At 40.6% G+C, this 56,859-nt stretch overlaps 1 long non-coding RNA gene across 1 annotated transcript; it reads right to left on the bottom strand.

Annotated features, from left to right (window-relative positions):
* Positions 1–31,113: 31,113 nt before the first annotated feature.
* Positions 31,114–51,994, bottom strand: LOC109171680. The gene is made up of 3 exons (XR_002052638.1): positions 51,982–51,994; positions 34,252–34,265; positions 31,114–31,248 (listed from the first exon to the last, which is right to left on the bottom strand). It is a non-coding gene; the product is annotated as an uncharacterized LOC109171680 (long non-coding RNA).
* Positions 51,995–56,859: the final 4,865 nt, after the last annotated feature.

Raw genomic sequence — 56,859 nt, 5'->3', positions numbered from 1 at the left:
CAAGGAGCCTATGTCTCATTTTGAGGGGTTGCTCCCACACGTATTGTCACTATTAGTGAGACTCGATCATTATACTTGTCTCTTGTGTCTAATTATTCTTTATTTCATTGAGTATTTTCTTTATTTTTGGCCATTTTAAGTTATAATTTTTTCATAGTATTTTTAAAATTCAACAATAAACAACTAAATACACCATTTCATCTTCGATGCTAACTGAGGGACCAAAAGAGGTTCTCACAATTGATGGATTAAGTTCACTATATCATAAATTGTAAAATTACAAGTACTTTTTTTTTTTTTTTTATAAGGCACATACTATACTACTTTTCACATCTCATGAGATATGACTAATCTAATTTAATTTAGATTGAATCTCATTCAATGACAACCCTCACTCTCTAAGGCATTCTAAGGCATTGTTACATACACATAGATCCACACTCTCAATTGCATATTTAAACGATTCAAAAAGAGAGTTATATATATATATATATATATATATATATATATATATATATATATATATATATATATATATATATATATATATATATATATGAAGGTGTATTCTTCATAGTTAAGGTTGTTGAAAAGTTTCATGGTAGCTAGCTTAGGTAGTATAGAAAGTTTTGTTGGCAATAAATATTAATTTAACAAATTATTATATCAGAAGGCCAACTTTAGGTTGGATAAGACTACGTAAGAGCGTGGGAGAGAAATTAATGTCCCAATTGCTCTTCCAACTTCGCCCCACCTATACGTTCATGGCCACAGATATTAGAAGAAATAAATATCTTTTATTTATATATATATAACATAAATAGCCATTATATATATAGCATTTTATGCGCTCATACATCTACGTACCAAATTTTATTACTTTGTAATTTGTGATTTCCATTGTGACAATGAATCCAGACAACAATCACTAATAGAATAGTTGACGATATCAAACTATAACAAAGAATAGCTAAGCCTGTCCAGCTCATCTCACATCCCACAAGGGCCTTCTTGTAAATATATCCTTTGTATCTTTTGTAACTACTTTTACCGCCTTTTTCCTTTCCCATATAAACGTTGTAACCTCCAGATTTGCAGTCAGTTTTTCCAGTAATGAAACAGTTCCATCTTCTCTTCTTCTCATTCCTCATTCGCTAATATGGTATCAGAGCGGGGATGGAGCAGCTACGCCGCCGTCGTAACCGGCGCAGAAGACTCCGGCCAGAGAACGCGACCATCAACTCCGATCAATCACTCACCGAATCACGTCACGCCAACAAGCAACTTCCAGAGATCGCTAACTCCGCAGCGGAGCAACCGGTTGGAGGATGTAGACAATCCTCTGTTTTTGAGCAGTACTGAAAACATCAATGCAGTGCTAGTTAGCCCCCCTCTCGCAGGCAGTTCCAACTATGGAACTTGGAGCATCTCCATGCGCGTTGCGCTGGAGGTAAAGAACAAATGGAGCATCATAGCAGGAACTACGATCGCGCCGGACATCTCCCACACGCAGTATTCAGCTTGGAGGAGGTGTAATCTCATGATATGTGCATGGATCTACAAGTCCGGTCATCCTTCGATCGCGCAAAGCGTTATGCACATTCAGGATGCGAAGGAAGTATGGGACGATCTAAGGAAGTGGTTCTCCCAGAGAGATCCACATCGGATCTCATCTTTGCAGATGGAGATCAATAATTTGAAGCAGGAAAACTTGTCCGTGAACGACTATTACACTCGTTGCCGGATCCTGTGGGAACAGATGAATGAGCTTAGACCCTTGCCTATCTGCCGATGCACTCCGCAATGCTCCTGCAAAGCTTTTGACGAGATCAGAAAGGAGAAGGAAGTCGATCAAATCATCCTATTTTTGCAGGGATTGAGCGAGGAATATAATTCTTTGAAGTCCGGAGTTCTGGTGTTAGATCCTCTCCCTGACTTACACAAAATGTTTGTCATGGCCGAAAAATTTGAAAGGCAACTCAAAATTGAAAGTATGAATCTAAAACACTTTGAGATAAGTCATGCTAATTCTGTTCAAACTAATCCCACAGACAATCAAGAAGTTGTAGCTGCCATCGGATACAATAACAGTAGAAGGAACAACAACTTTGGAACTGGGAACAAGGCTGCCACATGCACTTATTGTGGGAAAACAGAGCACACCATCGAAAAATGCTATAAAAAGCATGGTTACCCTCCCGGTTGGGTGCCGGGATTCAAGACGAAAGGCAAGCAACCAGCCATGGCAGCAGTCTCCACATCCAACAATGAGATTAATACCAATGAACAAATGCAGAAGCTCATCTCTCTCCTACAACTCCAGATGGGGCAGAATCAATCCACTGCAGCTGTTACACTCACCAAGCCACAAGCTGATGAAGGCAAGTCTATCCTTCATAATACTATTAATTCTGTTTATCTGCAACATTCATCTTGGATACTGGATTCCGGAGCCACTAATCACATAGTGTGCTCCTTGGATTTCTTCGATTCTTATCATCCTGTGGAAGGAACAAGAGTGAATCTACCTGATGGGAAGCAAATAGAAGTCACACATGTGGGGCATATAAAGTTGAAGGACAGTCTGAATCTGGAAAATGTTTTATACATTCCCTCCTTCAACTTTAATATCATTTCTATTAGCCAATTACTTCAAGAATCATCTTATGAGTTGATATTTAATTCTCATCAGTGTCTCCTTCGAAGCAACCATGGGAAGCTGACTGGTTTGGCTAAGGAAGCAAATGGCTTATACCTGCTGAATGAAACACCTGCTCAGAGTCAGTTTGCTATGTCATGTAGTAGTGAAGTGTGGCATCAAAGATTAGGCCACTTTCCTTTTAATAAGATGCACTTACTTACTGATGTTCATGTTTCTCATTCCAAGAAAGCAGCATGTGATACTTGTCACTTTGCAAAGCATAAGAAATCTCCTTTCCCTGTTAGCAGTACACTGTCTACATCTTGTTTTGAATTAATTCATATTGACATTTGGGGCCCTTTTGTTGTACAATCCTTGAAAGGAGAAAGATATTTCTTGACAATTGTTGATGACTATTCACGATACACATGGGTGCATTTAATGAGAAATAAGTCCGAGACACAAGGCATAATCAAGGGCTTTCGAAAGATGGCTCAAACACAGTTTGATCTCCCAATCAAGACTATCCGGAGTGACAATGGAGTAGAATTTAACATGAAAGATTTCTTTGCTGAATATGGAATAATCCACCAAAGGACTTGCGTCAATACCCCACAACAAAATGCGGTCGTAGAACGCAAGCATCAACACATATTGAACGTAGCCAGGGCATTGAGATTTCAGGCTAATCTACCTTTGGAGTTTTGGGGACAATGTGTCCTACATGCTGTGTATCTCATCAACCGCCTCCCATCACCGGTCATTGAGTGGTCTTGTCCTTACAAAAGGTTGTATGATAAAGAACCCGATCTCAACATCATCAGAGTATTCGGGTGCCTATGCTATGCATCTACATCATCCATATCAAGGCACAAGATGGCCCCTAGAAGCAGAAAATGCATCCTTGTTGGGATGCCCTCCAATATCAAGGGATATCTTTTATATGATATGCATGACAATTCTATCTTTATTTCTCGTGATGTAGCTTTCTATGAAGATCAATTCCCTTACGTAGAGAAAGAGCAGCCTCATGATGCAACAGTAGATCCCTCGGCTATCCCATCTCTGCCAGTGATTCCCACAAATAGCCATGAAGGGTTCAACTTTCAACAACCGGAATATGATAAAGAAAGAGTCAATGACAAGCCTCAGTCTTCTAACAATCCAATGGTAAATGGAGAGACTCCCCAATCTAGTCAAGCCAGTCTAAGCAATGATCCCTACCAAGAACCAGTGGACAATGATATTGGTGATCCACTGGGCAGTAGAGTGCATGAACTCCAAAATGGTAATGGCCTTGTCACTGCCTCCTCTCCAACAGACGCAAACAGCTCCACTCAAGACCATCTTATTGTCAATAATGATCCATCGGTCTCTCCCACAAGAATAAGAAAGTCCACCAGACAACGACACATGCCAAGCCACTTACAAGACTACTACTGTGAATCTGCTTCTGTGGTAAACTCTACTCCTCATCTCCTATCTAAAGTTGTCTCAGATGAACACCTTGAACCAGCACACAAAGCTCTTTCAATGGCTGTCACAGCCATAGGCGAACCAAAGTCTTATACTCAAGCCGCCAAACACAAATGCTGGAAGGAAGCCATGGATACTGAAATAGAGGCTCTACAGAAAAATCAGACATGGGAGTTGGTGGATCTTCCCCCCGGCAAACATCCCATAGGCTGCAAATGGGTGTATAAGACCAAATTGAAAGCGGATGGAACTATTGAACGACACAAAGCACGATTGGTTGCTAAAGGCTATAACCAGCAACTTGGGATAGACTACTTAGACACTTTCTCTCCAGTTGCTAGAATCACGACCATCCGCACCTTCCTTGCAACTACCGTCTCCAAGTCTTGGCACATTCACCAGATGGACATCAATAATGCATTTCTTCACGGAGATTTAAATGAAGAAGTATATATGGAATTACCTCCTGGTTTCCAGAATGATAAGCCACATCAAGTTTGCCGGCTCCTACGATCTTTGTATGGCCTCAAGCAGGCGAGCAGACAATGGAACGCAAAACTGAGTATGGCTCTATACAGCATCGGATTCAGTCAGTCAAAATCCGATCCCTCCCTATTCATCAAAGGCAGTGGTGTTGAATTTGTTGCACTCCTGGTCTACGTAGACGATATCTTAGTTGCAAGTGCAAACTTGGAATCGATTAAAGAGCTGAAACTCTTCCTGGATAATACCTTTCGAATCAAGGACTTGGGCACCCTTGGTTACTTTCTGGGGATTGAAGCAAAGACAACTGAAAAAGGGTTGAATTTATGCCAGCGTAAATACGCTCTGGAAATCTTGGAGGAAGCCGGTTTTCTTGGATGCAAATCTGCCAACACACCAATGGTGCAAAACTTGAAACTTAACCACGATGGAGCCCCCCTTGCTGATCCCAGCAGCTATAGAAGACTAGTAGGCAAATTACTATATCTGACAGCTACCAGACCAGATATATCGTTTGCCATCCAACAGCTAAGTCAATTCGTGGATGCTCTTAAAGATCAACACTTGGCAGCTGCTCACCGAGTGTTAAGATATATTAAAAATGCACCAGGACAAGGTCTCTTCTATCCCACAAAAACAGAGCTGCATCTGAAAGTGTTTTCGGACTCAGACTGGGCATCATGCAGCGATACTAGGAGATCGATAACAGGTTACTGTGTATTTCTTGGATCATCCCTAATCTCTTGGAGGTCCAAGAAACAAGCCACAGTTTCACGATCATCCTCGGAGGCCGAATACCGTGCTATGGCAGCCACGGTTTGTGAAGTACAGTGGCTTACAAATTTGCTTCAAGACTTCCACATAGAAATGGCAAAGTCGGCAGCCATGTATTGTGATAATAAGTCCGCAATAGCCATCGCCGAGAACCACGTGTTCCACGAACGCACCAAACACATTGACATTGATTGTCATGTGGTACGTGAGAAGTTGAATCAAGGGCTCATCAAGCTACTACCTGTATCCTCATCTAATCAAGTAGCAGATGGCTTCACCAAACCATTGCCAGCATCTCAGTTTCATATTTTCAGGTCTAAGCTGGGCATCCAAGATATGCATACTCCAGCTTACGGGGGGGTATCAAACTATAACAAAGAATAGCTAAGCCTGTCCAGCTCATCTCACATCTCACAAGGGCCTTCTTGTAAATCTATCCTTTGTATCTTTTGTAACTACTTTTACCGCCTTTTTCCTTTCCCATATAAACGTTGTAACCTCCACATTTGCAGTCAGTTTTTCCAGTAATGAAACAATTCCATCTTCTCTTCTTCTCATTCCTCATTCGCTAATAGACGACCCCAAAAGTGGCCGGCCAGAATGAAATATAATTTTTGTACTAAAAGATTACGATTTCGATTCTTATTAATAATCTATCAGTTGTAAAAACAGAGTTTATCTAGTATACACTCAAATAATGATGACAAGTTTTTTTGTTTTTGTCACACACAAAAAAAAAAAAGTAGTTGACAAGTTAAAGTTGAGAAAGTGTTTAATAAGATGGTTAGAATTAATTATTAACTTAATTATTTTTTTTAAAAAAAAAATTAATGGTAAGTTGAGGTTTCGGAGTCATGATATTGGAGCAAATCAACGGCTCTTATATTTCACCATTAACTACTCTAGTTTCACTACTTTTCTACTCACACTCGGAGATTGATTAATTAATCCCGAATGCTAATTTGATTACATAATCATTTAAATAAAACCTTTAACAACTCGTTTTGTTGGAGAGAATTATAATTTTACTCCCATCTAATTTTGAAGGCCAATAAATTCTTTCGTTTGATTCGAGGGCGGAATTACAATTTCCTCATTTTCATAGAATTAGAATCTCATAATCACATGCCCTTTTTTTTTATTTATCATGGAAGGGGGAGACCCCAAAGAGAACTACAAAAATTCAGACTGTATGAACATTACGCCAAGTATGTATTCCGGCAATGTCATCTTCTATAATGCCCAACAACGGCTCAGGAGGATTATCTAGTACATGAAATCCCTTTGGGAAATTCCGGCTAAGCTTTGCTAGGGTGTCAGCTGCATGATTCTGTTCCCGCGGTATAGCAGCAAGCTCCCAAACTTCTAGTCTTCGCAGTTCCTTCCTACATCCTTCTAGGATGTTGTGTGCAGCCGTAGATGGCTTCCTGATACTGAGCATATATTCCACTAGCATGGTCGAATCTGACTCAAAAATAACTTTCTTACAGCCCATATAGATAGCTAGTTGAATTCCCCTTAAGAGTGCCCTTTGGTATTTCAATTTCACATTGGTTGGGAAGAGAAAAAAAGATAGCATTGAGTCAAAATTATCCTTCTCTTTTCTAACTTTAAAAAGATACCATTTATCCTTCTCTTTTTTAACTCTAAAAAGATACCATTTTGAGACAAAATTACCCTTTTATGATAACTTTTTGGATATAAGCGTTTATAAAGTTTTTAACATTTTATTATGATTAATTAAGTTGTGTACTTTTATATTATATTTATGAAGTTTTTTTAGATGTGAGCTTATGAAGCTAACGTTGAATAGTTAAGTAAATTTTGGGAGCTATTAAATATGTTTTAGTGATACAAGTTTATATCCAAAGTGTCCAAATAACAACTGCATTGCATTATAGTTTTGACACAAATTTGCTTGTTATTTCATATTAATAATTGATGATTTTATCGGGACTGGGTCCACCATAAATCGAGTATAGAGATACAGAACGGGGGTAGGAAAATAGTAGCTTCATTACCTGGGGCGCTAGGCCCAAAATAATACGTACAAAGCTCGAGATACCGGCCCAAAATAATAACTAAACAAGCTAAGGGAACTAATAAATGAAATAAAACTAAATATGTTACCAATAGGACTCGAACCTGGTGTGCCAGCAGGGGTTAAAGACTCAGACCAATGGACCGAGAGGAGTTTGGTGAGCCCAGGGGTGCTTTTAAAAGGAGGGAATGGTGCTTATTTATAGTGTTGAGGGATTCACGGATGGTTGACAGATGGACGGCCTCTGGTAGCCTTCATTCTGGCCCACACATGTGTCCCCCCACTACTTTGCCTCCAGCGCACTCCTATGCATAAGTGGAGCTTCCTGCCTTGGTGGTTTGGAACTTGAGCTGTTATGCTTGATGTTGTGGGTTTGATACCCCTTAGTAACAATTTTTATAATATTTTGCTACAAGCATCCTTCTTTCCTTAGCCCAATAGAATTTCATTATTGTTATTGATCCAACACCCCACCCATAAAGATGGACACCCTGCACCACTGGAAATTATGGAATTTCCGACCACCTGAAAGTGATCTTAAATCAAGTCGAAAGTCTTGTTCCGACCACTTTTGGTATCCAGAAAAACCTTTAAGATCACTATTTCCGACCACTTTTTGCTTTCGACTTGATTTAAGATCACTTTCAGGTGGTCGGAAATTCCATAATTTCCAGCAATGCCGCTAGGGCGGTTGGGCCAAGACTTTTCCAATAAAATGGGCTCTCCGGGGTCCCATATCCCCATCACAAGTCCCCACTTTCTTTAGGATCTGGATGCCTGAAGGAAGTATAACTCAATACTACCACCTCCTCTCTTTTCCAAACTCAAATTCCAGTTCCCAAACTTTCGTCGCTTCCCACCACCGTCGTACACCGCCGTCACATACCATCATTGCTACTGCCATGCGCCATGCCATTGCCACGCACCTCTGCCGCACACCACCACACACAACACACATCGTATGACCCCCAACCAACCCCCCTTCCCTTATTATTTGACTTACCAACTATCCCGCCCAACCTGCCCGCTTACACCTGAAGGCGATTGACTCATTACCTGCTTCATCACCTAGTGTCAAGAGGTCAAGGTGACTCCTCTATTGTCACTTCCAAAGTCAGATCAGGTAGTAGGCTCGGGTGCTGTTGGGAGCGTGGATCCATCAAACTGCACCTTGCCTCTAGGGTCAGGTTTTTCTGGATTAGTAGCTGTCTCTGTGGCTCCCCTCCCTTAGCTTTCTTCTTGTTATTAGCTTAGTACATCGATTAACACTTAGCTTTCTTTACTGGATTTCTTTATTGCTTCTAGCATTTAGCCTCGCATTCCTTTTGGTATGAAGGTGATCTTAAATTATGGAATTTTCGACCACCTAAAAGTGATCTTAAATCAAGTCGAAAGCCTTGTTCCGACCACTTTTGATATCCGGAAAAACCTTTGTTGCTATTTCCGACCACTTTTTGCTTTCAATTTGATTTAAAATCACTTTCAGGTGGTCAGAAATTCCATAATTTCCAGTAGTGGAATGAAATTTATAAAATTGTTCAAGGCAATATGTTTGTTAATGAATACTTCACCAAGAGCAATGCCTTATGGCAACAGTTGAATGCATTAAGGCCTTTACTTCTGTGTGAGTGCGTTCCTAGATGCTCATGTACTCTTATGGAGAGGATGCAAAAGGAAAGAGAGGATGATCATATAATCAGATTTTTAGAAGGACTGAACGATGAGTATGAGACCATAAAATCTGGAGTTCTTGTCATGGATCCCATGCTAGATATGGAAAAAGGTCATTAACATGACTCTAAAAGTGGAAAGGAAGATCAGAGGAACAATTAACAAAGCCAGTGATGTTATTCAAGCTAGTGCTATTCAGAACAATCAGACTCAGATTGGAGAAGAACATGCCATTGTGGCAGACAAAGCTTCCAATACTAAGAAGAAATTTAACAGTAATGGAGGACAGAACATACCTAAGTGTACCTTTTGTGGCATGATTGGTCACACCATTGAAAAATGCTACAAGAAACATGGATATCCACCTGATTGGGTTGCAGTACAAATCCAAAAATAAACAGACTCAAGACATGCAACAGTCCTCAAACACCTCTGTGAAAGTTGGGGATATAAGATTGTCTGCTAATCAATTTCAAAGATTGTTATCTCTTTTGCGTCAAAACAAGGGAAGTCAGACCTCAACCAATGCTGTTGTGACAGTTGCCATTCCCGGGATTAGGCCAGATTTCAGAGACTCTATGGAAAATCACAAGGAAGGTAACTTTCATGTTAATACTGTCTCAAACTCACCTGCTATATGGATATTAAATTCAGGGGCAACAGACCATATAACTTGTTCCCTAGAATATTTTAAAATCTGTCACAGAGTCTATGAAATTTCTGTCTAATTGCCAAATGAAGAAATAGAAAGTGTTACATACATAGGGAATATTAGACTTGATAAGAATATTCTACTTAAGAATGTGTTGTATATCCCATCTTTTGCTTTCAATATTGTGTTTGCCAGCAAGTTGACAAAGCAATCAGATTATAAAATCATTATGGGAGCTGATTATTGTAATATCCAGGGGCCCATTGGAACAATGGATGGTTTTTCTAAGGAGAATGAGGGGTTGTACTTGATAACCAATCCTCCTGTCAAGAAAGGAATTCAGCCTCATGGTGAAACTTTTAATATTCAATGGAATAGCTTGCCAGTAGAATTGTGGCATAATAGATTAGGCCGCTACCCTGTTAATAACGTTCTCTCTTTGAATGGAATAAAATTTATTTCCCCTCATAAACATTCTAATTTTGTGTGTGATGCTTGCCACTTTGCCAAGCACAAAAAGTTTGTTTTCCCTGTCAGTACCTCTAGAGCTGAGCAGTGTTTTGATTTGATACACATTGATGTATGGGGCTCCTTTGCTGTGGCATCTCTTAAGGGGGAACACTATTTCCTAACCATAGTTGATGATTGTAGTAGATTTACCTAGTTACACCTGATGAGAAACAAGTCAGAAGTTAAGACTGTGTTTCAAAACTTCTACAACTATGCCTGCACATAATTCTCTACTAAAATTAAGGCAATAAGAACAGACATTGGAAGTGAATTTATGATGAATGAATTTCTCAATGAAAAGGGAATTGTTCATCAAAAATCATGTGTGTACACACCCCAACAGACTGGGGTGGCAGAAAGGAAACATCAACACATCCTGAATATAGCCAGAGCTCTAAGGTTCCAGTCTGGTCCACCTATAAAATTTTGGAGTCATTGTATGCTACATGCATCTTATCTCATCAATAGACTGCCTACTTGTAACACCCCCCAAACAAGGCCCAAATAAAAGCCCTAACACATGCAGATTCAACAACAAAACTAGCACAGCGGAAGATAAAACGAGAACTGGATAAAAGAAATCCAACGGGGTGTCACGCCACGTCTACCAAACACGGTAAACGCTACGGCAAACAATCTGCAAGTGTATACATCTATCCCAAAACATCAGTCCAACTACATTGGCGCACAGGCCACAAAAACAAGGATAAAGGTGCTAAGCTACCAGGCACTAGACATCGCGCTCGTCTAAACATCACCTGAAAGATACAAAAGATAAACATTGGGACGACGCCCGGTCAGCGATAATGCTGGTAACCCACCAATACCGTTAAGTATCATATATAGATAGATATAAGCCATAAAACCATTTTCGAAACGGAATACATAAGTATATAAGTCAAAAGCCAAGATCAACAGTCAACACAAGACTCATCACTCTAAAAGATAACACGGGAACACATCCCAAACCACAAAGGTTAACCACAACACAAAGGAATAAGACTCACCCATGGAAACACATGCCCTTGTGACTACACACATCACAAGAAAGAGAACTCACAACAACGACTACACAAGCCCTCGTGACATCACCCATCACGAGTTGATATGCCTTCCTTATGCCCTGTTCCAACCTTATGGCTACCCCCGACCTTGTACCTTCATGCCAACCATTACCTCCAGGACCCTTGTACTTCTTAGTCCAACCTTTTCCCTCCTGGGACCGTCGTCCCCCACCAACAAACCACCAACAAGACCACCAATTCATAGTACACAAGGTACCGTACACGGCGAAATACATGCCCGGATAACACATGTTATCCCCCAATCACGTGAACCTTACTCGAAGGAACACATCTCCATAATCACATCACGGCCACCACGAGGACTGTTGCAATACCTTGGTGACTAGCGTCCCATACCACTAATCGTGCAATCCAGGTAAAGCCACACACGCACCACCACTCACACGAGTCAATCAACGGATTACAACGAAGGTATGAAACTATACTCAATCAAGGAATGGGTCACAACCCAACGACAACAACGATGAATAACGCAAGTTATCATCCACCAAACGGAACGTACAAACAACACACACGCTAGCATTAAAACAATAAACTAGCATGCTTAACAACGGAGAAACTCAAGATAGTTCCGAGGAACACACAAGACACATCTCGGTCCAACGAAACACAATGTTGAACACTTAGCACGATTCAAGACACCAAAGTCCTACATGGATACCTACCATATAGTTCTAGACCTACGAAACATCAAGAAGACGCTCAAATAGTTCCACAAAAGAACAACGGGAAGTCAAAAGACCAAATACCGAGACAAACGAATCACGGGGAACAAATCCCGATCCAACTCCACTCGTGTACCCGCGGGTGGACCCACGGGTAGTTCCCCACCCGTGGTTCCGCCCGCGGGAACACATTCCCACAGGGCTTTGTACCCGCGGGTAGGCCGGCGGGTGGTGCCCCGCCCGCCGTTCCGCCCGCGGGAACATTCCTGTTCCACAACAAATCCCTTCGGGGATTTTCTTCTCCAAACACAAATTCGAGTTCAAAACATGCCAAATCTCAACCAATACAACAAAATGACTTGAACCATGGAAAATGCCAAGCAATGGCACAAAGGAACCCTAAACACAAGCTCTAGATATGCAATATCACAAGACAAATGCATAAACCCTCACATTTCATAGCAAAACACAAGTAGAATCCAATAAATCACATATAGGTAAGCAAAATAGATTTTGTAAAGCATGGGTTACCTCTTGTAGACCAAAAGACTTCACTTTACACCACAACAAGCTCCCCACAAGGCTTACTTTCCAAACCCACTTCAAGATTAAACCAAAAGATCATAAAGATCCTACCTTTAAGAAAAAGACAACTAAGATGGAACCAAAAAGACAAGATAAACTTAGATCTTACCCTCCTAGATGCCCAAATAGGTGAAAGGTTAAAGCTTGGAAGCAAAACTTGAAATCTTGACAAGGGTCTTAACTTGGCTTGGAGAATAAGCTACACTTCTTTTCTAGAGAGAAGGTAGAGCTAATTTCTAAGAATTGTAAGGAATGAAATGAAGAAGTCTTCTAGGTTAGGTTAAAATACTAACTATTGGTGAAAAGTCAAGAATACCCTTACTAACCTTTAGAAATTGTAAGGAACAAGGGAACTCCCCTCAAAGCACAAGGTACAACAAAACTTAAAGGTTGACTAGTCAAATACTAGTCCTTGAGTATTAAAAATCAGGATTTCAGGAATTAATTCCTCAAATCAAATAGGATTAATTACTCAATTAATCCATGGATTGAAATGTGGATTTTTGGGGTGTCACATCCTCTCCCCCTTCAAAGAAGCTTCGTCCCCGAAGCTTGGGTACGGCGAATTAAAAGTAAACGGTGAAAGGAAACGACATTGTGACAAGAAGTTCAAGAATAACTCTTTTGGTCAAAAACTCCAAAAGAACTCACAAGGATTCCAAAGCAAAGAAGTATTCCAAAGCAAAGAAAGAAGGCATTTCAAATTCAAGGGTTGGCAAGAGTTTAACAAACGGATAGATTGAGCATCAAGAAATCTAGCCTCAACACAACCACCGACTTCTAGACAACAACCAAGAACAAGGCTACTAACTCCAAACACCAACTTACTAAGCTAGCTAAACAACAAGGCAAAAAGCAACAACAAGCAAGCACACAAGGCAAACAACAACCTATCACCAAGCTAACAACGGCTAAGAAGGAAACAACAAGGAAAAAGGCGAACGGGATTACCACAACACAAACTAGAACTCCTCACTCTCCGACTCCTCGGCCTCTTCAGACTCTTCTTCGTCTTCGTCTCTGCGGCTCGAACTGGCTTCCATCTGATCTAGCCTCTGATGCACTGCGATGAACTGCGCCTTCATAAACGCGAAACCTTCGGCGATCATGCTGTTCTGCTGATGAAGCAAGGTGACAACGCGCTCCTCATGCACCAAGACATCATGCCCTCTCTTCGTGCGAGCTTCATTCCTTCTCCGGTTTTCCTCACTGTCCGAATCACTTTCTTCAGCTTCGGCGGCCTCCGGTGCTCCTACTTCTTCCTCTTGATCTGCTTCCTCCTCAACTTCTTCGTCACCGCCCAAACTCTGGACTACGAGACTCAACTTCCCAGCAGGGATTCCAAGCTCAGCAGCTAACTCCGCCCGCTCATCAGGTGCTTTCCTTGCAACCTCCTCAAGCGTGATGTACTCACCATCGTCCAACTGGAACAGATTACAACTCCGGAGATTGGTGGTCTCCAACACCATCTTTCCCACGGCCTTCGGGAGACAACCGTCCACACTAACACCCTTCCTGACCAAGATCCAACTCAACACCATCCCATAAGGTAAGCTCTTCCGATTGAGATCCCGGCAAAACACCATGTGTTGCATCATCAAAGCAGGCAGGTTGAACTTAACCATGTTCTTGAGGCAAAAGGCAAAGGTGCACTCCAACTTACCCAACAAACTGCTTTTGTTGTTATTAGGCAACAAACAATCCGACACCAACATCACCAAGATCCTTTGCTCCGCAGACAACCATTTCTTCTCCGGCCTAGAGGCTTGAGTGAAACCACTCGTACGGCCTTACAGATAGCTCAAATAGTCACAGTACCCCATGGTATCCGTACTAATCCAAGAATGACCACTGTACTGAGCCACTCCGGTAGCAGACAAACTCAACAACTGAGCCAACCTCTTTTCAGACAACACAACCTTCACACCTCTCACCTTAGAGGTGATCTCCAACTTATCGCCCTCCTTTGTCACAACCATGTGACGATAAAACTCCTTCACCAAACTCGGGTAAGTCTCGGCCCTTATGGCGAGAAACCCATCCAACAAGCCTTGATACCTAAACATATCCAAGAAGGAACTAGGAAAAGATTCCGGATCAAAAGCTTTACCTTCAAGAACGAGGTAATGGGTATCCACCCATTCCGCTTTCCTAGCCAAACTTGACCTTCTAGGCATGATTGAAGATGATCCAAAGCTCACAAGAAGGCCCAAGGCTTCTCCTCTTCTTCCTCTCACTCTCGCTGCTCTCTCTCTCGGCGGCACAGCTCCGGCGACGGCGAACGACAGCGGCGACGGTGTGGCGGTTCGGCGGTGGCTCGATGACGGGCAGGTGGTGGTGGCGGGTTGCAGGTGAAGCTACGGGGAGGGGGTGGGTGCTTGGTGGTTCACGGGTAGGGAGGGAAGAAAGAGAAAGAGAGTTTGGGGATTTAGGGATTTGAAAGAAATTGGAGAAAAAGAGATGATTTAATTTGGGGATTTTGGGTAAAGTGGAAATTTATGGGTTAAATGGAATTAAAATTGGATAAGTTCCAAGAAAGATAATTGGCTTAAGTGCTTTAGAAGTTGGGTTGATAAAGATTAAGCTTGGGTTCGAAACTCAAAAGGTATAATTAAACATTAGGCTTAGCTTTTAAGCTACTCAAGAAAAGGCTAGGAATTGTTGTAAGAACAACCAAGTATAAGGATTATGGAATTGGGCCAAATCACAAAACATGACAAGGATGGGTTGCTAACTTCACAACAAAACTTACCAACTAAAGAAATCACTTAGCAAGAAGAGAGTCTACACTAAGCATCCAACGAATCACTAACAAGAAAAGCATGCCAAGGATTGCCAAGCAAAAGACAACTACGAAACACAAGGGAACGCTCAAGACAACAACGAACACGATGATCTCGGAAAACAAGGATAGGCTAGAAGAAAGGGGTTACCTGCCACTTCATCCTCCATCAAGCCCTCCGACTCAGCCTGCGAACGCGCCATCACAAAGACTCTTCCAGGTGGCCTAGCTCCGACAGCTCCGCGACTCGAACTCCCACCCGAAGCTCCTCTGACTCCCGGGGGTGGCGGCAACACTCTCTGACCGGCTAACAGGGGACACTCCGCGACTTTGTGACCACCAACACCACAACGGAAACACCTAAACGCCTGGCCCTGACAACCTTGGCCTACGTGCACCTTCCCACATCTTCGACAAGTAGCCGACTTAGCTTGATCCCGATGCTCCACTCTGATATGTCCTTGAGAAGAAGATGACATTGCTCTGGCTGGAAAACTCGGTCGGGGCTTCTTGAAGGTGGAAGAACCTCCGCTCTCAACCCTCTTCCTGGCTAGCTCAAACGAACCCCTCTGAAGCTGCTGCACGCGATACAAATCCACGGCACTCAGATACGCATCCTTAAGGGAACTTGGCCTACTCACCGTCAACGCTTTTCGTGCCTCATAGTTCAGACCGGCGACGAAACGCTCAACCTTAGCAAGCTCCATAGGCACAAGCATCCTTGCAAAGCGCGCCAGCTCCAGGAACTTCTTGTGGTACTCAACCACAGATAAGGATCCTTGCTGCAGATGAAGGAACTCATCAAACATGGCGGCTCGCACATGCGCTGAGTAGAACCTTTCGCGCATTCTGTCCTTGAGCGCGGTCCAATCAAACTCTGGTTCCTCAAGAAGAGCGGGGCCTTCGTGAACCCACCACAAATCCGCTTCTTGGCAGAAGTAGAACGTTGCCAGTTCTACTCTCCTTTCTTCGGGGCAGCCCACCACGGTGAAGATCTTATCAAACACCCGTAGCCACTCTTCTAGGACTACAGGGTCTTCCTCGCCAGCGAAGGTTGGCAGCCGATGACCCGACACTAAACGTCCTACATCACGGTGCCCAGCAAGAGGAGGAGGCGGCACAGCGTGATTGTTGTTCAGCAAGGCTTCACTGAGCGTCTGCATCGTCTGCGTCAGCTGATGGAGATTCTGAGCGAGCTGCTTGTTGGTCGGGGTCTCCGGTGCGAGCGCGGGGACGAAGAGGCATCGCAAACTTCTACAACAACAACGAGGTTACCAAAAGAGAGCAAACAAGCAAGACAGAAAGCAACACACAACTCACCGCGCAACCTAGAGTCCTAAGCCTAACACTTAGCTTCTTAAGGTCGCTTAGAGGTCTCAGAACACACTTAACCACTTAGAAAGTCTAGACTTAACTCTTCCTAGGCTCAAACCTAGGCTCTGATACCAACTGTAACACCCCCCAAACAAGGCCCAAATAAAATCCCTAACACATGCAGATTCAACAACAAAACTAGCACAACGGAAGATAAAACGAGAACTGGATAAAAGAAATCCAACGGGGTGTCACACCACGTCTACCAAACACGGTAAACGCTACGGCAAACAATCTGCAAGTGTATGCATCTATCCCAAAATATCAGTCTAACTACATTGGCGCACAGGCCACAAAAACAAGGATAAAGGTGCTAAGCTACCAGGCACTAGACATCGCGCTCGTCTAAACATCACCTGAAAGATACAAAAGATAAACATTGGGACGATGCCCGGTCAGCGATAATGCTGGTAACCCGCCAATACCGTTAAGTATCATATATAGATAGATATAAGCCATAAAACCATTTTCGAAACGGAATACAAAAGTATATAAGTCAAAAGCCAAGATCAACAGTCAACACAAGACTCATCACTCTAAAAGATAACACGGGAACACATCCCAAACCACAAAGGTTAACCACAACACAAAGGAATAAGACTCACCCATGGCAACACATGCCCTTGTGACTACACACGTCACAAGAAAGAGAACTCACAACAACGACTACACAAGCCCTCGTGACATCACCCATCACGAGTTGATATGCCTTCCTTAAGCCCTGTTCCAACCTTATGGCTACCCCCGACCTTGTACCTTCATGCCAACCATTACCTCCAGGACCCTTGTACTTCTTAGTCCAACCTTTTCCCTCCTGGGACTGTCGTCCCCCACCAACAAACCACCAACAAGACCACCAATTCATAGTACACAAGGTACCGTACACGGCGAAATACATGCCCGGATAACACATATTATCCACCAATCACGTGAACCTTACTCGAAGGAACACATCTCCATAATCACATCACGGCCACCACGAGGACTGCTGCAATACCTTGGTGACTAGCGTCCCATACCACTAATCGTGCAATCCAGGTAAAGCCACACACGCACCACCACTCACACGAGTCAATCAATGGATTGCAACGAAGGTATGAAACCATACTCAATCAAGGAATGGGTCACAACCCAACGACAACAACGATGAATAACGCAAGTTATCATCCACCAAACGGAAGGTACAAACAACACACATGCTAGCATTAAAACAATAAACTAGCATGCTTAACAACGGAGAAACTCAAGATAGTTCCGAGGAACACACAAGACACCTCTCGGTCCAACGAAACACAATCTTGAACACTTAGCACGATTCAAGACACCAAAGTCCTACATGGATACCTACCATATAGTTCTAGACCTACGAAACATCAAGAAGACGCTCAAATAGTTCCACAAAAGAACAACGGGAAGTCAAAAGACCAAATACCGAGACAAACGAATCACGGGGAACAAATCCCGATCCAACTCCACTCGTGTACCCGCGGGTGGACCCACGGGTAGTGCCCCACCCATGGTTCCGCCCACGGGAACACATTCCCACAAGGCTTTGTACTCGCGGGTAGGCCGGCGGGTGGTGCCCCGCCGGCCGTTCCGCCCGCGGGAACATTCCTGTTCCACAACAAATCCCTTCGGGGATTTTCTTCTCCAAACACAAATTCAAGTCCAAAACATGCCAAATCTCACCCAATACAACAAAATGACTTGAACCATGGAAAATGCCAAGCAATGGCACAAAGGAACCCTAAACATAAGCTCTAGATATGCAATATCACAGGACAAATGCATAAACCCTCACATTTCATAGCAAAACACAAGTAGAATCCAAGAAATCACATATAGGTAAGCAAAATAGGTTTTGTAAAGCATGGGTTACCTCTTGTAGACCAAAAGACTTCACTTTACACCACAACAAGCTCCCCACAAGGCTTACTTTCCAAACCCACTTCAAGATTAAACCAAAAGATCATAAAGATCCAACCTTTAAGAAAAAGACAACTAAGATGGAACCAAAAAGACAAGATAAACTTAGATCTTACCCTCCTAGATGCCCAAATAGGTGAAAGGTTGAATCTTGGAAGCAAAACTTGAAATCTTGACAAGGGTCTTAACTTGGCTTGGAGAATAAGCTACACTTCTTTTCTAGAGAGAAGGTAGAGCTAATTTCTAAGAATTGTAAGGAATGAAATGAAGAAGTCTTCTAGGTTAGGTTACAATACTAACTCTTGGTGAAAAGTCAAGAATACCCTTACTAACCTTTAGAAAGTGTAAGGAACAAGGGAACTCCCCTCAAAGCACAAGGTACAACACAACTTAAAGGTTGACTAGTCAAATACTAGTCCTTGAGTATTAAAAATCAGGATTTTAGGAATTAATTCCTCAAATGAAATAGGATTAATTACTCAATTAATCCATGGATTGAAATGTGGATTTTTGGGGTGTCACACTACTGTTGATGGAAATATTCCTTTTGAAGTGTTGACTGGAAAAGGAGTGGACTATAATCAACTTAGGTTTTTTGGTTGCCTATGCTTTGGTGCAACCATCACACAAGGGAGGAACAAAATGCAACTAAGGACAAGAAAATGCATTTTCTTGGAATTTCTAGCCAATGTGAAAGGTTATATACTGTATGATTTGACTGATAGAACTGTCTTTGTTTCTAGGGATGTCAGGTTCCATGAACAAGTTTACCCTTTTAAAGAGCAGAATTCAGAAGTCATACAAGAGCATGCCATATCCTTCCCTGCCCTTGGTCCCTATTGCCATTGAAACAGATTATATTTCTTTGGAATCCTCAGAGAGAGTTGTTGATCCCAGAGCCATACCATACAATGATCAAAATGGGGGCTCTGAGAATGAACATGACACTGTTGGGAATTTTGAGCATGATAGTGAGTTGGCTAATGACATAACCAGTGATGTAGCCATTAACAGTGATCCTTCAAGTCTAGTTGATGGTGAAGATTTTAGCAATGACAATGATCTTGCAGACTATAGTGTCCGACAACAACCTAGAAGGTCAACAAAAGTAAAGAATATTCCCTCCAGACTGCATAATTATTACTGTCAGTCTATGATAAGTGGAAAATCAATCACAAGAACCTCTCCCCACTCCATGGACAAATTTGTTTCCTATGAAAATTTACATGTTAATCATAAGCTATGTGTTTCCTCCATCACTTCCACACATGAGCCGTAATCTTACCACAAAGCAGTGTAGTATGTAGAGTGGAGGAAAGCTATGTAGTCTGAGATAGAGGCATTAGTCCAGAACAACACCTGGACCCTAACAGATTTACCAGCAGGAAAGTCACCAATTAGTTGCAGGTGGGTGTACAGGGTGAAACACAAGGCAGATGTGTAACACCCCGTGTTACGGCCTTCAATCCCGGATTAATTATTTAATTAATCCCGTTAATAAAAATTAAATACGATTTAATTCGGTTAGGTTTCCCTTTAATTAATTAATAAGGCCCACCATGAACCGTGGGCCCTTGCCTAAATTAGAGCCTTAAGCCCATTAGAAATAAAGAAAGTAAACCTTTTACTATTCAGATTCTGATTAGGAATCCTAGACCTAGTTATCTATTAGGAATAAAGGAAGTAGGTCTTTTACTATTACGATTAGGATTCTCTTTAATTAATTAATATGGTCTACTATGGACCATGGAACCCAATCCTTAGTCCCAAAAGGAATAGAATTAGCAAGCCTATAATATTAGTTCCTAACTAGGACTCCTAAATATATAAATAGGGGACTTAGGAGGCACCTAGAACCCCCCACCACAATAAACGACTCACCACCCAAAGAGCTCCAAGAATTCCCCTAGGAGAAATCAAGAAATCAAGAAAGCTTAAAGAAAGATCCTTCATAGCCAAGGAATTAATTAAGGCTAAGAGGTAACCCATGTCTCAACAAAACCTATTTTCATAGCTATGATTTCCCCTTAGGGTTTCCCCCGTATGATTGTGAATGGCGAATTACTATGTTTATTATTGATGTTAATTTAATGATTCCATGGGGAATCTTGATAATCTTGATATTGGGAGTTTCTTGATAATTGTGATGTTCTTGATGATTAATTGGGATTCTTGATGATTATGTGTTGTTCTTGATGATTATGATGTTCTTGATGATTAATTGGTATCCTTGATGATTATGTGATGTTCCTACCGAATCTTGCAATTAGAAGACGAATCGCATTCTTGTTGATATAAAAGTGATTAAAACCCTAGGTTGTACCGTATGCTTTGATTCTTGGATTATCGGGTGGGAAATCACATGTTTGGGTGTTGATTATGTTTAGAAAAGCATGATAGGCCATGTGCCGTTCGTTTCCCGTATTTGATCCGTTAATTGTCTACTTGTTGTTGTTAATTGCGTTGTAAAGTGTCTAAGCATGGTTTCGGGTTCCACAACGGTTCCCGGGGTGAAAAGTGATGAAAAGAGTCAGTGGGGGGTAGGTGGGGGTAGGGGACCCGCCACCTACCCACGGCATTCTCGGGCAGCTCCGGCAGCGGGCAGCCGGCGGGCGGGCAGCTGCCCGCCGGGCACCCGCTGCCCGGAACAGTGGCAGCCGGCGGGTGGACCCCCACCCACCGGCTACCCGCTGGAAATTACACTACCTCGGGCTCCCGGTTTCCCCGTTTGACGTTTCCCCGATCCCCGTGGTGTCCCAACGGACCCCGTTTGTCGTGCATACGTCTAGTTTGATGTTTCGGGTACCGTTCGTAGGTTTATGAGTCTGTTATATCGCATGCTAGATGAATTGGTATCCCGTTGACCTAGGTGAAGGAAGTATGAACCCCTTAGGACTATTCTTAGTATGTGATGGATCACGCATAGGTTGTTATACGCTTTATCCCCCTTCCCAATGTGTAACGTGGGTTGCATGTGCTTGCTACGTGTTATGTGTGTGTGCTACCCCAATTCGGTTGCGATCGGATTGGTTATCCTGAGCTGCGGTTCAGAAGCTGGCTGCGGTCAGATTGGTATTCCTGGCTGTGGTCAGATGACATTCTCTTGGGCTGCGGTCCACCGTTTGGTTGCGATCAAACGTTTCTATACGAGCTGCGGTTCGTCCTTTATCCTGGCTGCGGTCAGATGACACTCTCTTGGGCTGCGGTCCACTGTTTGGTTGCGATCAAACATTGTGATGAGCTGCGGTTCATCGGTCGGTTGCGATCGACCTCCCCGTGTTGCGATACGGGGCATGGTGCTGCGGGGCTGTGTCAGAGCTATATGCGCTGACCCTCATGTATGGGCATGCGATCGGTCCCGTGACGCCAACAATGTGCGTTATGTGTGTGATATGGACGAGTTGTGAGTATGAGTGTCTTGGGGGATGTGACTATGGAATTTATGTTTGGGTTTGTTCATGTTGGGTTATGATTATCGTTTATGCTTGCCTTGTCTACCTTATCTTTTGTGAACTGCATATGTTTGTTATAACTGTTGCTCGTGTCTGGCCTTATCTGTCGAGTCATTCCCGGTTTTAAAAGCTAGACTTCGTAGGATATATCTTCATGCTCAAAATGGTTTTCGTATATCTATATATATCTCTATATGTATTGTATTTCAACGCATTGAAGTGGGTTACCAGCATCTCTCGCTGAACAGATATATTTGGCTTTCAGGCACAGAAGATTAAGTCACTGGAGCGCGCTAGAACTTGGAGTATAGAAGTAGATAGTTTTCCTTTTTGGCCTGCGTGCCACGTTTACGTAATTACGCCTTGAAGATGTTAGTTAGTTAGCCTGTGCACTTGGGTTCTCTAGCCCAGGTGTGGCATAGCACCCCGTACGCTTGTATTTATTTCTTGAGATTTAATGAGATTCTACCTTTATTATAAGTTTTAAAAAGTCTTGAAAATCTGGGGTGTTACAGTTGGTATCAGAGCCTAAGTTTGACCCTAGGATAAGACTCTTAAGACCGGACTTTAGGACACTAGGCTTGAACTCTAGGTACTTAGGAACATAGGATTCAGGAATCTTAGGACGCGCAGTGAGATGGTGAAACCTACACATAACCTCCCCTCACTTCATCTCTCTCTAACCTAAAGGAACCTCCCCCTACGCTTACCACACCAGGTAAGGGTGAGAATAGATAAGTTTACTTCCACAACTGGGTAACGTACACTTACCCGATAAATCGCCTCGTCCTAACTCCCGTCAAAGGACTTGACAAGGACCGTGACCAAAGAAAAGGGAGATTTGGATGACTACTAAGGAGAGGCGGTGAAAAGACGTTGCATCAAGACGTCAGGACTGCTAAAAGGGACAGACTGCAATACTCACCAACCCAGGGTTAACCACGATAACCCCCGACTCAGACAAATGGCATGCACCTTCCGACAAGTTGCTTTATCTCGGCAAACCCAGATTGCGGCTACAACAAACAGGAAGGAGAACTAGAACACTGATTAAAGTAGCGGATGAACGACACCATTAGTCGAATCCTTGGGTGCAAGGTAAGTATATCGCGACACCTTGCGACCCCACCACCCCAGTTTAAAATATCATCCGCCCTGAAACCCCAGCCTCTTGATACCCCTATTTGTTGAAAACTCCCACCCCGAATCCTCAGTTACCTTAAGAGCAAATTCACAACCGTCATGACCTTGCTCACCCTTTGTTGCGCTTAACCTAAACCCTCGGAAACCCTAAATTGTCATTGCCCTTAATCTAAGTTCATACCCCCACTCCGTTTGGAAACCCTGTTAAAAACCGTAGAGCAGCACAAGGCCCTTACCCTGCCCAGGGGCGTGAAGAAGCGACATTCATTGATTCAATATTAAAATAAGTTGTTAGATAGGAATCGGCGAAGTAGGTGGAGGTTACGAATACATATCACCCCACCCTTGCACGAAAACCGTGAAGGCTTCACGAGAAACCATAGCCTGTACGTACGCCACCGAAGAACGCCATGCGTTGACAAGAGCGGGCAAACAAATACGTTCAATATGTCAGGAGCCCTCGCTGCAGAAAACATCGTCAAATAGGTGCAACAGGCCGAACCTCAAGGAGGACGTAAAGCCTTGCTAAGAATTTCATCCACCAAGGAAGGGATGAAACCCAATAGAACAAGAAAGACTAACCCGAAACCCCCCTTACCCTTGAGAACCCTCGGCAAGGATTAAGAGTCAAGACCTAGGGGTTTGACCCACTAAACCGACTGGGTCCAGACTTCTGGACATCCGAGGGGAACGTGCACGGAAACCATCACGAGAATTCCCCTGGAAGCCATAGAGACGAAGGGGACTTCAACACGGGAAGAGAAGATCAAACGAAAATCTTAGAATCAAACAAAGCCAAGGAAAAGGGATCACCAGTTCGACTGCACGCCACAACCATGCCCCAAACAGGCATAATCACTCGAAGCCAAGAGTCCTTAGCCCCTTTCTCTCCCCTTGCCAATCAAGTACCATTTCGTTAAAGAATCCGTCCTATCACTCCAAGCCTCACTCTTGATCCCTCATTACAGACAAACCCGTACAAGGGGGCAACCTTCCTTCCTGTATTACGACCTTGAGACATCGACCCAATCCGCCCCTCGACTTTGAAACCTAGCCCTTGCACTTCTTACACCCCTTTAAACCCAGACCAAGAAAACATAGATATATATATGTATGTATATCTACCTCCAGAACTCGTGCTTAAGGATCAATGAACATTGTACGATGGGTCATCCTATGTATCCAAGTCCCTTTTGTTGTGCACAAGGGCATGGGACTTGTCAGGACATGAATCTGTGCATTTTTGGGGTCTTTCCCGAATGAATTGACTATTTCTAGTCACTTTCCCGCGGGTCCCCAACGGGTCCTTGACGGGACCTTGGCGGGTCCTTGGCAGGAGCTTGGCAGGCGGGCGACCGCCCACCTCGCACCCACTGGTACAATGTGCTGATTTCTTAACCCCTCCTTTTATTGATTTGTGGCGCACTTGTGTGCCTCGATTGAGGAATGTGAGTCTTGGGTAAGGAACCATGGACCACCCAAACATAGTGTCCTACGTAAAAGACCTTGACGCACGAGACACCATCGGGAAATCACAATCAATTATATTGCACGAGTAATTGAAGTTGGATCCTACGATACAACCGACTAGGGATGTTTGGCGTAAAGGATTGCGCAAACCAAGGAGGCAACTCGTGCAAAGAACCCACGAAAACCTTAAAAGTCAAAATGCTAAGGATGGACCGGGACTCCTCCAAACCATGGACATCGTTCGAGCAAATCAAAGGACTCCTTACAAGTTGTATGGAATCAAGAACTACGTAGCCCATGGTGCTAAGCAAAAGGGTGAAGAACACATTCGCGCCAAGACTTCAAGGGTCATTAAGGACCCACAAGGAAATGAGGTGACTCGTAAAGTCGCCGAGTCATCCCACAACGAGATTTGGTAACCGACTACGCTTTAAAAGAAAAAGGGCACGCAAGGACACCTTCATCATTAAAAATAACACAAACCGGGCACAACAATGCCGAACCTCGGGTAAGACATGAAGTCTTACTAAGAATTTCATCCACTAAAGAGGAGATGAAATTCAATAAGAAGAGAAATTCAACCCAAAGTCCGTCGACTCCCAAGAGACTTTGGGAAGAATTTGGGAAGTGCGCCCTAAGAGATTGGCTTGGTTGACCCAACTCGGTCAAGACCTGGGGCGCATTAAAGAAGTAAGTGTTGAATCACCACGGGAAATTCCCTCAAGAAAGAAGAGAAGGATGAAACCTTAGCCTGGGAAGCAAGGTCTAACAAGGATCTTAAAGTCAAGCAAGCACCAACACCAAGGAAGGAGGATCATCAGCTCGTTGGCGCATCGTGATCAAAGCATCTAACCAGATTATTCACTCGGGATCGAGAAACCTTAACCCATCCTAGCCGAATTCCTTTCCCTCCCTCGGAAAATCGGCCCCTTCCTTATTTCAAAACCCTTTCTACCCTTCAGACCCCATTCTCAACCCCATGTTTTAACGATTCCATACAAGTGGCAGCCTCACAACCTAAGTTGCAACCTCGAAAACTCGATCCTAATTCCTGAATTCACCGTGTCCTCAAGTTTGAAACCCACTCTCTTAGCCCTGTAAACCTAATCGTTCCCAAAAAAACCCAACACACATAGGCGTGCAAGTATACAATTTCCCCGTGGAATACCTTCCCTATAGGACCACGGTTCTTCTCTTGACTCGTTAACCCTGCAATGATATCCAAGCTTCGGGGACGAAGCTTCTCGTAAAGGGGGGGAGAGTGTAACACCCCGTGTTACGGCCTTCAATCCCGGATTAATTATTTAATTAATCCCGTTAATAATAATTAAATACGATTTAATTCGGTTAGGTTTCCCTTTAATTAATTAATAAGGCCCACCATGAACCGTGGGCCCTTGCCTAAATTAGAGCCTTAAGCCCATTAGGAATAAAGAAAGTAAACCTTTTACTATTCAGATTCTGATTAGGAATCCTAGACCTAGTTATCTATTAGGAATAAAGGAAGTAGGTCTTTTACTATTACGATTAGGATTCTCTTTAATTAATTAATATGGTCCACTATGGACCATGGAACCCAATCCTTAGTCCCAAAAGGAATAGAATTAGCAAGCCTATAATATTAGTTCCTAACTAGGACTCCTAAATATATAAATAGGGGACTTAGGAGGCACCTAGAACCCCCCACCACAATAAACGACTCACCACCCAAAGAGCTCCAAGAATTCCCCTAGGAGAAATCAAGAAATCAAGAAAGCTTAAAGAAAGATCCTTCATAGCCAAGGAATTAATTAAGGCTAAGAGGTAACCCATGTCTCAACAAAACCTATTTTCATAGCTATGATTTCCCCTTAGGGTTTCCCCCGTATGATTGTGAATGGCGAATTACTATGTTTATTATTGATGTTGATTTAATGATTCCATGGGGAATCTTGATAATCTTGATATTGGGAGTTTCTTGATAATTGTGATGTTCTTGATGATTAATTGGGATTCTTGATGATTATGTGTTGTTCTTGATGATTATGATGTTCTTGATGATTAATTGGTATCCTTGATGATTATGTGTTGTTCCTACCGAATCTTGCAATTAGAAGACGAATCGCATTCTTGTTGATATAAAAGTGATTAGAACCCTAGGTTGTATCGTATGCTTTGATTCTTGGATTATCGGGTGGGAAATCGCATGTTTGGGTGTTGATTATGTTTAGAAAAGCATGATAGGCCATGTGCCGTTCGTTTCCCGTATTTGATCCGTTAATTGTCTACTTGTTGTTGTTAATTGCGTTGTAAAGTGTCTAAGCATGGTTTCGGGTTCCACAACGGTTCCCGGGGCGAAAAGTGATGAAAAGAGTCAGTGGGGGGTAGGTGGGGGTAGGGGACCCGCCACCTACCCGCGGCATTCTCGGGCAGCTCCGGCAGCGGGCAGCTGCCCGCCGGGCACCCGCTGCCCGGAACAGTGGCAGCCGGCGGGTGGACCCCCACCCACCGGCTACCCGCTGGAAATTACACTACCTCGGGCTCCCGGTTTCCCCGTTTGACGTTTCCCCGATCCCCGTGGTGTCCCAACGGACCCCGTTTGTCGTGCATACGTCTAGTTTGATGTTTCGGGTACCGTTCGTAGGTTTATGAGTCTGTTATATCGCATGCTAGATGAATTGGTATCCCGTTGACCTAGGTGAAGGAAGTATGAACCCCTTAGGACTATTCTTAGTATGTGATGGATCACGCATAGGTTGTTATACGCTTTATCCCCCTTCCCAATGTGTAACGTGGGTTGCATGTGCTTGCTACGTGTTATGTGTGTGTGCTACCCCAATTCGGTTGCGATCGGATTGGTTATCCTGAGCTGCGGTTCAGAAGCTGGCTGCGGTCAGATTGGTATTCCTGGCTGCGGTCAGATGACATTCTCTTGGGCTGCGGTCCACCGTTTGGTTGCGATCAAACGTTTCTATACGAGCTGCGGTTCGTCCTTTATCCTGGCTGCGGTCAGATGACACTCTCTTGGGCTGCGGTCCACTGTTTGGTTGCGATCAAACATTGTGATGAGCTGCGGTTCATCGGTCGGTTGCGATCGACCTCCCCGTGTTGCGATACGGGGCATGGTGCTGCGGGGCTGTGTCAGAGCTATATGCGCTGACCCTCATGTATGGGCATGCGATCGGTCCCGTGGCGCCAACAATGTGCGTTATGTGTGTGATATGGACGAGTTGTGAGTATGAGTGTCTTGGGGGATGTGACTATGGAATTTATATTTGGGTTTGTTCATGTTGGGTTATGATTATCGTTTATGCTTGCCTTGTCTACCTTATCTTTTGTGAACTGCATATGTTTGTTATAACTGTTGCTCGTGTCTGGCCTTATCTGTCGAGTCATTCCCGGTTTTAAAAGCTAGAGTTCGTAGGATATATCTTCATGCTCAAAATGGTTTTCGTATATCTATATATATCTCTATATGTATTGTATTTCAACGCGTTGAAGTGGGTTACCAGCATCTCTCGCTGAACAGATATATTTGGCTTTCAGGCACAGAAGATTAAGTCACTGGAGCGCTCTAGAACTTGGAGTATAGAAGTAGATAGTTTTCCTTTTTGGCCTGCGTGCCACGTTTACGTAATTACGCCTTGAAGATGTTAGTTAGTTAGCCTGTGCACTTGGGTTCTCTAGCCCAGGTGTGGCATAGCACCCCGTACGCTTGTATTTATTTCTTGGGATTTAATGAGATTCTACCTTTATTATAAGTTTTAAAAAGTCTTGAAAATCTGGGGTGTTACAAGATGGATCAATAGAGAGGTATAAAGCAAGACTAGTTGCTAAAGGTTACACCCAGCAGCTGGGGGTGGATTACATTGAAACTTTTTTTCTCCTGTAGCCAGGATGACTACCATAAAGACCTTCTTCGCTATGGCTGTTGCTAAGGGATGGGATATTCAGCAGCTTGACATCAATAATGTCTTCTTGCATGGAGACTTGGAGGAAGAAGTCTACATGATCCTTCCACCAAGTTTCAAGAGTGATAGTGTAACACCCTCGATTTTCAGCAACTTTTAAAACCAATTAAAGCTTAAGGAAGAGATAAAGTCTACTAATTAAGATTAAATAAAGCGGAAGCTAATAAAAAAGTACGGGAGATGTTATGCCACACCTACACATCTATAGGTGCACACGCTAAGTCTAAACAAAACGTCATGGTCATACTTATAAAAATCCACGGCTCACAGGCCACAAGTCTAACTAAAACAAGCCACAAGAAGCTACACTAACTAACGATCTGCTAGCGCGCTCTCCAAGATGCTACTCAAAACCTGTAAAGCAACATAAAGATAGGGGATGACACCCGGTCAGCGAACATTGCTGGTAACCCATCAATACGCGCTAAATAGCATATATAGATAAGTATAGGTCAAAACTATTTTTGAAACGAAATACAGTATATATCATTTCAAAAGCCATAGACAGAAGTCAACTTCAAGGACTCATTCACACTCTCAAGGAAAAGGAAATTAACATCTTTACGACAACAACAAAACAAGAATACCAACTATAACCAAATACAACTCGAGATGCATTCTATTGATCACAAAGTAGAATACATCAAGACATGCTCATTAGCAAAGAATACACATACACACATTGGCAACTACATGCCACAGTGAGAACTACATGTCACAAGTATTATAGTTCCAAGTTCCAACCTTATGCCCTGTTCCAACCTTATGACTACCCCCGGCCTTATTTCAGTTCCAACCATTACCTCCGAGTGCCACCCTGTACTTCTGAGTCCAACCTTATACCGCCAGAGACCGTCGTCCCCACTCCAACAATCTCCAACAAAATCTCCTACATATGAGTACATGAGGGTACCATTCATTTCATTCACACAATCTCCAACATATGAGCCTACGCTCAGGTCACACCACCAATTTCAATCATAGTCACACAAGTCATCATCATTACCAAGAGGACTAAGGTTCAACAATAACCTTAATCAAGCATCAATCAAAGGGTACAACGATTACATACGTTCACATCATAGGAATCAATCAATGGATCACAACAAAGATATGAAGCCATACTCAACAACGAAGGATCACAATCCGACATCAAACGATGGTCAACACAAGTTGCCAATCTCAATAGGAAAGGACAAACCGCAAATACTAGCATTTCAACATCAAACTAGCATGCTTATCAAACGGGTAAACCAAAAGTAGATCCATAGAACATACAAGACTCACAATAGTCCAACGAATCACAAAGTCGGACACTTAGCACGATTCAAGACAACAAATCCTAACATGGATTCCTAACTCATCGTTCTAGACATACGAAACATCGAGAAGACTCACAAATAGCCCAATAAAACAACATCGGGAGGTCAAAACATCAGTACCGAGTCAAAAGAATCACATGGAACAAATCCCCGCCAACCAACATATATGTTCCCCGCGGGTGGGGCCACGGGTGGACAACCACTCGTGGTTCCGCCCGCGGGTACCAAGCCCACAACACTTCGTTCCCCGCGGGTGGGGCGGCAGGTGGAACCCTGCCCGCCGTTCCGCCCGCGGGTACCCTGTACTCAAAAAATAATCCCTTCGGGGATTTTTAACAAGTCCAAATTCAAGTCCAAAACACCCAAAATCTCACACAATACAACAATATGACTTGAACCCAAAAAATAGCCAAGCAATGACATACAAGAACCCTAAGAACAAGCTCTAAACATGCATCATCACAAGACAATACATCAAATCTCACATTTCAACACAAGAATCACAACTAGAAGCCAAGAAATCATCATATAAGTAAGAAAATAGGTTTTGGCCATGTTTGGTTATTGGCGGATCCGCCATTTTTATCGGTTTGACCATGTCAAACCGCAAAAAAAAAAAAAAAAAAAAAAAAAAAAAAAAAAAAAAAAACCGTTTGGTTAGCAGCGGTTTGCTCCAAACCGCTGGTTTTGCAAACGCTGCAAAATGCAGCGTTTGCAGTTGGCGTTTAGGGGAAAATTAAATTTTCCCCAAAACGCCCCTGTTTATATTTAATTAAAAAAAAAAACTTAAAACTAATTTTGAGGAGCCGAAATGGCTCCTCAATTTGGGGAGCCAAAACGGCTCCTCAACGTTGCCCATCCCAGATGGGCAACGAATTTGTGGAGCCTTGAGGCTCCTTAAATAGGAGCCTCAAGGCTCCATTCCCACTTTTCCCACCGATGTGGGACGGTGGGAAAAGTGGGAATACAAGAGGGGAGCAGCTTGCGCTGCTCCCTTTTTTTTTCTTTTTTTTTTTCTTTGTTTTTTAAAAATTATTATTATTATTATAAATTATAAATTATAATGTATACCCTTATGGTCATTTTACATGTTAACCGCTAATCTAAACAGCTAATTTTACCAAACACTTTTTTATAAACCGCTAATATAATCTGCTGGTCAAACCCGCTAATACAATCCGCTATCTGATAACCGCTAACACAACCCGCTACCGCTAATCGCTAACTGCTGATAACCAAACAAGCCCTTTGTAAAGCATGGGTTACCTTTGTAGCCTAAAACTTCACTTTCTCACCCTTAGAAAGCTTCTCCTAAAGCTCTTCTTCAACACCAACTTCATAAACAAACCAAAAGACAACAAAGATTCTATTTTTAGAAAAAGACAACTCATAGGAGGTAAAAAAACACCAAAGGATCAAGGATCTTACCCTCCCCTATGCTCAAGATTAGGAAAGTAGGAATCTTGGAAGACAACTTGCAAGATTTAGGATGCCCAAATTTTAGCTTGGAGAAGAAGCTACCAAATTCTTAGAGAGAATGTAGAGATTTTGTGTTTAGATTGTTGGTGGATGAAATGAAGAGATGTTGCTAGGTTAGCTTGGAGCACAAACTTTAGGTAGAAAGACATCTTTGCCCTTACTAAAGTTGGAAGAATAAGGAAATAAGGGAACAACCCACTAAGCATAAGGTACAACCCTTTGACCTTGATTGACTAGTCAAATTCTAGTTCTTCGACTATTGAATTTTCAGGATTTTTAGAAATAAATTAACAAGAAGACTAGGATTAATTCTCTAATTAATCCTTGACTAGAGTTGGATTTATGGGGTGTCACATCCTCTCCCCCTAACAAGAAGCTTCGTCCCCGAAGCTTGGGCATGACGAGTTCAAACAAAACGGGTGACATGAATCAACAATGTGACAAATGGAAGCAAGAATACCTTTTGATCAAAACTTCAAGAATCCAAAAAATGTAAAATTTGCCAAGAAGTCAAGACATTGCAAGGTTTCAAGAGATCACAAAAGAAATTCCTTGAGCAACACAAACGCTAAGGCCAAGACACGACAACTAAAAGCCTTCTAAACCACACTTAAGCTCAAAACATCTAGATTCTAACAAAGCAACCCAACTACACTAACTACCCCAACAACAACCAACAAGCAAGATAAACAAGAACAAGCAACTAAACACACCCGACAAGCGACAACCACTGAACGATAACAACAAACGCGGGAAGAAACGAACTTACCCTAACTCTGATCTAGAAGGACTCACTCTCAGACTCCTCAGCATCCTCATCCGAATCTTCCTCAACTCTACCCCGACTAGAACCGGCCTCTAACTGATCCAACCTTTGATTGACAACGACGAACTGAGTCTTCATGTAAGCGAAGCCCTCCTCTATCATCCGGTTCTGCTGACGAAGAAGGGTGACCACACGCTCCTCGTGTGTCATGGCATCATGCTCTCTTTTGGTTCTCGCCTCCTTTCTCCTCAGGTTTTCTTCACTCTCTTCGGTTTCTTCAGCTTCTGCTTCACCTTCTTCCTCATCCCGTTCCTCTTCACCTTCATTCCCAGCATCTCCTCCCAAACTCTGAACTGCAAGGTTCAACTTCCCAACGGGGATCTCGAGCTCTGCGACCAACGCACTTCTCTCGGCGGGGGCTTTTCTGGCGACCTCTTCAAGAGTGATGTACTCCCAATCATCTAGCTAGAACAGGTTGCAACTACGGAGGTTTGTGGCGTCCAAAACCATCTTGTCCACTGGCTTAGGTACACAATCGTCAACACTCAGCTCACTCCCTTCTTAGTAAAGATCCAGCTCAAAACCATACCGTACGGCAAACTCTTGCGGTTATGATCTCGGCAAAAGACCATGTGTTGTAGCATTAACGCAGGCAAGTTGAACTTCACCATATTCTTCAAACAAAAAGCAAACGTGCACTCCAACTTTCCCAACAAACGAATCTTGTTGTTATTGGGCAGCAAACAGTCAGAAACAAGCATGACCAAAATCCTTTGCTCAGCAGTTAACCACTTTCTTTCCGGCCTCGTGGCCTGGGTAAAACCACTAGTTCTCCCCAACAGATAACTCAGGTAATCCCGATAACTCATGTTGTCCGTCCCGATCCAAGAGTCACCACTGTACTGCGAGACCCCCGTAGTGGTTAAACTCAAAAGCTGAGCCAACATTTTCTCAGTCAACACAACCTTCACACCTCTCACCTTAGAGGTAACCTCCAACTTTCCACCATCTTTAGTCACAGTCATGTGACGGTAGAACTCTTTCACCAAACTTGGGTAAGTCTCGGTCCTAATGGCGAGAAACTCATCCAACAACCCTTGGTAGTTCAACATTTCCAACAAGGAACTTGAAAAAGAGTCGGGGTCAAAAGCTTTACCTTCCAACACTAGGTAGTGGGCATCCACCCATTTCACTCTTCTCATCAAATTAGACCTCCTAGGCATGATTCTGAGATGACCCAAAGACTCAAGGTAGACCCAAAGGTTTCTTCTTCTTCTTCTTCTTCTTCTCTCTCTCTCTCTCTCTCTCTCTCTCGGCTTCGATTCTGACTGGTGGTGGCGGCAGATGATCGGTGACAGCAGGGCGGCGGCTTTACGGCGGTTAACAAAGTGTAGCTTAGCCTAGTTGGCTGAGCGTGTTGTTTGTCAAAACGTATGCCAGGGTTCGAATCCCCTCTATCTAGTTAGCTGAGCGTTGGTTTGTTTGAACGCATGCCAGGGTTTGAATCCCCTTATCTACTTTACACATCTCATTTTCTTATTAACACTACCTTTTCTCATTATTTCATATTTTCACTATTATATTAATAATAATGAGATGAGATGTGTAATTTATAATGGATCTTTTATTTGAATTTAACACTACCTTTTCTCATTATTTCATATTTTCACTATTATATTAATAATAATGAGATGAGATGTGTAATTTATAATGGATCTTTTATTTGAATTATTTTATCAAATTGATTATGTTCATATTTTGTTATGAATATTTTTATAATGTTTTGATGTGTTTTATAATTTTCTTATATCCAACATTATTTATTTATTTATGGCTATACTTTTTAAGTGTTTCATTTTTTTTCTTCTAATTATCAATTTTGCTTTAATATTTTGCCCCCGCTGAAAAAAATTCCTGGGTCCGCCACTGGTTGCATGTGTGTTTTAATTAGTCAATAAAGTGGTTATTTTAATTTTGTCATTTGAGGAAGAAAAATATAATCACTTGAGAAAATTAGGCTTTTGATCACTTAAGATATAGCTAGAGGGCAAAAATAGTCTCACTTTGCTGATTAATTAAGGGACATATTTGCATGCAACGACATTTAAATTAGGGATCAGATTAAAATTAGGAAAATACTTTCAACTCTATGTGATGGATTTAATTAACTCGGGGTGGACCAAAATTACTAAACCGGATAAAATACGTATATAAGAAATAGATATATAAAATGGATAGAACGATGTCGTAATGTCGCGGGGACCGTATATTGTATTAAGATTGTATTATTATCCTATGGTTTCAAGGGTCGCACCCCCAGCGAAGGTAGTCATACCCTCATGCCGAGCCCAAGAGTACAACCCCGACCTCAACGACGAGCATCACCAGTAGACCTCCACTTGGTAGACGTGAACACGTCAAGAGGTGGTCCGTCCCCATCATTTCAATAAAGTTAGTTAAAATTTTGCCATGGACTTATTTTCACTACTTTTTAAAGGGGGGGGGGGGGGGGGTGGAAGGGAGATACCTGCATAACCCCTTCAATTATACCCTAAGGGGGCACGAGGCACGAGGTCCGACCTCGCACACCAACCTCGACGGAAGAGCACAATGGTCAGTGTTAAATGACTCAGGTGGAATGGCAATCATAGTCTAAGGGGGGCACAAGGTCCGACCTCGTGTACCAACCCCGATGGTAGAGCTTAACGGCCAGTGTCAAATGACTCTGGTAAAGGGATATAGTATCTTAAGGGGGCACGAGGTCCGACCTCGCGTACCAACCCCGACGGAAGAGCTTAACGGCCCGGTGTCAAACGACCTTGGTCAAAGGGCTAGTACCCTAAGGGGGCACGAGGTTCGACCTCGCGTACCAACTCTGACAGGAGAGCTTAACGGCCTGGCGTCGAACGACCTGGGTCAAAGGGCTAGTACCCTAAGGGGGCACGAGGTCCGACCTCGCGTACCAACCCCGACGGAAGAGTTTAATGGCCTGGTGTTGAACGACCTAGGTCAGAAGGCTAGTACCCTAAGGGGGGCACGAGGTCCGACCTCACTACTCGCCACCCAACGGAAGAGTTACTAGACCTAAGCGGTACCCTTGGCCATATAACTACACCTATATTAAAAAAAAAAAGCGCTAATATTGTCAAAAGCTATAGTTAGTCCATGGCACGGGGTCCGACCCCCAACTCAAGCCCCGAGCTTGATGTCAACGAGCAAGTTACCAAGCAGATGCGGCAAGATGGAGCGGCCTTGGCCGAGCACGGCCTCGGACCCGACAGCGAGGCGTCCACCTCCCGCTCGTGTGCCCCCGGGTCGGAATTTATCGGGTACGGGTCATAAATTATGAGCCGTGGGTCGAAAGATGATGAGGTGGAGCTCGTTAACTTGCAAGGCGCGGCATGGAGTATCTACTCTCCTTCGTTGACGACTTCTTGCAAGACGGTTGTAACCGTCCCACTGTGACCGAGCGCGGTTAAAGACGGTTGTAACCGTCCCCTCCTCTTTACCTCTTTGGGCGGGGGGGGGGGGGGGGGGGGTTACGGGTTTCCCTTGGGTATAAAAGGATTCCATTTTGTCCCTTTAGGACATCTCTTATCTATTCTATCTACTTTGTCCTAAAACTATCATGGTAATAACATTACCCAATCTTGTAATAGCTTGGCAAACACAATCTTAATATAATATACGGTCCATGCGGCCTTACGTCATCGTTCTATTCATTTGATATATCTATTTCTTATATACGTTATTTTTTTTGGATTTAATAATTTAGGCTACCCGAAGTTAATTAAATCCATCACTACCATTTCCCCTCCATATTAGCCACTCCCCAATTTTTAAAAAAGTATTTATTTTAATGATTATTTGTGAATTGGTGACTCTCTCCTAGGTTAATAAGGAATCTGTATATTCAATAAAAGAAGATATGTCAAGAAAAAAAATTATTTTTATGATTAGTAGTGAATTGGTTGGCCTTCACCCTAAGTTAATTAGAAAACTATGTATCCAATATAATAAAAAGATGACACATCATGGAGCGACTAATATGAGTAATTGTAGGCGGTCTTTAAAATTGTAACTTTTTGAAAATTATTGTGCACCAGTAAACTAATTGTACGACTTAACTAAAATTGTAACTTAAGTTTTCTAACCTATTGGATTAAGCACATAATTTATTAACTGAAAATATATAATATGTTAATTAGCTGAATTTTAAATTAGGATCTACCTCCACAATGCAAGGTGGACTAGAATTGAAGCCGAACTCAAAGGGCTCAACCTCCTCTCATTGAATTTGCAGGCTATCTAGGGCATGTATAGTCATTCTCTGAAACTCAGAGGCAGTGAAAGCGCGCATTCATTCACAGTTAACATATCCATCCATCGATCTCTCCTGGTACCGACCAAACCTCAACAGGAAATTGAAGAACATTTAATACAGATATACATATATAACAAGAATCCCTTTATTATTTCTGTTGTAATCAAATCCAATTCCTTTTTTGGCATCTAACTTTCATTAAATATTTTGCAGCCATCTTTGATGCTTCACCTAAATGTTGGGTTCTTAAAATTAAATAAAAGCAACACCTCATCCCATTTGGAATTAAATCTTCTATCTGCATATGCTGCTGCATTTTCCTATGAGATGCTTCATCAATTCAATCACTTCATCCCGCAGCTAAATAAATAAATAAATAAATAAATAAATATATATATATATATATATATATATATATATATATATATATATATATATATATATATATATATATATATATAATCAAGTGAAAACCAATCTTAATCTGCGAACCTGCAAACTTTTGAAGGATTGTACCGCAACTATTACATAATTACACCACTACGACTCCCGGACATGTCCGGAAGAACTTGCGGTGCAGTTGTATCCGTGTACTGTACAATCATATAGTAAGTACTGTACAATTTTTTACAAATTTATAAGTTCGTCCATTAAAATTAGTTTACATCGAATTATGAACCTATATATATATATATATATATATATATATATATATATATATATACCTCTTTTTAATATTAATATTACTTTAATTTAATTCTACAAGCATCACCATTGTTTCAAGTTTAATGATCTGTGCCCAGATCCATCACATCGCGTGACTTATGATCTCATCACGTGTCTCACATCCAGATTCAAGGCTTGTACTAAGTTTATTATTATTATTTTTTTTTTATCAAGACAAGCTAAGTTATTTTATGCATATTATGGTTGGAAAATTTATATATATAAACTGAGACGTAAGTTATCATTTTAAGTAGGCTTCATTAACACATTGAGTTAGGTCAAAAAAGATTCGAATTATTTAAAGTGGTGAGATGAATTTTGTATATTGATTAATGGGTAGTCAGGGTAGATGAAAAATTAATTCTCAAAATGTACTTATTCTTATCATTTAAATTTAAAGCTTAGTAAATGAAAATTTAATCAAAGTATCAAATATTCAAATTTGGAACAAAATCAATAGTAAATGGGCTACTTATGGTCAAATTGAAAGTCAATGATAAAAATTGGGTAATATCAATTGTCAATGGTCCATTCTTGGAATTAACTCTAATAAAAATTTGCCACAAAATAATTGTGTATGGTAGAATTTTCCGAAAAATAAAGGCATATATATATATATATATATATATATATATATATATATATATATATAAAAGTCGGATTAGGTGAGAACAAGTCTTTCTATATAAACATGCACTACACAATACAACGCTATCAAATGCATATGTGTAAACAGGGACGGAGCCAGAAAATATGTTGAGGGGGGGCAAAGAAGTAAGGATGGATTCAATGGCGGATTCATAAATTTTTTTTAGTGAGGGAAAAAAATTAAAATAAAAGAGAATGTTTAAAAAAAATGAAATACTTAAAAAGTATAACAATAAATATTGTTGGATATAGCGAAAAATAAAACATATTAAAACTTTATAAAAATATTTATAACAAAATATGAAACATAATTAATTTGATAAAACAATTCGAATATAAAACGCATTATAAATTACACATTCCATTATTAATATAAAGAAAGTTATATGGAAGTTATATATATCATGTCAAAATTTAATTGTGTTAATCAAAAAAGTGAAGAAGACTATGACATGTCAATGCAAAGACTCAAACCTAGGCCATTCCGAAAATCGTACACGTTAGCTACCACCTTGTCTATCACAACTTTTGTTCACATAATCTGTTTTATAATACTTATATGAATAATGTACTATATATACATATTATATACAATATAGGGTAGGGGTGGGGTGGGGTGAGGGGGGGGGGGCAGCTGACCCCCTGCCCCCCCTCTGGCTCCGTCTATGTGTGTAAAAGTACACTCAAACTGGTGCACCGAGCAAAATTACAATGCGCGCATCCACACAAGGAGATATATTAGTCTAGATTGTCCATAACTAATCGACTTAAATCAAGAAGACTAATAGATCACTCCCATTAAGAATTAAATTTGGAACCTTGTAATTATCAAATCAACAGTTCCACAAACTAAAAGTACATAATGCACTTGTACATATCATAGGGTGCATTTTGTAGTTTCTGTGATGCACTAAAATGTTTTTAATATTTATCAAATTGTCAGTGTGTTTTCTCATTCCTTTAGAATTAGTGATTATCCTATATCAACAACTAACTTCATTGCAATAGTTCACATTTTTTTAAACGTAATTAATTAAGGTCTTGTTTTCATTGAATGCTATCCTTATGTGTGTGTGTTGTTCGTATTTCATTATTAATTCAGCAATCCCATCAGGATGGGAAGATGGGCCATCTGGTGATCTATCAAGTTTCATTATCACATTAATGGTTACATTGAGATTTCTGATGGAAGCATTCAACTTCATCTCATCTACTTTTGCTTTAATTTCTATCTAAACAAAATCCGGCCCCCACCTATTATATGAACTAACTAATTTTTCTAACTTTCAATTCTTATATGCCACATCTATAGTAAACCTTTGAAGTGTAAATCACAAAGCATCACATATATGTCAGCAGTTAGGTTCAAAATGTGATGAATGCTATGTATGTCATCATAGTTAGAAGATATACATTAACTATTATAGTGACAATTATCAGTTAATCTAGATCACAAAAATTAAACAAGATTAGACAAACCGCCTCATCAACTGGTCTATAATTGCTACTAATAATGCTTGTAAACTAGTGTGGCTGATAGCAAAGCAAAGCTTCTCAACTAATTTGGAATTAATTGTTATAATAATATTATTATTATAATTAATTAAACCAAGTCAACTAATGCAGTAAATAAACATGGGTGTGTGGTATGTCATGTATGATTAATTAATGTGAAGAGTGACCTAGATTATAGCAGTACATGGAGCATTAGTTCCCTAATTATTAGCTTTCCTTTTAGTATACTCGATTACAATTATTGGCAAATTATGATGTCCACACATTTGAAAGCTCAAAATCTTTGGAGCTTTGTTGATCCCGGTCTACCCGAAAGAGCTGATGCAGCCGCTACCCGGCGAGATCAATTGGCCTTGGGACAGATTCACCAAGGTGTTCATTACTCCATTTTTGGGCAATTAGCTCGTGCTCAAACAGCAAAGCAAGCTTGGGACATCTTAAAGGTGTCAAACAAAGAAGTCGATCGGACAAATAAGTCCAAGTTGCAGTCGTTGAGAATGTTGTACGATAATTGTGAGATGACCTCTACAGAAACAGTAGATACGTATTTCACTCTTCTTATTGATATGGTGAATAAGATGAGGTTATACGAAGATACGATAGAAGATGGTGCAGTGGTTGAAAAAGTTCTTCGAACTATGCCGATGAAATATGACCATGTGGTGGCTTCAATCACAGAGTCACACAAAACTGAGCTCTTATCAATTGCAGAGCTGAAAGGTATAGTAGAAAGTCATATTGACTGGATTGCGTCAAAATCGGAACCACTTGAAGAAGAAGCTTTGAAGAGCCAAGTCACCCTTAATGTGACTGACACTAATCAAACTGGTGGAGGATCAGGTAGGGGTCATGGGAGAGGAAGAGGAGGATCTAGTGGAAGATGTCGTGGTAACTTCAACCAAGGAGGGGGATGTGGTAACTCCAACCAAGGAAGAGGTGGAGGTAATACCAAGCAAGGTAAATTTCCATTTCATTGCTACAATTGTGGCAAGTATGGACACAAGATTGCAGATTGCTGGTATAATGAGGACAATCGTGGAAATCAAGCAAACATTGCTGAAAACACTGCTGAAAAGTCTGGTGAGAGTTCAGAAACCTTACTTTTGGCCAACGATAGTTTTTCTGCAGATAAGAACATATTGTTCTTGGATACTGGTGTAGTAACCGTATGTGTGGGAAGAAATAATTTTTTTCTGAACTGGATGAATCAGTCCGGTCTGAATTGACATTTGGCAATAAGTCAAAGGTGCCAATTTTGGGAAAAGGTAAAATCCCTATTCAGTTGAAGGATGGTACTCACAATTTTATATCCGATGTGTTCTATGTTCCTGAACTACACTAAAATTTGTTGAGTATGGGACAGTTGTTAGAAAAATGATATAAGATAAATATTACTCAGGGGTGTTGTACCATTGCAGATGCTAAGGGAGTCTTGATTGCAAAGGTAAATATGTCCCAAAATCGACTATTTCCTTTAAAAATTAAGCATACTCTTCTTACTTGCATTAATTTTGAAGTTTGTGATGATAATTGGTTATGGCATATGCGGTTTGGGCATTTTCATTTCTCTGGATTAAACTATCTTGTGAGAAATGAACTTGTTTCTGATTTACCTATTGTGAATGTCCCTGATCGTATCTGTGAGATTTGTGTGATTGGGAAGAAGCATAGAGATCCCTTCCCCGCGGGCAAGTCAAGGAGAGCCACAAAACAGTTGGAGATTGTTCACTCAGACCTGTGTTTGTTGAGGGTTCCCTCACATGGAGGTTGTAAGTACTTTATTACTTTCATTGATGATTTCGGTAGGAAAACATGAGTTTACTTTCTGAAGCAAAAGTTTGAAGCATGTGATGTTTTCAAACAATTTAAGGCTTTTGTTGAAAAGCAAAGTGGTTATGAAATTAAAATCTTGAGAACTGATAGAGGTACATAATATATTGCTTGTGATAATTTTCTGAAGAAGAAGGGTATCCAACACCAGATGACAGCCAAATACACTCCACAACAAAACGGAGTGGCTGAGAGAAATAATAGATCAATCATGGATATGGTGAGGTGCATGTTGAAATCTAAAAATCTGTCTAAGCCTTTTTGGGCAGAAGCTGTTGCTTGTGCTGTCTATGTGTTGAATAGGTGTCCAACTAAGAGTGTCCGTGATAAGACACCTAAGGAAGCTTGGAGTGGAAGAAACCCTCTATAAGATATCTCAAGGTTTTTGGATGTTTGGCATATGCACATGTGCCAGATCCATTGAGAAAGAAGTTGGTTGATAAATGTGAGAAGTGCGTATTCATTGGTTAAAGTGATGCTTCCAAGGCTTAAACTATACAATCCTGAAACTAAAAAGGTTGTTATAAGTCGTGATGTCACTTTTGATGAATATGGTGCTTGGGATTGGTTAGCTAAAAATGAAAGTTCAGTTTTTATTCCTGTTGTTGAAAATATTGTTGAGCAACCGATTCCAGATAATGTCCAGTCTCCTTTACAAGCAGAGTCGTCAGTTCGACGATCTCAGCGCGAGCGCCACTTACTAGCTCGGTTGCAAGATTATGTTTTGGGTCATGATAATGACCTGTCTAATGAAGAGATTGTTCAATTTCCTCTCTTTGTAGATTGTGATCCTTTATCATTTGAGGAGGTTGCTACAGAAACTCATTGGCTTAAGGCAATGGACGAGGAGATACGTGCCATTGAAAAGAATGGTACCCGGGCGTTAACAGATTTACCTCCTAGAAAGAAGCCAATTGAAGTGAAGTGGGTTTACAGAACGAAGTACAAGTCAAATGGAGAAATTGACCGTTTTAAGGCACGGTTAGTAGCAAAGGGTTACAAGCAGAAACCAGGTATTGATTATTTTGAGGTTTTTGCTCATGTAAGTAGACTTGATATAGTTCGAATGGTTATTTCTCTTGCTGCTCAAAATGATTGGAAATTGCATCAAATGGATGTTAAGTCTGATTTTTTGAATGGTTTTTTTGAAGAAGAAATATATGTTGAGCAACTTGCAGGGTTTGTGAAGAAATGGGAGGAACATAAAGTGTACAAGTTGAGAAAAGCCTTATATGGCTTAAAACAAGCGCCTAGGGCGTGGTATGGTTGCATTGACTCATATTTTGTTGAAAGTGGTTTTATGAGATATCATCATGAACATACTTTGTATGTCAAATGCACGGATTCTAGTGATATTGTTCTAATCTGTCTATATGTTGTTGATCTGGTTTTTACTGGAAACAACTTGAAGCTTATCTCATAATTCAAGGAGGCACTCATTAAGAGGTTTGAAACGACTGATATGGGCCTTATGGCTCACTTTCTTGGCCTTGAGGTTGTTCAGATGGATGGTGGAATCTTTATTTCACAAAAGAAGTATGCTATTGATATTTTGAAAAAGTTCAAAATGAAAAACTCCAAACCAGTTTCAACTCCGTTAGCTGAAAAGTTAAAGGTGTCCAAAGATGAGTGTGGTAAAAATGTGAATGTTATAACTTATAAAATCTTAATTGGGAGTTTGAGGTATCTGGTGGCAACAAGACCAGATATTTATTTTGGAGTTGGAATACTTAGCAGATTCATGGAGGAACCAAAAGAATCACATTGGGCTGCAGCAAAGCGAATTTTGAGATATGTCAAAGGTACGAGTAATGATGGAAATTTTTACTCTACTAATGAAGTTGTGAAACTTGTTGGGTACACAGACAGTGATAGGGCTGGAGATATTGAGACCAGAAAAAACACATCAGGATATGCCTTTTATCTTGGTTCAGCCATATTTTCTTGGTCTTCAAAGAAGCAGCAGATTGTAGCACTTTCAACCGCAGAAGCAGAATATATTGCAGCAGCAAACTGTGCTACTCAAGCAGTTTGGCTGAAGAGAATTTTGGAGTTCTTACAACACAAGCAGGAAGCACCTACAACTATTTTTTGTGACAACAAGTCAGCAATTTCGTTGTCCAAGAATCTTGTCTTTCATGGTCGCAGTAAACATATTGATATCAAGTATCACAAAATAAGAGAGTTGGTTGCTGAAAAACAAATCAACATTGAGTACTGTTCAAGTGAATGTCAAGTTGCAGACATTTCTTAAACTGAAGAAAGAAATTGGGATGACCAATATATCCAACTGGGTTTAAAGGAGGCAATGTTATAATAATAATATTATTATAATTAATTAAACTAAGTCAACTAATGCAGTAAATAAACATGAGTGTGTGGTGTGTCATGTGTGCTTAATTAATGTGAAGAGTGGCCTAGATTATAGCACTACATAAGCATTAGTTCCCTAATTATTAGCTTTCCTTTAGTATAAATATGTTGCTTTTGTTCATTTGTTAATTATCCAGCAATAAACATTATATGTTATTCGTCTCTCTCTTTCTTCTCAATTATATATATATATATATATATATATATATATATATATATATATATATATATATATATATAAAATTAGGTTCTGGTGCGGTTAGGGTGCCCAGGTGCGGTTGTACGGGGTTTAATCTGGATCATTCATCTCGCTTAAATCAACATTCAGGATTACCAAAATTTAATAAAAAAAAAACGCGGTGGCAATTTTGTAATTTTTGCATCTAGGTCAAAATTAAGGTGAGCAGTGTTGTGATTAATGTGCGTGAGTTTTGTATATAAGATGCGTGAGTCTTGTGCGTAAGGTGCGTGAGTTTTGTGCTTAATGTGCGTGGGGTTGTGCTTAATGTGAGTAGTTGTTAAAACTTACAGGGTGGGCTTTTGTGCTTAAGGTGCGTGAGATTTGTTCTTAATGTGAGTGGAGTTTGTGCTTAATGTGTGTAGGGTTTGTGCTTAATGTTTGTGAGGTTAGTGATTAATGTCAGTAGTTGTTGAAACTTAAGGTCTGTGAGTTAATACTTAAAGTGCGTGGGTTTTGTGCTTAATGTGCGTGAGGTTGTGATTAATGTGGGTGGGTTTTGTACTTAATGTGCCTGAGGTTGTGCTTAATGTGCGTGGGTTTTGTACTTAATGTGCGTGAGGTTGCGCTTAATGTGCATGAGTTTTGTACTTAATGTGCGTGAGTTTGTGCTTAATGTGAGACATTTTAAAATCTTAAGTGTGTGAGTTTTGTGCTCAAAGTGCTTTGTTCTGTGCTTAATGTGTTTGAGTTTTGTACTTAAAGTGAGTGATTTGTGTTCTTAAGGTGTTTTGTTTGTGGAGTTAAGGTGCATGGTGATTTGTGTATTTAAGATGCGCCATGTTAATAATTAAGGTGCGTCCAACCGCACAACCGCACGGAAAGCCATCCCCGCGCCTGGACCCTTCCACACACACATATATATATATATATATATATATATATATATATATATAAACACATAGATATATTATATTTAATATATCTAACATTAATTAACAACCAATTAAGTTGTGTTTGAAATGCATAATTCAGCATGATTCAAGCACTATAAACAAATTCATTTATGCAGGTCAAATTTAGTACAAGCACTGTGGTCTAGCGTAGATAGTAAGGTAGATAGCAAGGGGGCTAGTAGGGTGAGCCATGGGCACTAGATCAGAAAGAGGGTTCAAAATTTATACACTCTCGTACACACATCTAAACCAATCGTTAGTTACATATTGACGGGTTTAATTAGTTAATTTAGGGTACTAAGACGATAGTACTTGAATAAGTTGTGTCATCTTCATTACAATAACTTTAATAAATTTTAGTTAATTTACCTTTTTTTTTTTTTTTTTTTTTTAAACACCATCACACCTTTGTTAATTTAACATGAATTTATGATACAATATAATCTAGCCACATTAGTGTATAACCGCTTACATGCATAGACAGATAAAAAAGAAATGTCTTTTAAAGTTATGAACCCACCCGTGCCGGCAAATTATGATCCACACAGTGTTGTGTGGATCATAACAAAAAGTACATTTTTAATATACTAAATGTATATTATTTTCCAGAATACAAAATATGGTCCACACAATAATGATTGACTAATGCCTTCTCCTTTTGATCCTATCCTTTCACAATTTTTGTATTCACCAACTTAATAAGTTCTCCATAGGAAACAACCAACTCACTAATGATTTGTCTGTGCGCCAATGAATTGAGTTTACTCATCCCTTGATTCTCATAATATAAGAATTTGAAATTGGTTTATTTGTCTCTGAATCTATTATTCAACACAATTTTAGCTTCCTCATTAACTTTAATTGTTAGATGTAGGTAATAAATTGTAGCCTTTGGAAATCATATATGATAGTAATCGTCACATGGAAAACAACATTCCTTGCATGGTGGAATTAGCAACTTCATTTATTTGGAGTTATTGAACAACGTAACAACAAGCTCTGACATAGAGGCTGGCAAGATGTGATGAAGAAAGAAAAAAGGAAGACAATGGTAGACTCCTAGCTAACTTAGTTAAGGCTTTTCCTTTTCCTTTTCCTTTTTATTTTTATATAGGGTTGGTTATACAATGATATTGTTAGGTGCACTACTACAAAATTCACATACAACGTCGGGCCTTTAAGGTCGCTATATACATAGCCGGCGTTAAAGACTTTTTAATTATTATTTTTATTTATTAAATTTATAACGTCGGCTATTTGTCGTTATAAATAATAAATAAAAAAATAAAAGAAATAAATACCCTACGACGAAAGCCAGAATGAAACCACTAATGGGAAGTATTATATCTGAGTCTCAGAGTGCGTTTATATCGGACAGGCTAATTACGGATAATATATTAATAGCTGCAGAAGTTGGCCATTTTTTGAACAGAAAGCAGTGTGGAGTAGCAGGATGGGGGGTATTAAAACTGGATATGGTGAAAGCCTACGACCGTATGGAGTGGTCTTTTTTACAAAAGATGCTTCTGGCCCTGGGGTTTGATGATAGATGGGTGGAATTGATGATGATGTGTGTGACCACTGTGTCTTATAGTGTACTAGTTAATGGTTCACGGAGTAATCAAATCACCCCAACCCGTGGTTTACGGCAAGGTGACCCTTTATCACCTTATCTATTCATTATTTGTGCTGAAGGGCTCTCATTGTTACTACAACAGGCGCAATCAAGAGGGGAAATCCATGGCTGTAGGGTGGCTAGGGGAGCACTACCAATCTCTCACCTATTCTTTGCTGACGATAGTCTGCTTTTCTTTAAGGCAACTATTCAGGAGGCAGGGGTGGTTAGGCATCGTTTGGACGAATATGAAAAAATGTCTGGGCAGGCGGTTAATTACCACAAATCAAATATATGCTTCAGTAAGAATACACGGGATGATATACGAGAGGAGGTTGCCAGCATATTGGGGGTGATGCATGCCCCAAATTTTGGCAAGTATTTAGGGCTTCCTTCATTTGTGGGCAGAAATAGAAAACCAGCGTTCTCATATATTGAGGACAAGATAAGACAGAGAATCGGCTCGTGGAACAAAAAACTTTTATCACAGGCAGGAAATGAGGTTTTATTGAAAAGTGTGGCTCAGTCTATCCCTACCTTTTCAATGAGTGTCTTTTTGTTGCCTATGACTCTGTGCACTGCCATTGAGAGGACCATGACTCGTTACTGGTGGAGATCGAAGGATGACCAGGGTATCCACTGGAAGGCATGGGATAAGCTATGCATTCCCAAGAAATATGGAGGTTTAGGATTTAAGGAGTTACGTGCCTTTAATCTTGCTATGTTGGGCAAACAAGCGTGGCGGTTTCTAACACAGCCACAATCTTTGGTTTTAAGAGTGTACAAGGCCAGGTATTATCCAACATCTACTTTCTTTGATGCACGCTTGGGGAATAATCCAAGCTTTTGTTGGCGTAGTATATTGGCAGCACAGGAATTAATTTGTGGAGGAGTGAGGCGCAGGATTGGGAATGGAAAATCAACCCTCATATGGGATCATCCATGGCTGCATGATGAGCATATCTCGAAAATAGTAACAGAAAAACCACCCCAGTTGGCACATGCAAAGGTAATGGGACTAATGGACCAACAAACAGGAACTTGGGATAAGGATATTCTCAGGGATATTTTTATACTTGAGGATGTGGCACGAATTTTAAAAATACCTGTATCACCAGATTATGAAGATTTGTGGTATTGGTATGGGAACCCAAAATGAGAGTATACAGTTAAGAATGGCTATAGAACACTAGTGGGTGACTACACTCAACCGATGGGGACCTTTGATAAATGGATGAATTTGTGGAAGCTTAAGATCCCCCAAAGTGGAAAACATTTTTATGGAGAGCTCTAAATGATATTTTACCCACTACGAAGAACCTACTTATAAAGAGAGTTGATATTGATCCAACATGTGCCATGTGTGGGATCATGCATGAAGATATTGTGCATTCTTTAATCACATGTGATTATACGGCCAACATTTGGACACAATCCCACCTTCCAATCCCCAATAGTGTCACAAATATTTTCAGTGATTGGTTTAATGATTTGTTAAACATTTTAGATGATAATGAGATTATTTATGCAGTGGCTCTTCTATACTATATTTGGCGTACGAGAAATGGGGCTGTATGGGAGACATGTTTACCCAGACCACGGAAAGTGATTGCAATGGCAACCTCGGCCGTACAAGCATGGAAATTGGTCCACCCCGGACGGACGAGTACGATAACCACCTATGCGGCAATTGGCCGGAATATTCCTGCCAATCCAGTAACTACCACGGTGCAAAATGGAAATCAAGATACTACTGCCACAGCCACTACAATACATCTGACTCCACCTGCGCCTACGCAACACCACGCTGCTTCCTCTCCCATGCGGCACCAGTGTTATTTCGACGTGGCATATATTCACCAAACAAACAAAACGGCGATGGGGGCAATTCTACTCAACGGGCAAGGAGGTTATATTTCTGCTATGTTGTCTCCCATGATGGACTGTTTTTCACCTCTAATGGCAGAAGCTTTTGCATGCAAAGAGGCTTTATACTGGTTAAGAAATCGTGGGGTAAGGTCAGTAGAACTTTTCACGGATTGTTTGATGCTTCAACAATACCTATCATCAATGGTACACTCGCCACGCTCATACTTGGGTTATGCCATTGATAGTTGCAGGACTATTATGTCGTCTTTTGATTATTGTTCGCTTTGTTATATTCCTAGAGTAGACAATTATTTAGCTCATACATTAGCATCTACTGTTTTATCTCAGTCAACTATTATGTACTCGGACTCAGGTCCACCAATCGCTATTTCTGCATATTTTGAATAAATGCTGTACAGGCTCCTTTCAAAAAAGTGCCCTATGACGTCAGCTATCTATCTAGCCGACGTCGTAGGATTTATTTTTATTTTTTTTAAAAAAATTGTTTAGATATAACGTCGGCTAAACGTTATTAGCCGACGTTATACAGTAAAAAATAAAAAAAAGAATAAAAGAAATAAATATGATACGACGTCGGCTAACTATTTAGCCGACGTCGTAGGTTTATTATTAATTTTTTTTTTTAAAACTGTTTAGATATAACGTCGGCTAATTGTTATTAGCCGACGTTATATATTTATTAAAACAGATTTGCGCTTTAAATTTCAGTCATTCTTCACCACTCTCTTCGCGTCGCCATCGCCTAAGCCAACGCCCTCCTCTCTTTGCCATCGCCACCGCCAACGCCACACCGCTGCCCAGCCGATCGTCCCTCCGCCGCGTCGTTTCTCCGCCTCGGCGTCCACCATCTCCCACCCCCACATCGTCACCTCTCCGTCGTTGCATCGCACTGCCGCCGCCACCGCTCCGCCACACACAGACGCGCTGCCCAGCCTCCCCGCCGTCCGCCGCACTACCGCACCACAGTCCGCTGCACTCCCGACCGTCGTCCGCTGCTCGCCGCCGTCCTAGGTAATTTTTTTAATTATTAATAATTAATTTGAATTTTAGTAAATATAATTATATTTTAGGGTTTATTTGTATTATATATGTAATTATTATTGATTTATTTCGAATTTTAGTAAATATATTTGCATTTTATGGTTTATTTGTATATATTTGTAAATATTATTGATTTATTTCGAATTTTAGTAAATATATTTGCATTTTAGGGTTTATTTGTATATATTTGTTATTATTATTGAAATATCTCGAATTTTAGTAAATATATTTACATTTTAGGGTTTATTTGTATATATTTGTAATTATTATTGATTTATTTTGAATTTTAGTAAATATATTTGTATTTTAGGGTTTATTTGTATATATTTGTAATTATTATTGATTTATTTCAAATTTTAGTAAATATATTTGCATTTTACGGTTTATTTGTATATATTTGTAATTATTATTGATTTATTTCGAATTTTAGTAAATATATTTGCATTTTAGGGTTTATTTGTATATATTTGTAATTATTGTTGATTTATTTCAAATTCTAGTAAATATATTTGCATTTTAGGGTTTATTTGTATATATTTGAAATTATTATTAATTTATTTGCATTATATTTGAAATTATTATTGATTTATTTAGCTAGCTAGACTTTTACATTAGGTTGCACAACTTGCTTGTTGCTTAGTGTACTGAAAAACTAATACTACTAATAACTAGTCTATGCTCACCACAACAATTATTTTAGATATTTGTTGAATCAATGTTAACAAAAGTTTAATTGGAATTAATATTATCCTAGATTGACTTGTGATGGATAAAAGTTGGATGAATGCTTCTCGGTTGAGTACGGAATATGAAGCCGGAGTTAGAGAATTTATAGAGTTTGCAAAACGTCATCTTCCAAATAATGATGCGATGTTTTGGTGTCCTTGTAAGAAGTGTTGTAACCTAAAACTATTAAGTGCAAAGGACATATATGATCATTTAATTTGTGATGGAATTAATCTAAATTATACAAAATGGATATGGCACGATGAAGGAGGAAGAGAGACTAGTACATCTAACATGTATGTTGACAACGAAGCAAATGAAGATGCTGAGTCTGAAGATAGGTTGGACAAAATGTTTCGTGATGTTGGAGAAGAGTTCACAAATCGATCAAATGAGTTGGATGAATTATTAAATGATTCAAAACAGCCTTTATGGCCCGGGTGTAGTAAATATACCCGCTTATCTGCTGTTTTGAAATTATTCAACTTAAAAGCTGGGAATGGATGGAGCGACAAGAGCTTTACTGCTTTACTTGATTTAATAAACGATATGCTTCCAAAAGATAATGGACTCCCGAAGAGTACATATGATGCCAAGAAGATTATGTGTCCCATGGGTATGGAGTATGAAAAGATACATGCTTGTCCTAACGATTGCATATTGTTTGGAATGATTACAAAGAATTGAATGCATGTCCAATCTGTGGGGCATCTCGGTACAAAATAACAGAGCATGTTGTTGGTAAGGCAAGTTCGAAAGGGCCACCAGCTAAAGTTATGAGGTATCTCCCAATTCTTCCAAGATTTAAGCATATGTTTGCAAATCCAAGCGACGCGAAAAACTTAACATGGCATGCAGATCAAAAAATTTCTGATGGCAAGCTTTGACACCCAGCTGATTCTACTCAATGGAAAACCTTTGATAATGCTTTTCCTGAATTTGGCAATGAGTCGAGAAATCTTAGACTTGGCATTTGTACTGATGGTATAAACCCTCACGGGAACCTAAGTAGCAAGCATAGCTCGTGGCCAGTTATCTTAGTGATTTATAATCTACCTCCTTGGTTGTGTATGAAACGCAAATATATATTACTGTCCTTGATGATTTCTGGCCCAAAACAACCCGGTAATGATATAGATGTCTTTTTGGCACCTTTGATTGAGGACTTGAAAAAATTGTGGGATGAAGGTGTGTTAGTGTTTGATGCCTACCGGAAAGAGAATTTTAAGTTGCATGCTATGTTTTTTTGCACAATCAATGACTTTCCAGCTTATGGAAACCTGGCTGGATATAGTGTCAAAGGACATAAGGCACATGCCCTATATGTGAAGATAATACATGTTATTATCAACTTGTCCATGGCAGAAAGACAGTCTACTTGGGTCACCAGAGGTTTCTTGATAGAGTTCACCCTTACAGAAGATTAAAAAAGGCTTTCAATGGGCAACAAGACTATACAGATGCTCCACAACCACTGATTGGGATTGAAGTTTATGAACGTGTAAAAGGTATAAATGTTACTTTTGGTAAAACTCAAAAGCTTAAATCTCAAAGAGGTAAGAGGTTAAGAGCTAATTTTGAGATACCTCCAAATGAAAAGAGTCCATGGAAAAAGAAATCCATATTTTTTTTTATCTTCCATATTGGAAGACATTAGATGTGAGACATAGTATTGATGTGATGCATGTGGAGAAAAATGTGTGAGGGAGTCATGTTAGAACTCTTTTAGATATAAAAGGTAAGACTAAAGATGGACTCAATGTTAGATTAGACTTGATTGAAATGAACATACGAGCTACATTAGCTCCACGTCAAGGAGATAAGAAGACATATTTGCATCCATCTGCTCATACTTTATCAAGAAAGGAGAAAATAAGTTTTTGTGAGTGTTTACATGGAGTCAAGGTACCACAATGGTACTCATCAAATATTAGAACACTTGTGAATATGCAAGATTTAAAATTGGTGGGATTGAAATCTCATGATTGTCATGCCTTAATGCAGCAACTATTGCCAGTGGCTATTAGAGGCATATTGCCAAAAAAGTTGAGATATACTATTATAAGGTTTTGTTTCTTTTTCAATGCTATCTGTGGAAAAGTGATTGATCCAGACAAACTAGATGAATTGCAAAATGACATTATTGTTACATTGTGTCAGTTGGAGATGTATTTTCCACCGTCATTTTTTGATGTCATGGTTCATTTGGTTATACATCTAGTGCGAGAGATCAGACAGTGCGGTCTTGCTTATTTGAGGTGGATGTACCCATTTGAAAGGTACATGAAAGTCTTAAAAGGTTATGTGAGGAACCGATATCGACCATGAGCATCTATTGTTGAAAGCTATATTGCTGAGGAAGTAATTGAATTTTGTACTGAATATTTGGCGGGGGTAGAAGCTATTGGTCTTTCTAAGTATCGACATGAAGGAAGAAGTGCTGGGAAAGGTACTCGAGGACGCAAAGTAGCCAGTATGTCTTGTGAAGATATTGAGCAAGCACATTTGTACATCTTGCATAATACAAGTGAAGTTGAGCCATATTTAGATGAGCACAAGGCAATGATTAAAGAGCAAAATCCAAGAAAGACAGACATGTGGATTGTGAGCGAACATAATCGTACTTTTATTAGTTAGTTCAAGAATAAAGTTCTGAGTGCTGATAACTATTCTGAAACAGTATGATGGTTAGTTCATGGTCCTTGTATGCAAGTCATATGTTATACTGGATATGATATAAATGGATTTTCTTTTTATACAAAAAAAAAAGATGAAAAGAGCACTATGCAAAACAGTGGAGTTTCTTTGGTTGCAAATTCAGTGCACTTCAGTAGTTCGAAAGATAAAAATTATGTTTAGAGTGCCGATGTTCCGATGTAAATGGGAGGTTGATTATGTTCAGTTTAGAGTGCCGATGTTCCGATGTAAATGGGTAGATAGTAAACACGGTGTTAAAGCTGATGAGTTAGGGTTTACACTTGTCGATTTGAACAGGGAAGGTCACAAAAATGAGCAATTCATAATGGCATCTCAAGCAAAAAAATTATTTTATGTTACTGATCCTAGTGATAAAAATGGTTTGTTGTTCTTCATGGAAAGGGACAAATTACTGGTGAAGGGAATGAAGATGTTAGTTATGAGATTGAGGAAATACCACATTTTTCTTCAAGTTTATTGCCAGTTATTATAGATAATGAGATAGATGAAGTGCATGCATCACGGGATGATCATCATGAAGGGCTATGGGAGAATTGATTATTATTTGTAATGCTTTAACTTCTTCTTGTGTTTACTATATCTAAATATTTACAGTTATATTTATGTATATTATTCTTTTGTCATTCACTAATAATTTCTTTGCTAAACAGGCATATGGATTCACCAAATGACCCCCCTATTGATAGTACCACCCAAGCTAAAGGTACTAATACCAAAGCTAAGAAGAGGGGTGCCACCGTTATGACAAAATTAATTTCTGGGCGTGGTGACACAAACAAGAAATTGGTGGTTCAATTTGATAATAAACACGATGCTGTTGGAGTAGGGAGCGCCCAATTCAAAAGTTATTTTGCGCTGATTCCACGAAGCAAAGTTCCTATCACATATAAAAATTGGAAAGTGGTCCCAGAAGAGAGTAAAGCGTTGGTGTGGGATGATATCGTGGTATGCAACTTATTTATAAAACTTTTGAATTAATTCTATTTAATTTGTTTCTAATAAATAATCTTGTCTTGCAGAGCGTTTATGATATTCCCACTGATGCAGATCTGAAGGATTCTTTGATGAAATATGCGGGTGAACGATGGAGAGACTTTAAAAGTAGATTGAACAGAGACTTTGTATTCAATAATGAAGACCCAATAAACAATACTCCATGTAAAAAATAAACATTCGTTGATCAAAATACATGGAAAAAGTACGTGGAGCTTCGTAAAACTGCAGAGTTTGAGGTATATATTATTATTTTTCTATCAATTATTTATTAACTCAAATATATTAAAGATATATTATTACTTAATGTTTTCTTTTTGTGTAGGAATCAAGAAAGAAACATCAAGAGGTACTGTAACACCCCGTGTTACGGCCTTCAATCCCGGATTAATTATTAAATTAATCCCATTAATAATAATTAAATATGATTTAATTCGGTTAGGTTTCCGTCCACCATGAACCGTGGACCCTTGCCTAAATTAGAGTCCTAAGCCTATTAGGAATAAAGAAAGTAAACCCTTTACTATTCAGATTCTAATTAGGAATCCTAGACCTAGTTATCTATTAGGAATAAAGGAAGTAGGCCTTTTACTATTCAGACTACGATTAGGATTCCCTTTAATTAATTAATATGGTCCACTATGGACCATGGACCCTTATCCCTAAACCCAATCCTTAGTTCCAAAAGGAATAGAATTAGCAAGCCTATAATATTAGTTCCTAACCAGGACTCCTAAATATATAAATAAGGGACTTAAGAGGCACCTAGAACCCCCCACCACAATAAACGTTCCACCACCCCAAAGTGCTCCAAGAATCCCCTTAGAAGAAATCAAGAAAGCAAGAAAGCTTAAAGAAAGACCCTTCATAGCCAAGGAATTAATTAAGGCTAAGAGGTAACCCATGTCTCAACAAAACCTATTTTCATAGCTATGATTCCCCCTTAGGGTTTCCCCATATTATTGTGTATTAATGGTTTGTGATGATTATTATTGATGATTGATATGATGATCCCATGAGGGATCTTGATAATCTTGATATTGGGAGATTCTTGATGATTATATGGAGTTCTTGATGATTATGTGTTGTTCTTGATAATTGTGTGATGTTCTTGATGTTTATGTGTTATTCTTACCGAATCTTGCAATTAGAAGAGGAACCGTATTCTTGTTGATATAAAAGTGATTAGAACCCTAGGTTGTATCGTATGATCTTATTCTTGGATTATCGGGTGGGGGAAATCGCATGTTTGGGTGTTGATTATATTTAGAAAAGCATGATAGGTTATGTGCCGTTCGTTTCTTGTATTTGATTCGTTAATTGTCTACGTGTTGTCGTTAATTGCGTTGTAAAGTGTCTAAGCATGGTTTCGGGTTCCACATCGGTTCCCGGGGCGAAAAGTGTTGAAAAGAGTCAGTGGGGGGTAGGGGACCCGCCACCTACCCGCGGCATTCACGGGCAGCTCCGGCAGCGGGCAGCCGGCGGGCGGGCAGCTGCCCGCCGGGCACCCGCTGCCCGGAACAGTGTTACCGGCGGGCAGCCGGCGGGTGGACCCCCACCCACCGGCTACCCGCTGGAATTTCCCCCCCCTCGGGACCCCGGCTTCCCCGTTTGATGTTTCCCCGATCCCTGTGGTGTCCCAACGGACCCCGTTTGTCGTGCCTATGTCTAGTTTGATATTTCGGGTACCGTTCGTAGGTTTATGAGTCTATTATATTGCATGCTAGTTGAATTGGTATCCCGTTGACCTAGGTGGAAGAAGTATGAACCCCTTAGGACAATTCTTAGTACGTGATGGATCACGCATAAGGTTGTTATACGCTTTATCCCCCTTCCCAATGTGTAATGTGGGTTGCATGTGCTTGCTATGTGTTATGTGTGCGTGTTACCCCAATTCGGTTGCGACCAGATTGGTTATCCTGAGCTGCGGTTCAGAAGCCGGCTATGGTCAGATGGGAATTCCTGGCTGTAGTCGGATGACGGTATCCTGGGCTGCGGTCCAGAAGCTGGTTGTAGTCAGATGGGAATTCCTGGCTGCAATCAGGTGACATCTTTCCTGAGCTGCGGTTCAGAGGCTGGCTGTAGTCAGATGGGAATTCCTGGCTACAGTCAGATGACATACTCTCTTGGGCTGCGGTCCACTGTTTGGTTGCGATCAAACATTATGATGAGCTGCGGTTCATCGGTCGGTTGCGATCGGCCTCCCCGTGTTGCGATACGGGGCATGGTGCTGTGGGGCCGTGTCAGAGCTATATGCGCTGACCCGCATGTATGGGCATGCGAGTGGTCCTGTGGCGCCAACAACGTGCGTTATGTGTTGTGATATGGACGAGTTGTGATTAGGAGTGTCTTGGGGGATGTGACTATGGGATTTATATTGGGGATTATTCATGTTGGGTTATGATCATTGTTTATGCTTTGCCTTATTTGCCTTATCTGTTATGAACTGCTTATGACTGTTATAACTGTTACTTGTGTCTGGCCTTATCTGTCGAGTCATTCCCGGTTTTAAAGCTAGAGTTCGTAGGATATATCTTCATGCTCAAAATGGTTTTCGTATATCTATATATATCTCTATATGTATTGTATTTCAACGCGTTGGAGTGGGTTACCAGCATCTCTCGCTGAACAGATATATTTGGCTTTCAGGCACAGAAGAATAAGTCACTGGAGAGCGCTAGTACTTGGAACGTAGAAGTAGTTGGTCCCCTTTCGGCCTGCGTGCCATATTATGCATTTACATTATTGAGGATATTAGTTAGTTAGCCTGTGCACCTGGGTTCTCCAGCTCAGGTGTGGCATAGCACCCCGTACACTTGTATTATGTTTTGGGATTTAATGAGATAATACCTTTATTTTATAAGTTTTAAATGTCTTGAAAATCTGGGGTGTTACAGGTACAGAGTAAGAATGTCCATCCACATCATTTAGCCTGAGGAGGCTATAAGAGATTGGAGAAGATTATGATGGATGAGAAGATGAAAGAACAAGAAGAAGCTGCAAGTTCAGATCCATCGTCAATATTTTCTCCTCCATCTCCTCCAGCTAGACATGAAAAGTGGAAGAGGGCAAGAATGAA

This window comes from Ipomoea nil, unplaced genomic scaffold, assembly GCF_001879475.1.
Source record: "Ipomoea nil cultivar Tokyo-kokei standard unplaced genomic scaffold, Asagao_1.1 scaffold0327, whole genome shotgun sequence".
In the NCBI taxonomy this organism is placed as follows: domain Eukaryota; kingdom Viridiplantae; phylum Streptophyta; class Magnoliopsida; order Solanales; family Convolvulaceae; genus Ipomoea; species Ipomoea nil.
Note: the sequence above shows the minus strand (reverse complement) of the source record. Positions and strands in the feature narration are given on the sequence as shown.